At 39.8% G+C, this 68,329-nt stretch overlaps 2 protein-coding genes across 3 annotated transcripts; one reads left to right on the top strand and one right to left on the bottom strand.

Moving 5' to 3' along the window:
* Window positions 1-7,597: 7,597 nt before the first annotated feature.
* On the top strand, window positions 7,598-37,352 carry CFAP97 (cilia and flagella associated protein 97). 2 transcript variants are annotated; one of them, XM_004428742.3, is made up of 5 exons: window positions 7,598-7,696; window positions 15,611-16,662; window positions 25,437-25,705; window positions 33,200-33,350; window positions 34,507-37,352. In XM_004428742.3, the coding sequence occupies exons 2-5, from the start codon at window positions 15,627-15,629 to the stop codon at window positions 34,632-34,634; spliced, it is 1,584 nt and encodes a 527-aa protein (XP_004428799.2). In that variant the 5' UTR covers window positions 7,598-7,696; window positions 15,611-15,626; the 3' UTR covers window positions 34,635-37,352. The 2 variants fall into 2 exon arrangements, with proteins under 2 accessions (XP_004428799.2, XP_087274485.1); XM_087418359.1 differs by having other exon boundaries at window positions 7,656-7,807.
* An 11,347-nt stretch (window positions 37,353-48,699) lies between these two features.
* SLC25A4 (solute carrier family 25 member 4) lies at window positions 48,700-52,705 on the bottom strand. Its single transcript, XM_004428741.3, has 4 exons — window positions 52,508-52,705; window positions 50,735-51,221; window positions 50,053-50,193; window positions 48,700-49,145 (listed from the first exon to the last, which is right to left on the bottom strand). The coding sequence occupies exons 1-4, from the start codon at window positions 52,616-52,618 to the stop codon at window positions 48,988-48,990; spliced, it is 897 nt and encodes a 298-aa protein (XP_004428798.1). The 5' UTR covers window positions 52,619-52,705; the 3' UTR covers window positions 48,700-48,987.
* Between the last annotated feature and the right edge of the window lie 15,624 nt (window positions 52,706-68,329).

The raw sequence follows: 68,329 nt of genomic DNA, 5'->3' as shown, positions 1-68,329 counted from the left end.
CCCCTGACAAGTGCTAAGTGATCAAAACTTGAATCAGTGAAAGGGGAAACTGATCTGACTTTTCTTGAGAGCCCTGGTCTGTAACTCATAAGACCATGATCTTTCCAACACATCCGTATTTTGTTCCCAAGAATAATGCAGATCTGGAGAAATGTACACTCGTGGTCAGAAAACTTCCTTAAACCATATGCCATATTTCTAAGTCAGCATGGACGCTTCACACATTTACTTGACAAGTAGTAGTTGGGCCTCTGCCCTGTGCAAGGTTTGAGGAACTCTGAGAGGTGAGGTAAGATAAGGGGGTACAAGGGAGTGACTGGGATCAGGAGGTACTGAGGGAGATGGGGCTCTAAGTCAGTATAAAATTAGAATCCGGGTGTTCCTTCCCAGAAGTCGGTGTTGGTCCTACCAGGTCTAAGGGTTAAAGAGAAAGCTAAGTAGGGATGTCTTATTTATATTCCTTATAGCCAGTACATTGTGCAGGTTATAATTGAATGTTCCATAGGCTATCTTACTGATTCTCTTACGTAAGATGAGAATGACATCTGGCTTAAGTCATTGGGATATTATAAAGATATTATAAGGATAAATTAAGATAAGTGAAAAAATTGACATTTAAAATATTAGACAGTGTAAACAGGTAGACAATACCTGATCTCTGTCAAACTCTATAATGCATCTTCCCCTTCACTATTAGGTATATTTCTCCTTAACCCCCCTGGCCCACCTTGGAGATTGCCACAGGATTAGAGAGACAATCACAGTGTTTGCCCTTGACTACTTTGGGGAAAATTGTGAATAAAGCTATTAACATGAGTCAAAAGACCTAGACACCATTCTAGTTTCTTCTGCTGATTGGCTGTAAGACATAACAGGTTGGTTAACCCCTCTCTCTCTCGTAAACTTTCAAGCAAAGGGTGGTTTATGGAAAATATATAGATATAAGTGTGGCCAAACTTCAAAAAGTAAAAGTAAAAATCATAAAACACTTTAAAAACAAATGGTAGACTGCTAAAGCTTAAAGGAAACATACTGCAGCATTTCTAAGCAGAAGATGAATCTCTGAATAAAATTTTAGAACATAAATTATGCTAAGTGGGGGTCCATATTAGTAAGTAAAAATATTCAGATTAGGAAACTTTCGGGCAGAAATGTCTGTATTAATCTTCAAAGAGCAAGAGAATTACAAAAGAAAGTATTGTAAATTAAATTAGCTGGTATCAACATAAAGAATTAACAAGGGTAGATCACAAAAAAAGGATAATTTCAACTTATCTAAGTTTTGACCTGAAATCTAGGGAAATGTGGTGTGTCAATTATCTATTGTTGCACAACATACTACCATGAAATAACAATCATTTTATTTGCTTATGATTTGATGGGTCAGCAGTTTGGGCTGGGGTCAGCTGGGCAGTTCTTCTGCTCTTCTTGCCCGGGGTCACTAATGAAGCTGTGGTCTCCTGGTACACAGGCTGGGGCTGCTTGGTCTATGCAGCCTCTGCTAAGATGGCTCCTCCCTGCTCCCTGTGTTCTTATCCTCCTTGGGCTTCCTCACAGGACAATCTTAGGGATGCGACATGCAAGTTCTTGTTAAGCTTTGCTTGTGTTACATTTGCTAATGTCCCATTGGCCAAAGGCTATCATGTGGCCCAACCAGGAGTTAAATAGGGAGGGGCCTACACATGGGTTTAAACATAGTGAAGAGTTGGCCGGACCTGTGGCTTAGCGGTTAAGGGTGTGTGCTCCGCTGCTGGCAGCCCGGGTTCAGATCCCGGGCGCGCACCAACGCACCGCTTCTCCGGCCATGCTGAGGTCGCGTCCCTCATATGGCAACTGGAAGGATGTGCAACTATGACATACAACTATCTACCGGGGCTTTGGGGGAAAAATAAATAAATAAAACTATAAAAAAAATAAACAGTGAAGAGTAATTCATTGGTTCCATTACTTTAACAACCTATTACAATTTACTTTGACAGAATACACTAATCAGTTTCTGGTAGATCATCTGGCTGCTCACCAAAATCAGTAGCATCTAGTGACTTGTCATTCAAAATATGTTCAAGTTGACATTTCTGGTTCCTGGAATTGATATTCATAATCTGCTCCCATCTACCTATGAGGTAGAGAAAAGAGCATGGGTAAGGATGGGGCAAGGGAGGCAATGTACAACGTGTTTGCCAGCTGGGGGTTTGGTAATATAGCCATATCATTTAGCTTTATTTTACTTGAATATTTTCAAGTTATGAAACATAAAGCAAAAAAAAAAAAATTCTAAGCCCACTTAGATTTTGATATCCAGTATTACTGGGCAGCAGATTGTAAAGAAATAAATAAATTGTTTGTACTTATTATCTAATTCCTCCAAAATGCATGTGGGCCGAAAAACTTTTTGAACTCATCTATATACTGTTTCATGATATGTGTCATGAGCAGAGTGAAACATAAAGTAGGCAGTGCACAATTATTGACTAAATGTACTTGCATAAATTAGGAAAGGATTTTGCATTTTTTTTTGACATCTTTTTTTTTTTTGTAAGGAAGATCGGCCCTGAGCTAACATCTGCCAATCCTCCTCTTTTTTTGCTGAGGAAGACTGGCCCTGGGCTAACATCCATGCCCATCTTCCTCCACTTTATATGGGACGCCGCCACAGCACGGCTTGACAAGCGGTGCGTCAGTGCGCACCTGGGATCCGAACTGGCGAACCCCGGGCCGCTGCAGCGGAGTGCGTGCACTTAACCACCTGCGCCACCGGCTTGGCCCTGGATTTTGAATATTTTAAGATTAACGCTATGTATTTAATATTATAGAAAGCTTTTACATGCTACCTAAAAGAAGTCAGTGTCTGTCATTTATTTGCTATAGGAAGGAGAACATCCTTTTGGGAAGTAAAAATTAATATTAGAGAATTAATCAGAGTCCAGGACAGAAGTTGGCACAGAGTAGGCCCTTAAAAAACTTTTGAATGAATAAATCTGATATTCTTCTATACTAATAAATCTAGAATAATTAAGTAGACCAAAAAAACTAATAAAAATAGTATTTCATATTTGACCGGAAACTTTAACTTTTAGAAATCCTTTTTAAAACACATGTTCCTCACTACAACTGTATAAAGGAGAAAAGGTAAGTAGTATAATTCCATTTTGCAGATGCAGGAAGTGAGGCTCAGAGAAGTTAAATGACTTGACCAAAATCACACAGCTAGTTGGTGGTAGGACCTAAATTACAGGATTCTCCCTCATTATGTTACCCTTCAAATATAATAGTTAAAAGTAATGTGGGCCATCCCCATGGCCTAGTGGTTAAGTTCTGCGAATTCCGCTTCAGCCGCCTGGGTTCAGTTCCCGGGCTCGGTCCTTCACCACTAGTTGGCGGCCATGCTGTGGCAGCGACACACATACAAAATAGAGGAAGACTGGCACAGATGTTAGCTCAGGGAGAATCTTCCTCAGCAAAAAAATAAATAAGGGCCGGCCCCATGGCTTAGTGGTTAAGTGCGCCCGTGTGCTCCACTGCTGGCAGCCCAGGTTTGGATCCCAGGCGCGCACTGACGCACCACTTGTCCGGCCATGCTGAGGCCGCGTCCCACATGCAGCAGCTAGAAGGATGTGCAACTATGACATACAACTATCTACTGGGGCTTTGGGGGAAAAATAAATAAATAAAATTATTAAAAACAATAATAAATAAATAAATAAAATCTTTAAAAAAATAAAATAAAATAAAAAAGTAATGTAATGTCAAAGGACAAAACAACCTGCTTTTTACATTATACGAATAATGTCCTTACAAAACCAGTACAATAACAATGGCATTCATCTGGCTTTTAAATAGATCGTAAACTTCTGGAAGATAGTATGTGACTTCTATTCATTCTTTCATTCAGTCCAAAAATATTAGCCAGGTGCTTTGTTAGAAAATGGTATAGGGCCGGCCCCGTGGCTTAGCGGTTAAGTGCGCGCGCTCCGCTGCTGGCGGCCCGGGTTCCGATCCCCGGCACGCACCGAGGCACCGCTTCTCCGGCCATGCTGAGGCCGCGTCCCACATACAGCAACTAGAAGGATGTGCAGCTATGACATACAACTATCTACTGGGGCTTTGGGAGGAAAATAAATAAATAAATAAAATCTTAAAAAAAAAAAAGAAAATGGTATAAAAAAAATACGGTCTCTGTCCTTGAAGGGCTCACATTCTAATTGGGGTGGAGGAGGAAGATGGGGGAAAAGCATAAAGTAATGTAATACATATTATAATATTATATTATATATATAATGTAATACATATTATAATACATATTATAATATGTATTACAAAGTTCTGTGGTGACAAGAGAACTACTAATTCTGCTTTGTGGGATAAGGAAAATTCAGATGTTACCATCTCTGTGAATCTAAGACATTTTGCTTTCCCAATTTCCTCTATTTATTACAGCATTTAGTTATTTTGAACCACCCCTTTAGATACTCAAAAAATGTGAAAGCTAACTACACTTAATTTCAAGTTCATTTATAAACTTTAAGCCAGTAAAGATTTCATCCTTCAAAACTTGATTCCTAAACTAAAAAAAAAAAAAGTTTTCCATTGGGTGTACATTTGCTCATACCATAAAGAAAGGTTAGCATAAATGAAAATGCTGGATGATATGGAAAGTTCTTTTAATAGCTTTCTATAGAAATAGTTAAGCCTATAATATATTTCAAGAAGTTTACAAATAAGTGAGAAACAATTTTAAAATGGGGGAGGGCCGCCCCTGTGGCTTAGCGGTTAAGTGCGCACGCTCCGCTGCTGGCGGCCTGGGTTCGGATCCCAGGCGTGCGCCGACGCACCGCCTCTCCGGCCATGCTGAGGCCGAGTCCCACATACAGCAACTAGAAGGATGTGCAGCTATGACATACAACTGTCTACTGGGGCTTTGGGGGGAAAAATAAATAAATAAAATCTTTAAAATAAATAAATAAATAAAAAATAAAATGGGGGAAAAGGGATATTATTTACATCTTTTCTGACAAAGGAGTCCAGATTCAGTGAGTTTGGGGAAGGGCCTTTCTTTGTCTATGAGTTGATGACCTTCTATGACCAGAACTATAAAGAGGCACAAAGCAAATAAAATCTCTGTCCTGAAGGACCTTAGTTACAATCTAGTTCACACATTCACTGGTTCACTCATTCAGTATAGACGAGTGAGGAAGTACTCTTTGCAGGAAAAGACACCCAGGGCAAAGTCACACCTTTACAAATCCATAGCCCAGAAAAAGAAGCAAAAGTAAAGTTGAGATATAACAATCTTTTTTGTTTTTTATTTTTTATTATGGTAAAATATACACAAAATTTACTATCTTAACCATTTGGAAGTGTACAGTTCAGCGGCATTAAGTACATTCACATTGTTGCTGTTGTGAATAATGCTGCTATAAGCATGGGTGTACACATGTCTGTTTTAGACTCTGCTTTCAGTTCTTTTGGGTATATACCCTGAAGTGAAATTGCTGGGTCATATGGTAATTCTATGCTCAATATTTTGAGGAACTGCCATAGTTTTCCAGTGACTGTACCATTTTACATTTCCATGAGTCATGCACAAGGGTTCCAATCTCTCCACATCTTTGCTACTCTTTGTTATTTTTGTTTCGTATTCTTAATTTTTAATTTTTATAATAATCATCCTAATGCATGTGAAGTGGTATCTCATGGTTTTAATTTGCATTTCCCTAATGATTAGTGATGTTGAGCAGCTTTTCATGTGCTTATTGGCCATTTGCATATCTTCTTTCGAGAAATGTCTATTATACTCCTTTGTGTAATAAACTTTTGACCACAGAGTAGACAATCATCCCTGGGAAATGGTGCCAGCATAGTTTTACCCAGCAGAATTAAGCGAAATTCTTCCTTTTAGCCTACAAAAAGAACAGAGAAATGATTCTCTGTATTTGTTGGTAGTTATGACCAACAAGTACAAAATGCATTACGAAGAACTAAAATAAAATAGAGCCAATTCCTTAGTGAGCCTCCCTAGGATGTGGATAACCTGCAGTTCCTAACTTTTTTTACAATTTCATGTAAAAAAATATTTGAGTACCTATTGTATTAGTTTCCTTTTGCTGCTATAACAAATTACCACAAACTTATTGGTTTAAAACACAAATTTATTCTCTTACCTTTCTGGAGGTCAAAAGTCTAAAATCAAGGTATTGGCAGGGCTGTGTTCCTTCTAGAGGCTTCAGGAAAGAATCTCTTTTCCTCCCTTTGTCAGCTTCCAGAGGTGCCTGCTTTCCTTGGCTCACAGCCCCTTACTCACATCACTCCAACCTCTGGCTGCTTTAATCAAAATTAAAAAAAAATTTTTTTCCAGTTTTATTTAGATATAATTGACATATACCATTGTATAAGTTTAAGGTGTACAACATAATGATATATGTACATATTAGGAAATGATCACAAGTCTAGTTAACATCCATCACCCCACATAGTTACAAAAATTTTTTTCTTGTGATGAGAACTTAAGATCTATTCTCTTAGCAATTTTCAAATATACAATACAGTATTGTTAACTATAGTCACCAAGCTGTACATTACAATCTCTTGCTGCTATGGCCATGTCTCCTATTACTGACGTTGAACTTCCTGCCTTCCCTCTTAGGACTCTTGTGATTACATTGAGCTTACATAGATAATGTCGCTTTTCCCATCTCAAGATCCTTAATCACATCAGCAAAATCCCTTTTGCCAAGTAGCATATTCACCGGTTCTGGGGATTAGGAGGTGGACATCCTTGGGCGCCATTACTCTACCACACCTACTATGTGCCTGTGAGTTCAAAAAAGAAAAATTGTGGGGCCGGCCCCGTGGCTTAGCGGTTAAGTGCGTGCGCTCCGCTACTGGCGGCCCAGGTTCGGATCCCAGGCGTGCACCGATGCACCGCTTCTCCAGCCACGCTGAGGCCGCGTCCCACGTGCAGCGACTAGAGGGATGTGCAACTATGACATACAACAATCTGCTGGGGCTTTGGGGGGAAAAATAAATAAATAAAATCTTAAAAAAAAAAAAGAAAAATTGTGGCATTCAATATATCCTACAGACATTTTTCTGTTAAATTGTTTTAACTGCCCACCTCATTTACTAGTAGTAGAGACCTTTCTGTGTTACCAGCCCCTAGACCATATAACTAACTAGTTGTCTGAACTGAACTTTGCTGATATAAACAATCACAAAGACACAGCCACCCCATTTTTATTACTGTTGTTGCTGTTTGGGTAACGAATTACAAAATAATTAAAGCAGCTTGCCCTATTAAATCAGTTGTTATGGTACAACAACTAGGCTCGCCCGCACTGCCGTTAATAGCAGTAACACCCAGACCGTGCACCAGGGAACCGCGAGCTCGGGGGACCTTCACGTGCCTCTCCCCAGCCCAGAGAGTCGCAGGCCTGGACCACCCCCCCACGCCCCGCCCATCGAGCCTCTCTAGGCCTTTGGAGGGCCCACCTCGCTCTATGACGCCCAACCGCCGAGGAGCCGCGCGCTTGGCCACGCCCCGTTCCCGCGGACCCCGCGGCTCTCCGCCTGCAGCCTCCTTTCTCTTTCCGCTCTCCCGCTTCCGGAAGCCTGAGCCGCGCAGCTGAGCCGCGTGGAGCGGCTGCGGGAGCGCGCCGGCGCGTGCGCGCTGGGCGGCTGCGGGGGCCGCGGCGGCCAGGTGAGCGGCGCTAGCGACCACTTCCTCCCGGCCCGCGGCGGGCCCGCCTCCCCCTCTCCGTTCGGGATCCCTTTCCCCTGTCCGGAGCTCAGGCCGCGGCGAGAACTCAGGGTCGGTATGAGGAAGCCTGCGCGGTCTGAGGAAGGCGGGCGGGCCGGGCCCCCAGCCGGCGGGTGTAACCACAACACAGGCGTCGGGGCTGGCGGGGCCCTGGGGCCGCCCGGTGGGTACGGCCTGGCCTGCCCCCAGGACGCGTTGGCGGGTGGCGCGGGGTCGGGGTCGGCCCTGGATTAAGAGGTGGTCGCGACCGGGAGCCGGCCTCGGCGGACTTGAGCCTGACCCCTGAGGCCTGGGGGCTGTCAGTTACCTTGCGCTGCCTCGCGGGGTCAGGAGCGGGTGTGAACCGAGCTTCGAGTTTTTGGAAAACAGTTGTTTACTTTGGGCCGAGATTCTCCTGTACCCACCCAATCGGCCACCCTCTTTGAACCAAATGATGTGTCTAACTACAGAAATGTGATGTCACGGTAGCAAAATGACAGTTTAAAAAATTGCCAGATGCTTATTTGTGTTTTCCTGATGTGTCGTGAAAGCATTAGTATTTCTGTTGCTGGCTCTGCAGGAGCTTTATGAATGGTAGGTGTGCAAGGGTGTCTGTGGTCTGGTGAACTATCATTTCATTTTTACCCTTTCCCAGTATGTTGTAAAGAGAATCTTTACTATCGTGTGAAGTCCATATTTTTATTATTCTCTCATGTAAATTGAATCTCACTAACTTTGGAGTAAATTTTATCAAAAGGGTTGCGTAGTGGATGGGACCGTTGGATAATTTTTCCATAAATTAAGTTAATCACCTGTTTAAATACTTAGACTAATCCTATCTGTTGGCTATTGTGAACCTAAATTTAAACCTGAAAAGTCTCCCAGGTCCTGGGCTATGCACCACCTCTCATGAGCTGTGACGGCTTAGGGAGGCAGATGCTTACAGCTATTGGGGACTGCATGAACCATGTAAACGCAGATAAGGGAATAGTTAATTCTGATGTGTGTTGGGGCTGGTGAGGGACGATTGTAGGAAACTCTCAAGGAAAAAGAGGTGATTTTTTTGCTTACATAGCTGCAAAGAGTAGAACTAGGGCTCAATCTTAAGTCTCCTAACTCTAAACTCCTTCGTCGGATAAATATTCTTTGTATGTCTAATATTTGTCGGGTCCTGCTTTAGCCACTGGGGATATAAAGATGAGCAAGATATCAGGAGTTCCCAGTCTGGTAAGGAGACAAGCAAGGCAGGAAACTGTTAGGTGTGAAAAACAGATTTCCAAGAATTATCTGTAATCATTTGGCTTACGGATAGACTTGGGGATTGAGACGTAGTTCATATAGTGTTCAGCTTGGGAAAGATCATATCCTCCTAATGCACGAATTCCCTCTGCAGCTTCCCAGCAAGTGGACCTTCGGTCTCTGCTCCAACGTTATCTATTGACTTATGACTCATAATCTTAGAAGTAGCCCATTCCATTTTTGAGCAGTTCTTATGTTAATCTCAGAGCAGCTCTCTTATGCACTCCATCTGTTGATGCGAGTTCTACCTCTGACACTACAAACAACAGCTCTAAAATCTTTTTTCATGTCACTGTCCTTTGAATAACTGAATACACCCTCTCTCTTAGTCATTACTTTTACTAGCTATGAGCTTCTGTTCTGTAAACCGTTAATCATGACTTAAGATTCTAGACTCTTCACCATAGCACCCAGAACTAAATGCTTCGTTCAAGACGTGGTTTGACCAAGCAGAATATAATGCAGGTTGTTGTAGACTGTATGTTGCTATCCCAGTGTGATTGAAGAACATTCTAGTCTTGGTTTCCAAGTCATGCTTGTGCCACTTGGAGAGCTCCAAGTCTTTTTTCAATGAACCTGCTTTTAAGCTGGAGTCCTCGGGGGGCCTTCCCTCCTCACCTTCCCCCATTCTCTATCTGTGCTGTTATTGTGTTATTATTTGGGTATTTTAGAATATCTCTACCCACTAGGTTTTGGCTTATTCATTTTCCTTTGCTTGTTTCAGTATAGCATAATCCTTAAGAGTGCTGACTCTGGCCAGACTACGTGGATTCAAATCCTGACCACTACGCTCCAGCTGTGTGATTTTAAGCCTGTCAGTTAAGCTCTCTGTGCCTCAGTTTCCTCATCTCTAACTTCAGAGTTTTTACCAGTATTAAATGAGTTAGTCAATGAAAAAGTGCTTAGAATAGTGGTTTGCATGTAATAAAGTCTGTATGAGTATTAGCTTCTTTTCCATTTATCCAGAACCTTTCCGTTTTCTTTTATTCACAGGTTTGATAAAGCTTGACGTCATAAGAGCTGTACTTGCCACAAACTAATAATTTAAAGTGGTCAAGTCATTGGAATTTGCAAGGCCTTAGTTTCTTCACTCCTACTGTGAGGGGGTAAAATCTTTTCCTTTCAGGACCATTGGGGAGCTGGGAGGGTAGTGAAAGGCATTGGCCCTGACATTGGTTATGTGCCATGCACCAGCATGAGGAACTTTACATGGGTCTCACTGAAGGTTATTGGGACGACTAACAGAGAAATTCTTGTGTTATGCCACACGCAGAAAAAGGAGGCATGCTGGAAACATTTCTAGTTTAGTAACTTCCAGAACTGGAAGTTCTGGCAATCTCATTGCCAGAAATACCTTTGCAATTCTCTGTTCTCTTTGGAAAGGGGGTTGGTTACAGGCTTAGATTGGGATACAGGGAGTCACAAGTTAGAACTTCGAATTAACTTCTTGTTACCTAGGTTAACACTTTTTAATTTACCTAAGGCTACTGGTTTATTTAATTTGTGGTGCTAGTGAGATTTGTTCCAGTTTACTTTGTTAGAGGAAAACTGCTACATGGCAAATAAATCCGGCAAAATATGTGGCAAACACTGGCATGTGTACCTAATTTTAACTGTACAGACCATCCTTTTTTGTAAAGAACTGTTCCTAAAACCATATTGCTAAACAGGTCGAATTTTTCTTTAAAAATCCCAATGATGGGAGAATCTTGTTATCTTGCTTACTGTTTACCATCAAATAAATCATAGATATCACAAGAATATGTTTTAAAGGACAAAAAAGAAACTCAGTTCCTAGCCTTATGGGAGGACCACACTTCAAAGCAGAATAGAACAGTGGTTGATAACGTGATCCTTAAAGCATGCCTGCTTTAGAATCTGGCCGTGCCGCTTACCAGCTGTGTGACTTGGAGCAAGTTCTTGCTCTGCTTCCTTTTCCTCATTGGCAAATGGGAATGATAAAACCTCTGAAAGTTGTTGTAAAGATTAAATGAGTTAATACTTATGATGCATTTAGAACAATGCTAACCTATAAGTACTTAGTATGTTTTAGCTGTTAGCGGTAGTAGAGTAATAGCACTAATACAAGCCAGACTTAGTTATGTCAGTAATTTTGTTTATTTCCTTAAAAGTATAAACAAGTTTTTCTGAAGGATGGAAGTTAGAATGATTTTTTTTTTTTTTTTTTTGTGAGGAAGATCAACCCAGAGCTAACATCCATGCCAATCCTCCTCTTTTTGCTGAGGAAGCCTGGCCCTGGGCTAACATCCATGCCCATCTTCCTCCACTTCATATGGGACGCCGCTACAGCATGGCCTGACAAGCAGTGCCTCCGTGCGTGCCCGGGATCCGAACCCAGGCCGCCAACATCGGAGCGTGCACTTAACCGCTAAGCCACGGGGCTGGCCCCTGGATGATTTGTTTTTTAAACTGTCTAGGAAAATTTATGCTCTGGACTATGCTATGAAGCCATTTGCTTTTAAAATTTGAAGAAACGTATAAATAATTTTTTTTTTTTAATTTTATTTATTTATTTTCTCCCCCAAAGCCCCAGTAGATAGTTGTATGTTATAGCTGCACATCCTTCTAGTTGCTGTATGTGGGACGCCGCCTCAGCATGGCCAGAGAAGCGGTGCATCAGTGCGCGCCCGGGATCCGAACCCCGGCCGCCAGCAGCACAGCGCGGGCACCCAACCGCCAAGCCACGGGGCTGGCCCTAAATAATTTTTTTTAATCGCAAAGTTATTCTTAACCATGTAACAAGATGAGAAAGGAAAAAACAATAACCACAGCTCTTTTTTATTCTAGCCCTTGATATTTTGGATTAAAGGGTGAATTATCTTATTAAAAAGGGTAGCTTTTTTTTGGAATTTAATGACAAAGTTTATAAGAGCTATCCACCATTCAGTGGCTATTTTACTTTCTTGTTTTTCTTTTTGAACTCACGTGGGCAGAACTGGATTGATAATGATCAGTCATACTCTTTAAGTTTGTGATGACCCACGATCACAAGTCTCTGCCTAAGTTCTTTATTTTTCTCCTTTATCCCGCTTTCCTGATTTCTGTGAGGAATTTATTGTTGTGTGTTTTAAGTTTTACATAATCATATTGTTGTTCATTTGATTCTGCTCTTTTAGTAAACATTATTTTTGTAGCTCTCAGCTCATCCTTTTTGACTGCTGTATAGTATATCATATATTATATTTTGCTTATCCATTTTCCTCTTACTAGATATTGAGTTTTTTCCTAACTCGTCGGTGTTACAAATAGTACTGTGATGAACATCCTTGTACATATACCCAGGAACACACAACTGGGAAGTGACAGGACCAAGTTTGAGCCTGGGTGTGTCTGACTCAGTTCATTCTTTTTCACTGTGCAAACTCCCAGTCATCACTTATGTGCTTAATTTATTGCATGGACACTATTATGATAGTAGTAATGGAAATATAAAAAATGCAGTGTGATTGTTGATTTTTCTGCTAACAGGTCAACTCATTTTTGCCCTTTTTTTCTGTAGTTTTTGTTTAGATGTGTATATTGTGTTAATCCATTATGGATAACAATTTTGTATTCCACGTTTTTGTGCTGATATATCACCTAACTTAGGAGTCCACAGACTTTTTCAGTAAAGGGTCAGTTGGTAAATATTTTAGGCTTTGTGGGCCGTGTGGTCTCTGTTGCAGCTTCTCAACTCTGCAGTTGTAGTGCAAAAGCTGTCAGAGACAATACCTAAACCCGAGAGTGGGGCTGTGTTCCAATAAAACTTTATTTACAAAAACAAGTGGCAGGCCACTTTTGGCCCACACACAGTAGTTTGCTGACCCCTGATTAAAATAATTATTTTAACAGAATCATAATATTCTGCTATTCAAGTTTTTTCAATATTACAAGTAATGCTATAATAATACCATTCCCTCTCTTTAATATTGTGTTCTTAGGATAAATTTCCAGAAGTGAAGGTACTGATTCACGTTTATGGCTTTTTTGTGGCTCTGAAAATTAATTGCCAAATGCCTTTAAAAGAGACAAGTTTTAGTTTTTATAAATTACTTGAGAGAATAGATTTTGATTTCAATGTGGATAAATATATCTAAAACCTGATCTTTCTTTTGAAGAGTTAGGGAGGAGCCTTCCTCCTGTCAATTTGAATTTTAAAATATAAAGAGAGCATTAATCTATGTTATGGGATGTAATATTTCTTGTATCTTAATATTTATTAGGTATAAGTTTTGTAATTAATTTTTCTTAAATCTTTAAGATGTACTTGACATATCTTATTTCAGTTTAAATCTAATAATGTGTTGGAATTTTGAAACTCACTTGTACTTTAATCTTTACTTAGCTTGAGTTTCCCTGAACCTTGTACACCATTTGCAAACTTGCTTAATTAACAGCACAATTACAATTTTAGTATATTTGATTTTCTTAAGTACCTCAAACACCTGACAGGGCACACTTATAGATCTAACAAAGGAAATCTTTCTAAGCACTTAGGTGTTGTCTATAAACCTAATAAGTCTAAACTTACTGATTTAATCAATCAGATTCCCTTAAGCATTTAAAAGCTGATTACAGACAGTTAAAATTTTATAGGTTTACTACATCAGAATCTCTTAAATTCTTTAAAACCTTAAAGGCAGACAGAATTATCCAACGATGATAAAATGTATTACCACACATACTTTAACCTATCATATTTAACTTATCGCATTAGTATTAATAAGATTTTTAGGTTTGGTTGATTTTAAAATCACATCTATTCGTGTTTTTGTAGGTTGCAGAGTCACTTAAAGGCTGCAGGGTATCATGGCTGATTTAGGATACAGATTACATAATCTTTTATTGCTTGATTTGCTATAATGGAATTAATCATAATTTGAACATAGCACATAATTGGATTGTTAGCTATATGGTATTACTGGAAATTTATATATGCCTTTCTTTTAACGTAACTCATTTGCCCCCTTTAAAGATCATTGTGGACTCATGACTTTCCACAGAATTACTTTTTCATTTTTATGTATATTTTGTGTTTTTTGTTTTTCAGTGCTAAATTGTCCAGCTTGGACAGTGGAAGCCCCTTTAAGCTGGATCCTTTGTTTTATTACTACTACCCCAGGCATATTTGAGTACTGTGCTTTCTGACAGCAATAAGCTACTCCAGGCCTTTCTTGTTTTTCTTTGCCTCCAGAAATGGAATCAGCTGTTTTCCAAGGAGTCCTGGTTGTTCTTTTTTTAGTGGAGAATAATATTAGAGGTCAAACTCTAAATTCAAGATTATTAGTATAAATAGGGTGACACTGCTGCTAAGACCAATAAGAGAGAAAGAAAAATGTTTTTTGAAGGCTATGACTTTATAGTGATTTTCCAATTTAATTCCAACTGTATGCAGTATTTAAAATATTTTTAAATCAATTTTAATTTTTATTATAGTAGTACACATATAAATTTACAACTCAGCTAGTAATTTAAGGTCCGTATCCAAAACAGTGGTCCCTGCACCATGCTAGAGGCAACTACTTTGAACATTTTTATCCATTTCTTCTGGTATTTAACTCCATGTGTCTAAATAATATGCTTTAATTTTTCCATTTTAGACGGCTGGTCTACTATGAAATATCTCTTATGCCAGATCCCCTTTAACACAGTGAGACATATATACTCTTCCCCATCATCCTCTACATGTGGGTATGTCACAAGTTGTTATTAAATATTCAGAGGTTTGACCCCGAGCTACGAATACAGCCTGTACAGGTAGAGTTTTGTTCCTCTTTAAGAAGAGAGAGCGGGAGCTTATACTTTTAATAGGAGTCATCTCCTCTTTCTTCTTGCTTCTTCCCCACTGACTGCAGTGAAGGAGCAGAACAGGACCAAGGCGAGTCCTGACACAGGGAAGGTTGTCAGCCTTGACTGAACTACTAAAATAGTGTGTGTTTGGACTGGCTTAGCTGATCTTAGGAGGTTTTAACACCATCCTTTCTGATTGTGAACCGTAACTGTACTTAATTTAAGAAGGCAGATTTTCCTTAGGGTTCACCTTGGTATCCATGTTTGTGGTATGCCTGCCTTCATGGTCTGTTACTATTTTCTTTGAACTGAACTATTAGACTTTTTTTTTTTTTTTTTTTTGTGAGGAGGACCAGCCCTAAGCTAACATCCAATGCCAATCCTCCTCTTTTTTGCTCAGGAAGACTGGCCCTGGGCTAACATTTGTGCTCATCTTCCTCCACTTTATATGGGACGCCGCCACAGCATGGCTTGCCAAGCAGTGCGTCGGTGCACCGCACAGGATCCGAACCGGCGAACCCTGGGCCGCTGCAGCGGAGCACACGCACTTAACCACTTGTGCCACCGGGCTGGCCCCTAGACTTATTTTCCAAATCATTAGTACAGCTTGATATTACTCCTATAGCCTCAGTATCACTTCACTGAGTTACTGTTTTTTTGGCCATGTTTCTCTTTATATATTAACCAAACTTCTCAGTTTGGGAAAATTATGCAATTACTGTATAAAAATGAAAAGTATTTGGAAATTACTATTTAGTCTGATGGTTACACTTTCCTCCTTTTCAGATATATTTTTGCCATCATGGATCAGTTTGGAGATATATCAGAAGGTGAAGTGGACCATTCTTTCTTTGACAGTGACTTTGAAGAAGCAAAGAAATGTGAAAGTAACTCAGTTTTTGACAAGCAAGGTGATGACCCTAAAGAGAGAATAGATGAAGATACAGAAAACTTAAAATTTGGAATACAAAGAAATTATCTTACTGAGAAAGGAAATGAAAGAAAAGAGAAAATTCCTTCAGAAGAACACCCTGTAGAAAATGATAGTATACAAACTGGAAATTCCTTATCATTGACCACTTCTTCAAGATCAAAAAAATTATGTGATGCTACAACAGGACGTAAAATACCCTTGCCCATTCCAAATAGAATTCCCAGAATTGTGAAAGAAGGTGAAGATGATTACTATACAGATGGAGAGGAGAGCAGTGATGATGGGAGAAAACATCATGTCAGGTCCAAGTCAGCTAAAGCATCTAATAACTTTAAAAAAGGCCTAAGTAAAAAGTATTCCAAAAGTAGTTCCCCTTCCTCCTCTTCCTCTTTGTCATCCTCATCCTCGAGTTCAGAGATAGATTGTTCAGATGCAGGGTCTGATATCTGTACATCTGATTCATCTCCGTCATTAAAGAAGCGTCTATCTGGTGTAACCCACTTGTCACCAAAACAGAAGTATAAACCAGGAATAAAATCAACAGGGACACAGCCTTCCAGTAATAAACCAAAAGTCAGTGACTACACTGAGGAGTCTGAAGATACTGTCACAGACGTAACTCCTCTCTCAACTCCAGACATCAGCCCCGTTCAGTCTTTTGAACTGGGTGCGTCCAATGATCAAACAGTAAAAGTTAAAAGGCAAGAAAACGTGAGTCAAGAAGTGTATGGAAATGTTGAGGACTTAAAAAATAATTCAAAATCTTTGAAATCAGCCAAAAAAGGGAAAGAAAAACATGAGCCCAATCTCACCTCAAAGTCTTCAGTGTTAGAGTCTGATTTAGACCACAGATATAAACAAAAAGTCTTACATGACACAATGGACCTGAATCATCTTTTGAAAGGTAATTTTCTTTTTAAAAACTCTGTATTGAATTTAAATATTAAACTTAATGCCACATTGAGCTTAAATTTTAAATGCTATGAATTTGGGGGGCCGGCCCAGTGGCGCAAGTGGTTAAGTGTGCGTGCTCCGCTGCTGCGGCCCAGGGTTCGCTGGTTCGGATCCTGGGCGCACACCAACGTACTGCTTGGCAAGCCATTCTGTGGCGGTGTCCCATATAAAGTGGAGGAAGATGGGCACGGATGTTAGCCCAGGGCCAGTCTTCCTCAGCAAAAAAAGAGGAGGATTGGCAGATGTTAGTATGGGGCTGATCTCCTCACACACACACACACAAAATGCTATGAATTTGCATTGATTTTTCAAGTAGATATGTTTTATCATTTGGGATAATTGATATTATTGTGACTTTACTAAATATTTCATTTTACCATAAAAATATGGAATATCATTATTTATATTATTGCAAAGGTAACCAATTAGAAAATTACTTCACATTAATTTTGTTTTTGTGACTTATAAGCTCGAAATGCCTAGAGGGACCAGATGGATGAGATAAATGAGAGAAGTGAAGCCAGATGTTTTCCCACAGCACTGAGGTTAAAATAACCTGACCTGTTGTTTTCATATTAGGGAAAATGGCAAGAATGCAGGCAAATGAAAGATCTCCGAGTAAGTGGTTGGGGACTGTCCAGATTAAAACTGTTCAAGTTAAAGGCTAAAGAGCATTACTTGAAAATAATTACCTAGTTGATGAAATAGTATAATTCAAGTTTCAGTTGCTTTAAGATATAAATATTTTTGAATTAGAATAATATTTATTGTTGTATTTCTGTATCAGTTTATTATTATCCATATTTAGTATGAAAGGAAAAATATATTCCAGGTGAAATAAAAGCAACTTCAAACTTTCCTTTGGACTAGTTAATATAACTGTCAAAATATGGGGCTTGCAGGTTAGGTGTTAAGTCAGTTGAAGCTAACATTTTTAAGTTGTAAGTAGGATCTTCTTCATTTGTTTGAAATGTTAATCAAAAGACTAAATCTTTAGCTATATAATTTACATCTCATGGCAATGTAAGGACATAAATAAATCCCCTATTTAGTTGAATAACTCATAGGTCAATAAAGTGTATTTTGGAGCAGTTTACACTTGTGAATGTTCCCTCTTTTGTAGATTTCCCTTTGCTCTGACTGCACCTATTGATTTTTTAGTGTGTCTGAAAAATCAGACTCCTGGCGTTGGCCATCACCATCTAGTGGTTAAGCCTCCACTCAATCTATCTTTCCTGATGAATGCTCATTCAATCCCTTAAATCTTACAGGATTGAGGAGTTTTCTATTCTTGCCCCTCTGCTTCTTCCCCTAACAACCAGACTGATCTTTTAAAAAAGAAATTCGTCCTACTAGTTTCACTCTTAACTCTTCAGTGGGCTTATTTACTCTTATATTAAAAATAAAATCCAAATTCCTTATTATAGCCTAACAGACTCAATATCAGTGATTCTCAGCCCATGTAGGGTATTAATGTCACCTGGAGAACTATTAAAACAAATTATTAAAACAAACTATTAACACAAATACATGAGATTATGATACAGTGTTGAACCTGGATACTTACATAGCTAGGTGAACAAAATTCTGGAAGTGGAATCAGAAGTTTTGAGGCTTCTGCGTGTTATCCACCTGACCATAGACTAGCACTAACTGTTCTGTGCCCCAGGTTCTTCATTTTTTATTTTATTTTTTTATTTTTTTTAAAGATTTTATTTATTTATTTTTTCCTCCCAAAGCCCCAGTAGATAGTTGCATGTCATAGCTGCACATCCTTCTAGTTGCTGTATGTGGGACGCGGCCTCAGCATGGCCGGAGAAGTGGTGCGTCGGTGCGCGCCCAGGATCCGAACCCCGGCCGCCAGCAGCAAAGCGCACGCACTTAACCGCTAAGCCACGGGGCCGGCCCCCCAGGTTCTTCATTTGTAGGATGAGGTGTTGATATAGGTTGCTGAGGTCCATTCTATATTCAGAGCTCTGGGGTTCTGTGACAGCCATTGGAAGAACGCAAGATCAGTGTAGACTAGCTTCATGAGACGTCTGGCTTTAAAGAAGACTTTGAAAATTTAGTAGAATTTCTGAATATTCAGCCTCTTTTTTTTTTTTTTTTAAACTTTATTTATTTATTTTTCCTCCCAAAGCCCCAGTAGATAGTTGTATGTCATAGTTGCACAGCCTTTTAGTTGCTGTATGTGGGACGCGGCCTCCGCATGGCCGGAGAAGCGGTGTGTCGGTGCGTGCCCGGGATCCGAACCCAGGCTGCCAGCAGCGGAGCGCGTGCACTTAACCGCTAAGCCATGGGGCCGGCCCTATTCAGCCTCTTTTAGTTCAGTTAGGTGGCTGATTTGGGGGACTTCCCACCCCCACCCAAGCCTGCCTTTGCTATGTAAATGTTGAAAGGAGGTGGTTGGAATTAGTTCTTTGACCTCAAGCTGTAACTCGCTGAATAAGCAGAGAGGGCATTAAAAAATGGAGTAGTAAACAAAAGTTTAGGTACTGGGTTATGGCATGAATCTCTCATATTTGGACAACAGTGAAGAATTTGACATGACTAGATTTGAAGGTATGTTTCATACTTTGTATAGGTAAAATTAGGTCAGTTTAGGAAGAATCTGAGAGGGCAAAATAGAGACGTTTTAGAAATGCACCGCCTCAAATATTACTGCCTAGACTTTGTATGAAATAATTAGATACATCATTTAGACGATGTGTTCTGAGAAAAAAAACTAACAGAAGAGGAAGAAATGGGATTAAGGAAGCATTGATGAGCAAAGAAACCAGTTAAACTTATTGCTAAACTGATACCAACATAGGGGAGAAGAATCGAAGTGCCGTATTCAAAGGGAAGATGTAGACCCTGTTGCACTCCACAAGGAAGAGGATGCCTATACTGAGAAGATTAGCTACTAGCACACCAGAGCTGGCAGCACGTTTTACCTCTTTGCTGGCAGGCTTCGGCAAACAGAATTCAGATAGGCAAGCGGGAAATCCTAGATATCTGCAGCACACTACCAGGTATTACCAAATGTTGGAGAAAAGCTAAAATCAACAGAGAGGTACCAGACTCATAGATGAGGAACGTAATACTTGAAACAGAGTTAAAAGAGCAAGCTCAATGATTTTAGAGAGGATCTTCAAGGACAAAACTATTTTCACTAATAAAACTAAGACAGGATTTGCTTTTTACATTCTCCTGCCCCCTGTGTATAGTGGAGTTTTCTAGGGTCTGCGTGACAATGACAGCACGAGAGTGAATGCTGAAGCAGTTATGAGAGCCAGCTGGCTTCTGTTAAGGCAGACATTAAAAGATCTGCAAAATTGTTCAACTCTGCCAAGCTTCTCACTAATTTTTTTTTTTTATAATTTTATTTATTTTTCTCCCCCCAAAGCCCCAGTAGATAGTTGTATGTCATAGCTGCACATCCTTCTAGTTGCTGTATGTGGGACGCAGCCTCAGCGTGGCCGGAGAAGCGGTACGTCGGTGCGCGCCCAGGATCCGGACCCAGGCGGCCAGTAGCGGAGCGCACGCACTTAACCGCTAAGCCACAGGGCCGGCCCTCACTAATTTTTTTTTTAATAAAAATTTGATGTTAACATAGTATTGGTTTATTTTTATTTTCAGACAAATTATATGATAATGATAGATGAAACCCACATAAACATTCTTTGGGGTCTTGAATAATCTTTAGGTTGTAAAAGGGTCCTGAGACCAAAAGGTTTAAGAACTTCTAGAAGAATGGAAGTAGAATATATGATTTGTAAAAAATTTTTAACGTAGTCAATCTTCCAAAAAGGGAAAAAAAAAAGAGAAAAGCGTTTTTAAAGAAAGTAAAATTGTAGGAAAAGAGATCAAACCGTCTAAGTGGATGGTTTTAACTTATCAGAAGATAATATCAGAAGGGGTTAAAAATTTTAAATCAAATCCAATCTAAAAAGATATTTGAAATAGTATAGGAAGAATGAAAATAAAGTCTTGAAAAAGCTATTCCAGGCGGGCTTAACCAGAACACAGAAGTATCAGTCCTATTAGTATACAAAATGGAAGATGTGAAAAGGACTAAAAGGCGCAAAGAAGAGTGTATAGCGTTAAGAAACTGCCCAAATACACCAAAAAGATACAACAGCCATTAATTTGAAATGTATGATAAATGTAAAACAGATCTAGACAATGAAATTGACAAAGCCATAATCACTGTGGAAGATTGATAGATCAGTTAGACCAACGACAAAAAAAAAAAAAAAGCATTAACTGCCTGCTTGTGGGCTGCACTTGGTCCACAGGTATTTTGTTTGTCTATCACACAATATTTTTTTAAGGTGATGAAGTGTCAGTTACTATTGGCTATGTAACAAATTACCCCAACATTTAGGTTATGGAGAGACTCAAAGGCAGGGGTGACTTGCTGGCTGGGGACTGGAATCATCTGAGTGCTGATTTATTCACATGTCAGGTGTCTGGGCTTGGGATGACGTGAAGACCGTGACTGCTGAGCAGAGGGCCCCCGTGCGGCCTGGCTTCTTCACAGATGGCAGCCTCAGGTAGTTGGATTTCTTACATCGTGGCTCAGGGCTCCAAGTACACTGTTCCGGGAAGCAAGGTAGAAACCTCACTGCCTTTTATGACCTAGCCTCAGAAGTCACATAGCATCATTTCTTCCGTATTCTATTGGTTTCAATAGTTACAAACCTTCCCAGATTTCAGAGGAGGGGCACAGACCCTCCCTTTTAATGGGAGGAATGTCAGATAACTTGTGGACGTGTTTTAAAACCTCTTCAGTCCAACCTCTGACTGTTGATTTACATTCCTCTCAAAAGCAAAAATACATCCCACTTGCCAAAGATCCCCCACCCTTGAGATCCAGGGTCTAAATCAGGTCCAGGTGCAGCTGAGGCTCCTCAGGCGTAGTTCCTCAGTTATGGGTCTTTGAGTACTTGGAGAATCTTCTGCCAGGAAAGACTAGGAAGAAGCAGTTTTATTTTTATAATTTTATTTTTTTATTTATTTTTCCCCCAAAGCCCCAGTAGATAGTTGTATGTCATAGCTGCACATCCTGCTAGTTGCTGTATGTGGGACGTGGCCTCAGCATGGCCGGTGAAGCGGTGCGTCGCCCGGGATCCAAACCCGGGCCGCCAGCATCGGAGTGCGAGCGCTTAACTGCTAAGCCACGGGGCCGGCCCAGAAGTTTTATTTTTGAACCTTGTACATCCTGCCTCTTTTATCTTCTCTCTCTGTTTTGCTTGAAAACTGACCAGTTGCTTTTTAGCTCAGGTCTCTCTATCCTGTTTTGTTATTGTGGATAAAATATACCCTTGATACTTTCAACATTCTGCATGGAGATCTGCTTCGCCAAAATCTACTAGTGGCAGTATTTTTTCCATTTTCCTTGTCACCACAGCCAGCAGTGTTGCTAAAATGCTGCTGCTTCATCTTCTTCATCAACTGTCTCCTCTAGGCCCTTCCAACTCCCCCTGCTGCCTGGTCTCAAAGCTAGTGCCATGTATTTTAGGGTTTTGTTACAGTAGTACCCCAGCTCCTGGTACCAAATTTTGTATTAGTTAGTGTTCCTCTGGTAACAAATCACGGAACTTATCTGTGTAGGCAGCAACCTAGGATGACTCAAGACTGGATCATAATGCCTGCATGTGTCCTCTCTATGTGGTTTGATTTCCACACAGCATGGCAGCCTCGGGGAGTCAGACACCCAGGGTGGCTCAGGGCACCAAGCGCAAGTATTCCAGCAAACACGGTGGCGGTTGAGGGGCTGCATCTCCTTTTACTGCTCAGCCTTGAAAGCCACACTTTGGCTGTTTCGTATTGGTCCACGCGGTTACAAGCCTGCCCACATTCAGAGGAAGGAGACGGGAAGAATGTCACAGAATTGCTCATCTGACAAGTTGTTCATGAAGAAGACAAAGAAATTTAGTAAATTTAGTTATTATTCCTTCAACTGTGACCTCTCAGTTACAAGTGTTGGATTTTTTTTTTTAAACTTTAAAAAAATCACTTGAGAAAGCAAACACCATTGGTTTTTCTTTTTGGTAGGGATCATCAATATGCCTACAGGATGGATTTTTGTTTAAAAGAACTAATGTTAAATGAATAAGGACTTAATGTGGCTTGGGGTAGAATTTCCAGTGATAGCATTACAACACAAATTTTAAAAATGCTGTCTGTATGTCAGTTAGCTTATGTGAAAGTAAAGCTGATACTTCTAGTAAGTGGTATTAGATGACTCAAGAAGTGGCTTTAGTGATGATGGACATGATATTGAAATACTGTAAAGAGTTTGAACAAAATTGTTTCATTAAAGAAAATTAGGGAAAAGTAATCAAGTGTGAGTTTAAATATGTGCATATTTGTATAAATATGTTTATACCCCTGAAAATTTATTCAAGTTAAAAATTTTTTTAGATCTTAATTGGAAAAATAATGGATCATATATTTGATCATACTAAATAAAGCATATAGCCACTTTAGAAAAATATAATAGTGATACCTGGTATCAGTATACAAACACTCCATGTATACTTTTTCCATCAGGGAGAGTTAGAATGTAGTTCTTTTTGAATGAATTAGATTAAACTTCTTCCTTTATTTTATTTTTTTTGCTATTGCCTGATTTTACTTTTAAAAACTTTTTTTAAATGCCGTTAGGAAAATAGTTTACTTTTAATTCCCTTTAGAATTTAATTTTAAAGGCTTTCGTATATGGCTAATCTAGAAGCCAGTAAATTCTACAAAATGGGTATTTCTTGGAAGGAAAATAATTTCATTATTTGCAGCACATCTATGTCTTTCTAAAAATTTTTTTTTTTTTTTTTTTTATTTATTTTTTCCCCCAAAGCCCCAGTAGATAGTTGTATGTCATAGTTGCACAGCCTTCTAGTTGCTGTATGTGGGACGCGGCCTCAGCATGGCCGGAGAAGCGGTGCGTCGGTGCACGCCCGGGATCCGAACCCGGGCCGCCAGCAGCGGAGCGCACGCACCCAACCGCCAAGCCACGGGGCCGGCCCTGTCTTTCTAAATGTGTTCTCATTCAACTTTTGTCATTAACTTGGTATGGGTTTCAACAAATTATCAATCATTAATTTCCTCATTTTTCCTATCAAGAAGCCAGTGTTAATCTTTTTTTTTTTTCTTTTAAGTTTCTGTAATCTTTGATAGTCTTCAGTTTAAACATAGGGAGGTAGACTTGCAGTTTTTGTGACCTTGCTCAAATCATTTAATTTTTCTGCACCAGTCACATTTTTAAATGGAGATGAAAAATGCCTCTTCTCTTTAACAGCACTGGGTTTTTAACAGCATAAAATGCTAAGCAAGTAAAAGGACTAACATAAAGGTACTCAAGTAAAAACAAATAATAGTTACTGTAAAAAATATTGTGGGGCTGGCCTGGTGGTGTAGTGGTTAAGTTCCTGTGCTCCGCTTCAGCGGCTCTGGGTTCGCAGGTTCGGATCCTGGGTGCGGACCTACACGCTGCTCATCAAGCCATGCTGTGGCGGCGTCCCACATAAAGTAAAGGAAGCCAGGCACAGATGTTAGCCCAGGGCCGATATTAGCTCCAGGCTAATCGTCCTCACCAAAAAAAATATATATATTGTAACAAAGAAATCAAATGTGTCAGTCTGTTAATCTGATACATTGTATTCATTCTTAGTACAGACTTAAGCTGAAACATTCAAAAGATTAATATTTTTAGAAACTTATAATGAATGTTTAGTAATAATTGTGACTTACTGAAAATTGTTATAATATGGAAATTTAAGAATTAAGCATGTTGATAAAAATTTCATTTGGTAGCCATAGTACGCAAAATCCTTTTCTTGGTTAGGAACTCCTTTTAGATAGTGTATTCATTTTGGCTTATGTTTAGTCAGGAGTAAGATGTTTGACTTTTACAGTAGAAGTATTTGCTTTACTGCCAATATTAAGACCATAAATCTTTTGTAGTAAAATATTTTCAGGTTGAGAGTTTTAGAGTATTCTAGGTTTGTTTTTGCCATTTTCTAGCCATTGTTTCCGTCAGTCATTGCTGAGGACATTTTATTTTATTTATTTATTTTTTTTTTTGTGAGGAGGACCAGCCCTGAGCTAACATCCTATGCCAATCCTCCTCTTTTTGCTGAGGAAGATTGGTGCTGGGCTAACATCCGTGCCCATCTTCCTCTGCTTTGTATGAGACGCCGCCACAGCATGGCTTAAGAAGCAGTGTGTCGGTGTGCGCCCGGGATCTGAACCAGCGAACCCCGGGCCGCCGCAGCAGATTGCACGCACTTAACCACTTGTGCCGCTGGGCTAGCCCCCGACATTTTACTTTTTGAAATATGCCCTCCAACTAACAAAAACTGTCTACATTAAATATTATATCAGTGCACCCAGCCAGAGGTTTCTAACCTCCCCTGCTATTAAACTGCCTTAGGGAAATATAAAATGGACATGACAAAGGCGTTTTCATAAATTGTACCTGCCGTAGAAGCAGTACCATGTGCATTTCTTATTAAAATAGTTTCATTGTGTATAGCTTTTATTCCCAAAGAACCCAATAAGCATAGAACTCGAAGCTGCCTCTGAATTTTTTTCTACACAATTGTAGTCTGGATGTCATTAACATTATTTCATACATACCTTTTCATGAATTAATGCAGTTTCCATTTTTCAGAGTTAAAGCCTATGCCATCATATTGCTGTGCTACTTGTTTAACCATTTGTTCTTTTTGTATTCAGCTTTTCTGCAGTTAGAGAAAAAAGGACCACAAAAACAGCACTTTGATCAGCCTTCAGTAGCACCTAGGAAGAACTACTCGTTCACAAGAGAGGAGGTGAGACAGATTGATCGGGAGAATCAAAGGCTTTTGAAAGAACTCTCAAGGCAGGCAGAAAAACCAGGAAGCAAAAGTATGATTCCTAGAAGATCGATTGGTCATCCCCCTAAGTTATATCATAGCGCTCTCAACAGACAGAGGGAACAGCAAAGGATTGAAAGAGAAAATTTGGTAAGTAACTGAAATTTTTTAGTCATTAAAGAAAATGCATTTTTACAAATTTGTAAGTCCAATTTACAGGAAACCCAAATACAGCCAAATTTTCAAACTTAATTGTATAAAAGTAGGTATAGATATGTATGGCGTGAAATGCATAATGAGCTATGAGCCTGGAGGGTACATTATATGTGGTTTTTTTTTTTTTTTGTAAGGAAGATCGGCCCAGAGCTAACGTCTGCCAATCCTCCTCTTTTTGCTGAGGAAGACTGGCCGTGGGCTAACATCCACGCCCATCTTCCTCCACTTTTTATATGGGACGCCGCCCCAGCATGGCTTGACAAGCGGTGCCTTGGTGGGCGCCCGGGATCCGAACCAGCAAACCCCGGGCCGCCGCAGCGGAACGCGCACACTTAACTGTTTGCACCACCGGGCCGGTCCCCGTTGTATGTTTTTTTTTAATCCAATAAACTATATTTTAAGGGAACATTAAATGAAAGTACTGAAGGTGCCATTATTTATTTGACTAGATCTGTTAAATCGCTACAGTAGTACAGTAAATGGTGCCCACGGGTCAGATACATGTATCTTCTGTGAGGTATTCAGTCACTAGCTAAATGAATTTCACTTGATTGTATCCTTGAAAGCTAAAATAATTTATCATTTATTTTAAAGGATAAATACATTCTCAAAAAGGTCAATTTTGGTGGTCTGCCACTTGAATATATGAAAGATACTGGTTTTTAAAAATCATGTAGTAACGCTTTGATGTTCTAAGGACTGTATATAGAAACTGTTGAAAATCTTCATGTTAAAAACTATTCATAGCATATCATTTTCTCTGTAAAATTCAGTTCATAGTAATTGCTGATGTTTATTGAGCTCTTACTAAATTCCAGGCAGTGTTCTAAGTATTTTCTAAGTATTAGCTTATTGAATCCTGACAATAATTCTTTCAGGTGGGTACTATTTTTATCCACATCTTACAGGTGAAATAAATGAGACCTAGAGGGGTTAAATAACTAGCCCAAGGACACAGAGCTAGTTATGTAAGTGGCTGAGACAAGATTTTAAACCCAGGTAGTTTCCTAAACTAATATTAGACACTTAATGAGCACATAAATTCAGAGCTAAAATAATTTATAAAGCTGTTATTTAAATTACTAAAACAATTTCCAAAGTTCATTGTCATTGTGTTTCATCATCAGTCTAGTCCTATTTAGCTATGTACTTACCTGAACTGGTAACAACTCCTGTAAATTTCTCTTTTCACCATCACCAGCACCAAGAGTTGGGGAGCTGGGGTGGTCTATCTACAAAAAATAGTAAAGTCTTAACCCTTCCGGAGGGCTGTCCTCCATGTGGCAAGGAGTAGATAACAACAAAGCAACTTGAGGTGAGGTTGGTGGGTAGTGAGCTACGTAATAGCTTTCTGAGCAGCACTGTGTGCAGTAGTTAAGCGTCGTTCATGATTTATGAGAATTTGAAATTACTCTCTGTCCTTTGGGTTTACCTTTTTTGTTTGTTTTCACTCTCCCACGTGGCTCTGGGAACTATTTTATTTATTTGAACAAGCAATTACATAGTACATACTATTTTACAAATTTTAGGTCATTTAATTTTCATAGCAACCTTATGACATAGTTACTATTGTTATGGAGGAAAAATGAGACACTGAGTGGGACACAGAGACTTCCTCAAGGTCACACAGCTAGCAAGCAGCAGAATCATCCAGGTTGCCTACCTTTGGAGTTACTTTTTTTTTTAACAACTTTTTTGAGGTATACTTCCCATACCATAGTCATTTATTTATTTATTTATTTTTTTTTTTTTTAAAGATTTTATTTATTTTATTTTTTCCCCCCAAAGCCCCAGTGGATAGTTGTGTGTCGTAGCTGCACATCCTTCTAGTTGCTGCATGTGGGACTCGGCCTCAGGATGAACGGAGAAGTGGTGCCTCGATGCGCACCCGGGATCCAAACCCGGGCCGCCAGCATCGCAGCGCGCGCACTTAACCACCAAGCCACAGGGCCGGCCCACCATAGTCATTTAAAGTGTACCATTCAGTGGGTTCTGGTACATTATATTAATTTTTTAAGTTGTTTTAAAATATGTATAACATAATGTTTTCCATTTTAACTATTTTTAAGTGTTCAATTTAGAGGCATTAATTACATTCACAATGTTGTGCAACTATCACTACTATCTATTTCCAAAACTTGTTCATTTCCGTTTTTACCTATAGAACAGTAACTCCCCACTCCCCCACTCCTCTCAGCCCTTGGTAACCCCTAATTTACTTTCTCTCTCTATGAATTTGTCGATTCTAGATATTTTATGTAAGTGGAATAATACAATATTTGTCATTTTGTTTCTGGCTTATTTCACTTAGCATGTTTTCAGGGTTCATCCATGTTGTAGCCTGTATCAGAACGCCATTCCTTTTTTTATGGCTGAATAATATTCCATTATATGTAAATATCACATTTTGATTATCCATTCATCTGTGGATGGACACTTGTTATTTCCACTTTTTGGCTATTGTGAATAATGCTACAGTGAACACTGACACAAGTACAGTCATGTGTCGCTTAACGACGGGGATACGTTCTGAGAAATGTGTCATTAGGTGCTTTTGTTCATTGTGTGAACATCATAGAGTGTACTTACACAAACCTAGATGGTACAGCTTACTACACACCTAGGCTGTATGGTACTCATCTAATGGGACCACCATCCTATATGCAGTGTCATTGACTGAAATGTCATCATGCAGCACATGACTGTATACAAACAGGATGAAAACTGTTAGCAGCTTCTGTTTACAGCTTTTATTATCCCCCAAATCAGTTGTTCATTTCAGCCACTTTAATAAACAGTGGAAAATTACCACTATTTTATTCTTTTTTCTTTGTATTCTTAGTAAGTTGGATATGGGAGCAGTATTTTTCTCCATTTGACAGTAAGATCTTATTTGGTATACTTAAGAACAGTAGAAATATAATGTGAGCCACATGTATCATTTAAATTTTTCTAGTAGTCACATTAAAAAGGTCGAAAGAAACAGGTGAAATTATTCTCATAAAATATTTTATTTAACTGAATAAATATTGCATTTTAATGTGTAATCAATATAAAAAATTAATGATGAGATATTTTACTTTCTTTTTTGGTAGTAAGTCTTTGAAATCTGTTGTGTATTTTGCACTTAAAGCACATCTCAGTTTGGACTAGCCATATTTCAAATGCCCTGTAGCCACATGTGGGTAGTGGCCTGGGACAGTGCAGCTCTGAATCAAAAGCTAATTCATACAGAAGTGAAAAAAGAAACTTAAAGCTAAATAGGAAAACAAATGTAATTTCTTATGGAATATTTATTATGTTAATGTTAGGAAAGCTAATTTTTGAGATTTATGTTTAACTCTTCATCCTCTAAACCAAAATAAAGCTAATCCTATACCTTTCTAAAACTTTTCTTGGCTATTTCTTTGCATTTATTCTTCATATTGACTGATATTTTTCTTTTTTTAAAAAAATTCTAATATAAATTTTCATTGAAATTGTGTTAAGTTTACATTTTAATTTGCGTTTTTGGCACTCTTAAAATATTACCTTCCTATCCAGAAAGATAGTATGTCATTCTGTTTATTCAAGCCTTCTTATACTCTACCTTAGTAAGATTTTGTAGTTTTCTTCAAAACCGTATGTTTTTACACTATTGTACATGAAATTTTTTCATTACATTTTCTAACTGCTTGTCTTTGTAAACTGTTGATTTTTGCATATTTATTTTATAACCAGCCACCTACCAAACCCTTATTTTGAGCCACGTTGGCTCTGATAGTTCTTCATTGTGAGCTGATACACTTTTTAATCTGTTTGCTGGGCAGTTCATAGTCAGAACACACATGCATGCATACGTGCACGCACGTGCGCACACGCACACTTTTGTAGTTATTTCTGTGTCAGATGTACTGCACAGCAGGGTCCATTACTTCGTAATTTTTGTGATTTGTGTTCCTTCATTTGCTCCATCTCCAGTGACAGATACCAATGCAGACGGCTGACAGGTGTGATGACTACAGCAGTTGTGTTCCAGTACTCTTACGTTAGCTTGTTAGCAGTCCAGAGGCTCTTTCAACTGACATAATTCAGGACAAAAAAGTAGTTCTGTGCAGAGAAGGTAGAAAAGGAGAGCAAAGATATTGTATAAAATTGAGTCCTGCGCTTTAGAGTTAAAAGCGTACTCTTAATGTGTCTTTCTGGTGAAGTTTGAGATCTTCATAATTTGTTTCAATAAGCAAATACTACCTTTCTGTCTCATTCATAAGGGAAGAAAAAGTCATTTTATCCAGTAGAGGGCGTGCTAGTCATTTTATCCAGTAGAGGGCGTGCTGGCTACATAGAGACTCGATTATATTGGAACTTTGTTTCCAAAAAGGAGACTAATTTTTTTTTTTATAATTTTATTTATTTATTTTTCCCCCAAAGCCCCGGTAGATAGTTGTATGTCATAGCTGCACATCCTTCCAGCTGCTGCACGTGGGACGCGGCCTCAGCATGGCCGGACAAGCAGTGCGTCCGTGCGCGCCCGGGATTCGAACCCGAGCCGCCAGTAGCGGAGCGCGTGCACTTAACCGCTAAGCCATGGGGCCGGCCCAGGAGACTAATTTTTTAATTCCTGAGTTTTGAAATATTCTTGTTAAACTATATCTCTTTATCCTCATTTGAATGTAATGTGAATCTTATTTATTTATTTTTCTTTGTGAGGAAGATCAGCCCTTAGCTAACATCTGCCAATCCTCCTCTTTTTGCTGAGGAAGACTGGCCCTGGGCTGACATCCATGCTTTATCACTTCAGGAACAGTAGAGCAACTCTCCTCTGCTGACAACTGCAGAAATCATTAACCCATTATTTGTTCATTTGTTTTAACCCTTCTACCTCAGAAGATGGACAGGATCCAAGCTGGGTTAATTTTCTTTCCAAAAAGAATGATACTTCCAAGATAGAAAAGAAATATTTGGACAGACTGTTTTGGGATTCATTAATAGAATCTGATTTGAGTAGCAGTTTTAAGATTCTGTAAACCATAAATTGCAAGATAAGTAACCATTCTTATCATTTTTCAATTCATTAAACAGATATTTGTTTAATGTCTGCTATGAGCTATGTAAGACACTGGAAGGAATATAAGAAAAAATATAAAATACTGTCCTGTCATGTAATTTACAGCCTAGCTAGGAAGATAATACTATTGTTACATGTCAGACAACTAGAAAATAACACAAAGCAATATTAATGATAGCAATGATAGTTAATAACTCCTAACTATATGCCAGGCACTGTTCTGAGCACTTTATATAACTGAAAATATCAAGTTTTCAGTCTGTCCATTCCACCCTGCACAGCTCAATGGGTAGCTAATAGGATAAGCAGATAAAACAGCAGATGTTGCTCTGCCTAGTAAAATACATTGACAATGTGATACATAGGAAGTTTCCTACTCAGTTATGAATGTCTTAGTCAGACGGGCAGTAGTATTATCTTGCCAGATAGGTTATGAATTACGTGACAGGGCAGTATTTTATATTTTTTCTTATTTTCCTTCCAGTGTCTTACATAGCTCATAGTAACTATAAACTGTAGGTAGAGAAGATGTAATCTTACGAGGTTTTGCTACCTGAATTATACAGCTTCTCTGTCTACAAAGAGAGAAAGACAATATGTTATGATGGAAAAACCGTAGACTTTACAGATGGAACCATGTGTAAGTCATAACAGAGAACCACTAACTCTAGTTGGATAAGGCTTCAGTGAGGGTTGACTCTCCTCTAGCCTTTGAAGGCTAAAAACTGGGGAAGGGCATTTCATGCAAAAAGAATAGTGAGCAGGCTAAGTTCTCTCCGTTGGTCTATCTGCTTTTTCATGTGTTCTGCCCCTCTGCCACTTGGCTCCAGGCTCAGTTTATTTCTGTAACACCTTATTCTCTCTCTTTTCTAAACAGCTCTTCCCCTGAATATTTTGACTTGTTCTACCATCTCTTGCTTCTATGGAATTGCTCAGCAACTCTGATAATGGAACCTCAGCATAGAAGGGCAGGGGCAAAACTGATAAGAGCAAAACACTCAGTTGAGAAAAGGTTCTGGAGATGGTTGGTGGTGATGGTTCACAGCGACGTGAATGTGCTAAATGCCACTGAACTGTGTGCTTAAAAATGGTTAAAATCGTAAATTTTGTTATGTATATTTTACCACAATAAAAAGAAAACTAAGTGGAGGAAGAAGGAAAAAAAATGGTACAGAGAAAACTTGTCCTATGACTGAACTCATGAGGCTGATTTTTTAATGTGAGTCTTAGTACGGAAAAGCATTTTCTTTTCAAATAAAGATCAGCTTGCTGCAGAGAAAGTTTAAATCAATAAAGAAAGTAATAAAACACAACCATGGATCAATTCCCCAATCCATTTGGTCTACATAAATATTCCTTTCTCAGCGATGCCTTTGAAAATCAAACAAAAGAAACTCTTTCACCTTCTGACTTGTGAAGAAAATAAAATTAGGAGCATTATAGATTAGACTCTTACTGAATTGTATTAAAGAAAATATCATGTTACTGGATACTGTGTTGCCTTGGCTAGTTGGTTTATATATCCTTTAGTAGTTGATTTTCAAACTTCTTAACAGCGAAACATTTTTTTTTCCAAACTAAATTTTATGCAGAATATTCAGTATATAAAACAGACAATACAGAAAGCATAGTTGAGCTGGTAGAAATTAGGAGTGGGAGACCTGAGAGCCCTGCCCACTTGGCCGTCCCTCAATGTCCTGGTGTCCTTTGAGGTGCTACTGGAAAGTAGTAAACAGGTTCAAAGCCACTGCTCTATAATCATATATAGAATGCATAGTAGCTTGGATAAGTTTATTGTCATTTCTAGGGTTAAATACCAAACTCTTAGCATTATTATTTCCATTATGTCATGTCCATGAGAAAATCCAGTTTAATGTATGTTGACTTACAGCACCTTATCTAGGATTATAACCTAACATAAAAAGAGAGATGTGCCGTGGCCAGCCCCGTGGCCTGGTGGTTAAGTTCGGCATGTTCCACTTCAGCGGCCCAGGTTTGGTTGGTGCAGACCTACACCACTCGTCGGTGGCCATGGTGTGGTGGCAACCCACATACAAAATAGAGGAAGATTGGCCCAGATGTTAGCTTAGGGCTAATCATCCTCAAGCAAAAAAAAAAAGAGAGAGAGGTATGTGCCTATAATCAGTTGTTAAAATCATAGTGGTTTTAGTTAGCTATAGGAAAGGTGAAAACCCTTAGATTTTCCTAAAAGTATATTATTTGAAATACTTTTTCAAATGGTATGTCAACTGTGATTTAAGTCTTTTCTACTTTATTTTGTGAATTTCAGGTGCTAAAAAGTACTTATTTGCCTTTGCCTTTTTAAAAACTATCACTATTTATCTAACGTTGACTTTCGAATTGATTGTCTTTAAATGAAGGCTTTATTGAAAAGGCTTGAAGCTGTGAAGCCAACAGTGGGTATGAAACGCTCAGAACAGCTGATGGACTATCATCACAATATGGGTTATCTCAGCTCATCGCCATCCTCAAGACAAGTGAGATCAACTCTTGGCCAGTATAGCCCACTAAGTAAGCATGTTCAAAATTATTTTGTACTTGTTTGTATCTTTTACCCATTTTTAAAAATATAGCTTATGTTCTTATGAAAGAGTTTTAAAATGCTGACTTCTGGAATGCATTCTGTTGTTTTTTCACTGGCATGCTTTGTTTTATTTGTGTTAGTTCAGTTAATTTCAGGTTTCGTTTACAGCATGTAACGGCAACATAGGAAAGAAACCAAGAGCTAAAACAATTGAAAATATCAGTAGTTTCTTAGATAATGGAGGAGAGACTTTTAATTTCAATATGTTTATTAAAGGAAGAAATGAATAGACATACGATTTAAAAGTTACTGAAACATTCCCCCTAGCCAGTTAAGAATTATTAATAATACCTTCCAGCCTTTATACGTGCTTTTTCTTCCTCGTTGGGTAACTAAAACAAAAATTAGCAATCTGTAGAGTCATCAGATGTAATCCCTCTTATTGCCTGATAGGTGATCAGTCACACACCTAGCCGGTGGTGTATCCCAGAGAAGGTGGGCATAGAGTGACCACTTAGTGCTGGGGTATGCAACACGCAGAAAGGCCAGACTTTTCCCTTTACAGAGGTCTGTGCTGTTACTTCATGTATGCATTCTAAACCATAAAAAATAGAAGCCAGTACTGAAAGAAAATTTGGACCACTTATAATGCCACAACTTGCTGGTGCTCATGTGAGTCTCAAATGACTAGTAATTCCATTCATTCGTTCTCCAAGCATTACCTCCTTGGCATAGTGACTAAGACAGGGTCTTGTTCCAATAACTCATACTTAGTCTTCTGCCTTGAATGTGGTAAATTATTTGTTGAATAAATGTATAAATGGTTATACAAAGTTTTTTTTTTTTTTTCACTTGAATCATTTGAAAAGCTTTGTAAAGTAAGTGTTTATTCCCACCCCAAATCTATTGAATCAAAATGCCCTAGTGTAGTCTGGACATGGTGGTTGTTAGATTTTTAAGTTCCCCCGGGACTCTGAAGTGCATTTCTGCTTGGAAATCATGTTAGACTATTAACAACACACATGAGATAGGGAAGAAAAATTTCGTCTGGACTTAAAATTAGGAGAGGAAGTTTATCAGATGATGATTTATGTATTTAGTTTAAATAATTTAAATGATTGCTTGTTCTTCATATATTTTCAGGAGGCGCGTCCAGGACATCCAGTGCTACCAGTGGTCTCAGTTGTAAAAGTGAGCGACCAGTTTTTGACACATCCAGTGGCCTGTTGCTAAGACCTAAGCCCCCTAATGTCCGTACAGCTTGGTTATAAAAGCTCTTTTTACTGTAAACATTGTTCATCCAATGCTTATTGAAGTGCTCTTGTATATTACTATAATTCTCTGTAAACATCTATAATACTGTGTTAAGCAATTTAAGGTGTACAACAGCAAGTTGTAATTTATTGTAATTCAATGCAAAATTGTTTTCCAAAAGACAATGTAATGTAAAATCAGTGTTTCCTATGAGGATGTACTTATATAAGATGTATATGTATTTAATAGAGAAATGGTTGTATGCGTGTATACTTTCTCAACATAGAAATGGATTCAGCTGTCACGCTGACAGAATACTTGTGATTGTATAACTGCACATTGGACCCAAGATGTTAATTAGTTGTTGTTTGATGCTTTTTTTCATTTCTTACAAGATTTAAACCATGAGCATAGCTGACTTTGTTTTCTGTTTGCTTCAGAACTTAGGTGGTGTGACTCTTAACTTGTGAGACAGTTATGCTTTCTTCTTATGAAACAAATCTTGAATGTGTTTTTAGTGGTGGAGCTGATTTAGACTTGATGAGCAGATTGAGAGAAGCTTGTGCTGGGGCAGTCCTTGTGCACCAGAGGTATCTGCTGCCTGTGCTATCTGTAGAAGTGTGCTGAGTTAGATCTTAAAAATTTGATCAACCATTCCAAACCTTTTCAAACTGAGTATTAGAAAGTTCAACTTAGAAGCTCCTTGTTCGTGTTTTTATACATTCAGGTAAAGTATATTAATGATTTTGGGAAATGAGGTTGGCTTTAGAGCTGCAGTCTACTGCATTGTGAATAGTTTGTCCAAGGACCAGATCATCATAAGCAAAAACAAGTATTTGTTGAATCAGCAAAATAGCACCACCAGTTTGAAGAGCCAAGAAGCAGATGCTGAATTGTGTCAGAACAGTGTTTTAAGTGATGCTGTTAACAAGTTGTGTTATATTTAGTATTTATTGTATTAAGAGAGAAGATAAATAAGAAAGAAATGCATTGTCTCACAGCCTTAGAAATTCTAGCTAGTGTTGTTAAGGGCTGGAAAAGAAAACTAAAATATGAACGATAAAGGAAAAAAATCACATATTTGCTGAGGCTACTAAATGTCAGCTAATTTTCTTGTTTTGTTTTGGTTTGGGCTTTTGGGTTGAATCCTGAAAGTGTCATTTTTGCCAGTCCTGCTTTTAAAGGCCTAGTAATCTTAATGGAATTAGTAATGGCAAACAGAGTGTAATATAGATTGACTTTTGAAATTAGAATATTTTTCTGTCAATCTCTAGGCTCTTGTTTTATACAACAAGTATATCTCAGTCATGGTTGTATCTGCTGTCCTGGTTATCACTGTTTCTCGTTACTGGCCTTTCAGTATACCCTTAGAATGTGTTGGCAAGTTTCCATATTAAATGCCAAACCTTTAGTTTTTTAATATGAATATTTGATCTGTAGCCACAGTGAGAAGACGTGTTTTTTCTTTTCGGGGGTCAGTTCAAGCTCTGTAACGTGTGCTGAGCTTATTTCTCTTAACACCTTTGGCAGAAAGCCACACCACACTTTACTATAAACTTGAAATCAGAATTGCTTGGTCTTGGTTTGTATCGATGGGTTTTGTTTAGGATGGGGCATGTGAAGCCTGGGAACAGTGGGGCTAAAAAATTCCTGTGAACACAACCTGACGAGATTTTTGTGCTTCTTTCTTTGGGCTGTACTGTTTGTTCGTTGTCGTTTGATGCTCTGTTCTGGTGAACAAGTTTTTACATCATTTAGTGCTCTGCTTTATATATAAACTTTAGCTACACTAAACCAAGGTTTGGTTTTATTTTTTAACTTATTGTACTTTTAATGTTTGTATAACAGCCTGTCTTGAAGGAGAGAGAAGATAATGCTGAATTTAAAACTCAGCATTTGAACATCTGCCCAATAGTGAGTTAGCTAATTTTTTAAAATTGATTTTCAAGTTGTTAGGGAAAAAATATATATGAAACTTTTAATGTTCATAATGGCATTAGTCTCTGAGTACATTTTAGATGGTCTTTGCTGCCATATGTCAGGACACAACACATAATTTCATAGAGAAAGCTGTACTTTGATTTTAGATAGTGGTTTAATGCTTTTAGTTTTTACTACTTTGACAGGGGAGGTTCATCTAAGTATTACTGATAACAAGGATTCAACTTAAAGTAAAAGTGAGGACGAGCAACAATATTCATCTTTTCAAAGCAGAATTTACAATTCTGTTGTCCTGATTACTTTATATGATAAATATAAATAGAGGGATAAGAGTTGGAAAATGTGATGATCTCTGATATAAGTCAAGGTACTTTGCAGTTGTTGTGGTTTAAGGGGCATTTTTTTGAAGGAATCATAAGTATACTATTTTCGTTTTCAAGACCATAAAAAAGAAAAAAGTCAAGAATCATCTAGCACTACTACATATTGATATATATATTCACTTGTACCTAATATATATACTTTGAAAGTTTATATCACCAATTAGAAATTATAGTAATCCAAAGTCTAAAATTATAGGCAAGATTCTTATTGTGAGTTATTTTCATCTCTGTCAAATGTTAAAGTAATGTTGCCTCCTTTTTAATTAGATTCTATGAAAGATTTTGAACATTAAAATTATTTCCTAAGGGATAGCCATAATCTCATGCTTCCCCTACTCCCTCTCTTCAGTCTCCATGAGAAGCTGCTGTCTTAGCTACTACTCCAAATAAAATGTTCTGGTTTGCTTATAAATATAGTGTAGCGCAGTTGTTTTCAACCCGTTAATCCAAATGTCCAAAATGGATATCTAGACAAATTCTACAAAAAGGTCATTGTGATGGATATGATTGTGTGCTTCTTATCTTTAGATTCAAACACTGCACACTGTGAAAAGTATTATGACCAATATAAAGTTGGAGACACAAGTTTATTATATTTTAATAATTAAATTCATAAAATGTTTAATATCTTAAATGCCGAAGCCTTAATCTATAAATGATTGTATTCCATCCTAGAAAACATGCTTAATGCTAATGGCTGTTTTATTCCCATGAATAAAGATTAGTAAGAAACTTAAAAATCAAGATCTTTTTTAATTTCCCAGTCCATTGTATTGTGTTTTAGGCATGAAGAACTAGCTTGGCCTAGTGAAGAAAGAAAGAAAAGAATTAAAGGTAACTGAATTTTGATCCTATGTCTGTCTTTCAAATGCACTGTCTTGTTTCCATTTTAAAAATTAGAATAATAATTTTTATTTGCCTTACAAGATGAAGAATTAGTGAGAATGAAGTTGGAAGGAGGGTATTTGTTATTTATGTCTTCGAAAGTATGACATTTATATGGGAAAGAGTTTGCTTAAAATTACATTCTTGATGAACATCTCTTTAAACCACATCCTCTAATTTGTTCTGTAAAATTATGATGCTACAATGGACACTTTTATAGCTTGAAAGTGTTTTTTTCAAAGTGTCTATCCACATCAACGTCTCATATGTATTATATGTATTATGAGTGATAAGAAATACTCTTTTCAAAACTTGCTGCTAAAACATCAGTTTAGGAATGTTTTTGATGAGGGTTTAATAACAAGGATGCCATTGGAATAAATTACTGAATAGCTCCTGCAGTAGTATATTTGAGCTCTCAACTACGAAGATAAAGGATGCTTATAGCAAATAAGATTACATTATAGCAGAAAATTTTACTTGATTTTAAAATTCTGGTGACTGTTTTTTAAGCCACTTAGAGATATTTCTGGAGCCACTATAATACAGTCTTAATGTTCTATGTGTCTATTTCAAAATCCACTTTGTAAGTTCAGATAAGTTGCACTATTCTAGATGATGTTTTTGGGCCGGCCCCATGGCTTAGCGGTTAAGTGCGCGCCCTCCACTACTGGCGGCCCGGGGTTCGGATCCTGGGCGCGCACAGATGCACCGCTTCTCCGGCCATGCTGAGGCCGCATCCCACATACAGCAACTAGAAGGATGTGCAACTGTGACATACAACTATCTACTGGGGCTTTGGGGGAAAAATAAATTAAAAAAAATTATAATTAGATGACGTTTTTGAGGCTTTTCTGCTTTACAAAGTAGAACTTATGAGGTAACGTATCATTTTTAATTTAATGAGACAGGATTTTTTCCTATGAACCTAATTTCACGTTTGCTATTATAAGGTAGTAAAAGAATTTGGATAGTCACCAAAAAACAATTAAAGACTCGTTCCAAATTCTTACAGTGTATGTTACAATGATGGTCTTCACCAAAAATCACACATCACATTTATTTCATATATTTGGGAATTATAGCTGATCTCCAAGTTTGGAGTATGCTTTCTTTATTTCATTCTGAGAATCTTTATATTTCATGAAGAAAATATCCAGAATTAAGCAAATATATCTGTTTCCCATGTAGTTATGTATACTAACTAGAAAAACCTAATTCTACCATTAATTTGAGAAGATTACATTTTAAATTATATTTTGAGGAATGTGAGAGGGATGTGGTCTTTTAGGTTTATATTCACAAAAAAATGACATTCCATAGATTCTGTTGTTAACTGTTATCTAAGTATTACAGAAATACAGAAGGGGACACAAAACATAAATGTACATCGTGTCTATAGTCACAAAGCAAACCCTGGGTCACCACTAACCAGATCAAGAGTTGGAACGTTGCCAGAACTCACAAGGTCCTTTGGGGCTCCCTCCTGTCATTACTCTCCCTGCCTGCCAAAAGGTAACTGTTATTCGTAACTTGTTATTAACAGCATAGTGTAGTTTGGCCTGTTTTTGCATGTCTTGTGAATGGGATTATAGTACATTCTTTTGTGTCTGGCTGCTTTTGCTGAACATATTTATGTTTGTAAGACTCTTCGCTGTTGTCGCAGGTAGCTGTAATTCGTTTGTTCTCATTTCTGTATAATACTCTAGTCTATGACTGTACCATGATTTATTTATCCCTCTGTGGTTGATAGACATAAGGTGGTTTCCAGGTTTTGACTACTACAAATAATGCTAATGTGAAGACTTTTATAGGTGTGTCTTGATTACCTGTGCATGCATTTTGGTTGAGCAAATACTCAGGAGTGGAGTTGCTGGGTCATAGAGTCTGCAAATTTAGTAGATAATGCCAGAGTTTTCCAGAGTGAGTGTACCAATTTACTCTCCTACCAAAGGGTATTAGTTCCTGTTGCTCCATAGCCTCACTAATATTTAGTGTCATTTTTTAAGTTTAACCATTTGGATGGGTATGTAATGATATCTCGTGATTTTAATTGCCTTACTCTGAGTAATAATCAGATTGAACACTTTTTCATGTTTATTAGCCATTAGAGTATCTTTCGTGAAGTGCCTTTTCTAGCTTTTTGCCTATTTTTCTATTGGTTGAATGTCTTTCCTGTTGATTTATAGGAGCAGTTACATATTCTGCGTATGATACAGTCCCAGTGTGAGTTATGTTACAAATATTTTCTCCCAGTCTGGCTTAGCTTTTCACCGTCAATGGTGTCCCTGAACAGAAATTCTTAGTTTTATTTTAGTCCAGTTTATCAGTCTTTTCTTTTATGGTTAGTACTTTTTGGGGGGTGGGGGGCGGTGAGGAAGATTGGCCCTGAGCTAACATCTTCTGCCAGTCTTCCTCTACTTTGTATATGGGATGCTGCCACAGCATGGCTTGATGAGCAGTGTGTAGGTCCACGCCCAGGATCTGAACCCGTGAACCCCCGCCAAAACAGAGCATGTGAACTTAAGCACTACACCACCAAGCCGGCCCTGGTTAGTACTTTTTTTAAATGTTAGATTTTATGAAATTTTCATTTATCTGAGGGCATGAAGATACTTTGCTATATTAATCTTCTAGAAGTTTTGCCTTCCACACTTAGATAATGCAGTTCACTGACATTTGTTGATTGTCTCTTTTTCACTAATTCTACTGTTACCTTAATTATTTCCTTCCAGCTTTATTCTTTGGGTTTAATTTGCTGTTATTTTCTAACTTCTTGAAATGGATGTATAGTTTACTGATTTTCAGGCTTCTTTTCTGATAGATGCACTGAAGGCTAAAAATTCCTTCTGAGCATAGCTGTAGCTATTTCCCACAAGTTTGATAAGACGGTATTTTTATTTTCATTAAGTTCAAAATATTTTAGAGTTTCCATTGTGATTTCCACTTTTTAACCCATAGGCTCTTTTTTTTTTTTTTTTGTGAGGAAGATCAGCCCTGAGCTAACATCCGTGCTGATCCTCCTCTTTTTTTTTTTGCTGAGCAAGACCGGCTCTGAGCTAACATCTATTGCCGATCCTCCTCCTTTTTGTCCCCCAAAGCCCCAATAGATAGTTGTATGTCATAGTTGCACATCCTTCTAGTTGCTGTATGTGGGACGCGGCCTCAGCGTGGCTGGAGAAGCGGGGCGTCGGTGTGCGCCCGGGATCCGAACCCGGGCCGCCAGCAGCGGAGTGCGCGCACTTAACCGCTAAGCCACGGGGCCGGCCCCCGTAGGCTCTTTAGAATATATTTCTTTCTTTTTTTTTTTTTTTTTTTTGTGAGGAAGATCAGCCCTGAGCTAACATCCATGCCAATCCTCCTCTTTTTCGCTGAGGAAGACTGGCCCTGGGCTAACATCTGTGCCCATCTTCCTCTACTTTATATGGGATGCCGCCACAGCATGGCCTGACAAGCGGTGCATCAGTGCGCGCCCGGGATCCGAACCCCGGGCCACCAGCAGCAGAGTGCGCGCACTTAACCACTAAGCCATGGGGCCAGCTAGAATATATTTCTGATAGGATGTTTTAAAGTTATATTTGTGTTTTTGGTTTATATGAAAAATTGTAGAGAAAACTTGAACCTCTCTGTCAGGAGTCACAAGTTACAGCCTATGGGCCAAACTCAGCAGCCCAGGGCCCATTTTTGTTTCTTTTACCTTTTTAAATGGTTTCTTAAAATCAAAAGAATATTTTATGACACGAATATTATATGAAATTCACATTTCAGTGTCTGCACATAAAGTTTGGTGGAATACAGCCATGCTTGTTTGTCTTGTCCAAGGCCGCATTTGCAGTATGGCAGAGCTGTATCGTGTCAAAGACCGTCTGGCTAGCAAAGCCTAAAGTATTTACTCTTGCGTCCTTCAGAGAAACAGTGTGTAGCCCCCTGCTCTGGATGATATTTTCTTCCAGACAAGATTTGCCTTTGCTTCTGGCGGGCACGGGGGTGCTCACAATCTCAGATCACCCTGATCCAGTTAAAGGGATTGAGTGATCTGGAGGTTGGCACCAGTGACTGCACGGGCCCAGCCGTGTCCAGTTCACTCACTGCGACGCTGTCACCCTTGGGGGCCCCCATCCAAAACACAGGAGGTTTACCAGGGCTCCCCTCGTGGCAGGCCCCAGATTCCAGTTTTTGTGTCTCTCTCCCTGAGAGGCTTTCCAACTCTCTTTCCGGTTCCTCAGCCTTTCAGCGGCGTTTTCCACGATCTGCAGACACCCCATGGGGAAAACCGACCCCAAATACCAGACTCACTTCTCTGGATTGTCTTCCCCCAAATCTTGGCCCCGTAATTTTCCATGCCTTATTAGCTCCCTGGTGCCTTCAAGCAGATTTTTATTTTAGATAGTTTAGTTTTTTCTAGTTGTTTTCAGAGGGAGCATTGGTTTGCATTACCTGGTCTGGCAATATGCAAATCCTTTATAAACCATAAACACACTTTGTTTTTAAAGATAATTCTTAGATCTTACAGTGAAACTGCCAAATGAGTTGTGTTAATCTTGAACCTGAAGGTGTTTGGGCAGCCATCAAATGAAGCAGCCCCATTTTCTCTTCCCCCACTATGCCCCCACCAGGGTTGGGGGTGGTGATTAACATGATTTTTTGTCTAGTTCCCACCAATGACAGAAGCCTGAGAGTAACCCTAGCCTCCTCCCTCTTGCTCACTCTCTACCCCTTTTAAATCCACTCCAGGTCCCATAGGTAGTTCTCATGTCAGCCTGCTGTTACCGCCTTGTTTCCAGCCACATTCGATTCTCATCTCCACTGCTGTCACCCTGCCCCCCGATCCACTCTCGGTACTGCTGTAAAGTGCTGAAATGGAAATTTGGTCATGTCACTTCCTTGCTTAAAAAGTTCAATGGCTCTCTATAGATTGTTGTATAAAATGCAAGTTTTTCAGAAGAGCACAGTAAGCACTTTATTATTTAGCCTCCCCTCTCGTCACTCCCTGCAGATCCCCTTTCAGAACTAGTCTCAGGACATGGAATGCATTTTAGTATTCACACCCTCTGTGCCTTTTGTATTGCTGCATCAGATTCCACCCCTGTCTGTACCTGCCTAATTAATGCCTACTCACTATTAAAACAGAACTCCCATATCGCTACCCTGGGAAGACTTCCTTAATCTCAGCCTCCTCCAGGACCAAGAATTCCTTAAGGGCAGACATCCTGTTTTATTTGACTGTATGTTCTCCAGGTCTAGCACAGTGTAGGTATTCAAATGAAGGGATGAAAGGAATGATGGATGAACTAACACAATCCCGTCCACGCTTACCATTCTCTGTACTCTTACTCATTGGACTTCAAATACAATTTTGAAAAAATAAGTTCCCCTTATCTAACTGACCGTCTGGCTACTATTCTGTTTTTATTTATGTATTTTTCTACTAAATTGAGAATGCTGTTCCATTACTTTTTTTTTTTTTTAATAATTTTATTTATTTATTTTTCCCCCAAAGCCCCAGTAGATAGTTGTATGTCATAGTTGCACATCCTTCTAGTTGCTGTATGTGGGACGCGGCCTCAGCATGGCCAGAGAAGCGGTGCGTCAGTGCGCGCCTGGGATCCGAACCCGGGCCGCCAGCATTGGAGTGCGCGCACTTAGCCGCTAAGCCACGGGGCTGGCCCTGTTCCATTACTTTTTGTACACACTGGTCCTTCTGCCTAGGCTGCCACCTGTGTATACCCTGGTACATTTGATTTCCAGAAGCCCAAGGGCAAATACTCCGAATCTTCCTCTGACATCTCCCTGCACCACCCACCCCATACACCCAATAATCCATCACTTGGTTTTTCTCCCTCACCATCCCTCTCTTATGGGACTTACTGTATTCTGTAAGTTATTTCAATTACTTATTTACATCCCTTTTTCCTCTGTTAAGACTCCTCAGTGACAGGGACAGGGTCAGTCTGGGGCTCTAGTGCCCGACTTGCTGCTTTGGCATGTAACAGTGCTCAGCAAGTGTGTGTGGGATGAATATGTATGGTCCCCCTTCTGGCCCACTCCCCACTCCTCTCATAACCTTTTAAAAACCCTGACTTACCTCATCAGTACCATACTGAATCTGTGCGGGTCACTAATGGCTCCCTCCTTGCCAAGTCCCAAGACCTTTTTCTCTCTCTACTTCACTCTTTTTTCACTTCTTTCCTGCATTTGGCATTATTGACTCTCTTTGAAATAATCCTCTACTTTACTTTGATGTCACATGAATTACCTCAATTCTTTCTCTGGCTTTTGCCTCTGATGACTTTGACTAGCATCTGTCTTTTCAACTCCTAATAGTGACTCTTCTCCAAGGCTATCTTGGTCATCTTCTCTGTTGTTTTTATACTTACTCATTTTATTGATTCTTAAGGGCTGGTTACAAAAATGCTATATTTAAAATAGTTTCCAAATTTCTATCTCTAGTCTTCTCTCCTGTACATAGTCCGTTACTTTTTGGATCCCTCTTGGGTGTTTTCAGTTACTTAAAAATTATATCCAAAATTGAAGTTGTTGCCTTTCCCAAGTGCTGCCTCTTGGCTTCTGTTGCCATCAGGGTAGTGTCATTTCTTCTCAAACATTAAGGCATAAAACTTTGGGGTTCTTGTTGATTAACATTTTTCTTCAGTGTCTGTATTATCTCCTGTCCATTCTTCAAAATACAGCACAACCCTCATTTTCACTGCCATTATTCTAATCCATACCCTCCATCACATCATATCTGGACTACTAAAACAGGCTTTTTAGAGAAAGTTTAGGAAGCACTGATTTAAGATTATAAATCATGTGGTTTGGTACTCAAATCACATGGTCTCATCTATTGACCATAGTCTGTGTTTTACATCTTAAATAAAGCAAAAGAAATTCCTTGAGGACAGGGACCACATCATGCTTTTGTTTCGGCCACAGCATTCAGCAAATGTGAAACCGTAGTGCGTCACTCAATAACATTGGGTTCATCAATGATTGCAAGAAATGGGGAAACTAAACTACAATAAACTGTTTAAAGATGCTCTAGTAAAAGGCTACAAAAATTTTAGAAGAATATGTAGAACACACAAAAATCATATTATACAAAACATTTTATATGAAACATGTTATAGGTAATCTTAGTATAATGTCGATTCTCGTTATTTGTGGTAGTTATGTCCTGTGGTGTTACTGGGAACACTAGATTAGCAAATACTGAACCGTGGCTCCTAAGGGAGAAACAGGTTAGGTTCCTGTGAGCCTCTGGTCACATTTTTGTCAACTAATCAGTACATAACGTTGTTTTATGTGTGTTTGTGTTTAAAGACACATATTTAATACACATTGTTGATTCATTAACATTGAACTCATGGCCAATGGCACTACAACTCGTGGCTGCGGGAAGCTAATCTCACACACGGATTTTCTCTGTGAGGCACATCGCAGCCTTCTTGCGCTTAGGAACCCTCGACAGCACTTCAGCACTACGCTTGGGGGCCGTTTTAAACGGTGAAAATCACCAACAAAACACAAAAATGTGGAAAAGATGGCACTAAATAGGTCACGAAAGGCCCCTTTTTCTGGAGTAGGAGCTGAAACTAGGAGGCAGAGCATTGCCTTGTTTGACTTCAGCAGGGAACGTGTGTGTCAGGCAGCTCAGGTTTTCACTGCTCTGTGCACGTCCACAAATGAACACAATGAGGGTAGAAATAAATTTCAGGGAGGAGGCTAATTTGCAAACATGGGATCTGTGAATGAGGGTCAATTGACTTTATCACAGATTGACAAAAACTGAAATTCAAGAGAGGCAAAAAAGTAAAAGGAACTTATGGGCTGATAGACTTTGTAAAGTTGCATTTTAGGACTTGAAATTCAAATTTAAGACGGCCATAAATGTCATCCATCACAGGACCCCAACATGCTCATCCACTCACGACCCTTTGCAAGTTCAAGACTCCACCCAAACTGGAGGGCTTGCTTTCCCCAAATATCCTCCAGGTTCTCCATCTGGAGGTTCTCCATCTCTGTGTTTTTTCAGATGCACCTTTTCCTTTTCATTCATTCTTGCATTCAACAAATATTGATTAAACACCGTCTGTGTCCCGGGCGCTCTCTAGGTTCCAGGCACACGGCAGGGAAATCTCCACCCTTACAGCGCTTACATCCCCTCACAGCCTTGGACATTGTAGGTGGTGGTAAATTTCGCCTCAGCACAAATTATGCTATATATTTTACACTAAGTAAAATGGAATAAAAGCAGTTATTCGGTTAATTGAGATTTTGTGTGTGTGTGTGAGGAAGATCAGCCCTGAGCTAACATCCATGCTAATCCTCCTCTTTTTGCTGAGGAAGACTGGCTCTGAGCTAACATCTATTGCCAGTCCTCCTCCTTTTTTTCCCCAAAGCCCCAGTAGATAGTTGTATGTCATAGTTGCACATCTTTCTAGTTGCTGTATGTGGGACGTGGCCTCAGCATGGCCGGAGAAGCGGTGTGTTGGTGCGCGCCTGGGATCCGAACCCGGGCAGCCAGTAGAGAAGCACACGCACTCAACCGCCAAGCCACGGGGCCGGCCCCAATTAATTGAGATTTAAACATAAATTGTTGAGGCAAGTTTTCTTATTTTTTTTTTTTTTTAAAGATTTTATTTATTTTATTTTTTCCCCCCAAAGCCCCAGTGGATAGTTGTATGTCGTAGCTGCACATCCTTCTAGTTGCTGTATGCGGGACTCGGCCTCAGGATGAACGGAGAAGTGGTGCCTCGATGCGCACCCGGGATCCGAACCCGGGCCACCAGCATCGCAGCGCGCACACTTAACCACCAAGCCACAGGGCCGGCCCTAGGCAAGTTTTCTTATAATGTCCAGTAACCATCATGGGCCAACTTCTCCTCTATCATCCTCCAAAGTTTTTCTCATACATTCAAAATATAAAATAAGGTGGCTAAAAAGATGAAGATGCCTATAGGTGAGACTTCAGGGGAGAAAATACATAAAAAGTGAAAAGGACTTTTTTTGCATTGGGGGGGTACGTACGAGGAGGGCTGCATTTAGGGAGAGAGCAGTTCCTGGGGGCAGGACACTCAATTCCTAGTCATGACTTGAACATCAACCCTTTCTCAGATCACCACGACAGCTTTGCACAGTGATGGTGTGGTGAGAGGATTGTAAAGACAGGACAGTAAAGGGAAGTACTGTCTTTCCCCAGCCAGATGACAGCATTCCATCAGAGGCTTAGTGTTCCAGGAGTTCCTGGAGAATTCAGAGCTGTAGTGAGGAACTGACTCAGCAGGGCTCTTTAGACAAATCCCCTTTCCCCAAATGCATTAGAGGAATGGGGAGGCCAACATTTGGGTCCCGCGCAGAATGTAGATAATGTGCACTATTGAATACATGTCAATTCCTCTTCTCCACGTGCTGTTCCCTGCCAGCGAGGGTCAAATTAAAGACTAGAAAACAATGTTGGTTCTGGGTTGGGCAGTTCCCAACTGCTCTTCGTGGCCTCCCCCTCACCTAACTCAGGTTTGAAAGTAGGGAAAGGCTGGCCTTCCTTTTGGATATGCTTCACAAAAAGTATTTGTCCTACCAGCCTGCCCTGCTTTCCTTTTCTCTCCATCAGAAACAGAATTTCGACCATTCGTGTCATCCTGCGGATGGAAAGCCAGATGAGGACAGTACATCCAGAAGGGCCCTAACAACACACACTTGTGACCTGGCCTTGAGATGGGATTGAGACTTTCTTTGTAGCTTGTTAGCCTTTTCCATCAGCAGAGGTATCTACTACATTAGGACAGATCTAACCTTGGCCGCGGTCAAACATAGACCTTAGTTATTGTGGTAACACAAGGCAGCCAGTGTTTATTGGGGAGGCAGGAGTGAGGAGAGGGAAGAGCTTGTAACAGACTGAAGAGGCACCACCTCCCTCAAACTACCTGTCCAGAGAAACACCAAAGACACGCACCTGCCTTTCCAGCTCTGCCCAGGACAGAGGACTGCTTCCTCCAAATCGCTCTCAACAGCCAGGATTCTATGAACTGTTTGGGCTTCTGGACCAAAGGTGGGAACAAAGTGCTTAATTTCCACCTTGAAATTGCAGTTATTTTCCTCCTGCTCACAACTTTATGAGCATCAAATCCAAAACTGACTTTTCCTCTAGGTCTTGATAAATTGTTACAGACAAGAAGTGCTGGCAGATACTTTCTATCCCCATGTATCTCACAGTGGCACATACTTTCTACACCCTTTTCTGTGTATCTAAATCTAGTTATTTTCTTTCTGTCCACCTTCTACCACTCCCCCCATTTCAACCCCACCCTTCTAGTCCTACTCAACCAAGATTCACTGTATTACATTATTGAACAATGCCACGTCACTCCTCTCTCCTAACCCCATTTAAGCCTCTTTCAGGATGGGTTCCTGTCTTTTTGTATCCTCTGCAGAGCCTAAAGGGCATTTAATACTAGCTTGCTAACTGATTTTCAATGACTGCTGTCCACTTGTCATAAAATTCTAAGAATCACAATTCTCTAAAGGCACTAAAACAGAGCACTTCCCAATCATGCAAAACTCTTTAAACTGATTTAAAGCTTTTAGCAGAACCTCAAAATACCTGAAGACTGCATGAAATAAGGTGAGATTATGGAAGCCATGATCTGCGTTACCACTTTTGAGCCTACAGCAACATGGTATGAGGTAAGATAAAGAGAGAGTGCATAACCTGCTTAACTTTCAAAGCCAGCACTTTAAGCATTATAGGTACGCATACGACATTTAGAAGCCTGGCCACTGAGTTACAAATGAGTCATGCTAAAAAAGATGCATTTATGGTCTTATTTTTTTAATCCATTTAGCAGTTAATAAGAATTAAATAAAATAGAGAACGTGCATTAAGTGGTCTTTATTGATGTTTCACATTCAGTTATTTTCATTATCAGCTCTTCAGTTAATTGTATAAGTATGATAAGTTATTTTCTATTTGCTGTGGGAATTTAAATGTAAAATAAATACAAAATACATTTGTGGCTTAATGGACACTCAATGAAGCACTTTTTTTCCTGAGGTATTCCTTTCAGTCTGGTCTTCTCCCAGATCTTTCTTTTTACTTCCCCTAGGAAAAGTCTATTAAACCACACAATGGATCTGGAACCGATGAACTTGAGTTTTAATGACATTAGACGAATTTTTTGATCTCATCATACAATACCAATACAAAAGCACCGCCCATGCCTCTCAACACATTGGACCAGGCACCTTTGAAGAAAGCCTTGGGTCCTTCATCTTTCGCAATCTTCCTCCAGCAGTCCACTGTCCCGGTGTACATAATATCCGCTGTGGAAACAAATGCTGGTAAGGGCTCCACAATTCTGGAGGAAAGAGACTTTTCCTCTGAAAGACATCTCCACACAGTGTTATACTCGTAAGGTCCCTTGAGCTCTAAGCCCCAGCTCCATGCAACCTTCAACTGGACATCCCCTTCCCTGCATAACTCTTAGGCAGGCTCTCGTCATTCCTACTCCCTTAACTCAAGATCAAGCGAAGAACTGGGGCAATTAACCAGCTAGTCCACAGATCGCCAAACTGTGAAAAGGAAGGGAGCAGGGTGCAGTGGGAGTGTTAAGCTACATGGACCCCTTTTTAATGGATGAGAAAATTGAGGCCTAGTCTGAGGTGATACTGCCCAAGATTACACAGTTAAAATAAAGAGGTACAACTATTAGGTTGAACCACATGAAGCTAATAATATTTGACTATTTTTGACTTTAAAAATGGCAATTTCATATGTTTCAACCTAGGGAAGCCAAAGCTTTTTCAGCTGCAACAGACCACTTCAGGCTCTCTCTCACCCCGCTAAATTACCCTCTCCCACTAACACGTGTAATAACTAGATCAGAGAAGTAAGAATTATTTTTAAATAAGCTAGCTAGTTACTTCAATTCTTTCCCCTTGTTTCTGCACCGAGGCTCTAAGGGCAAAGCGCCTAAGGCCTCCATCATGCTAGATACCTAGTTAAGTTCACCTCTAAATATCCCATTTTTGACGTTCTTATCATCTCTTTGATAAAAACAAAAAAATTCTCTAAAGGAATAGTTGAGAACATTAGGGAGGAATTAATTATAATCTTTCTTTCTTATCACATAATTTTAACAACTCAGAAGAGTGAAAACTGAAAAGAGCACTGAATTGTGTTCTCCTTGGGCAGAAAAATAAGACTGAGCCCAGCCGGCCGCAGACTTACCCCCTTTCCGGCCGGACTGCATCATCATCCTACGGCGGACAGTGTCAAAGGGGTAGGACACCAGCCCTGCCACCGCCGTCACGGTCTGGGCGATCATCCAGCTCACGATAATGTGCACATTCTTGGGGTCAGGCAGCATCCCTGCGAGCAGAGCCAAGAGGCCAAAGGGCTGTGAAGTAACTCCTCTCAGCAGCTCGGCAAAAAGCAAGCAGGGCTGGAGAAGAGGCTACCGCACCTCCAACTTCATGCCCACCCTTCCGGAAGAACCCGCCCCTTGGGGGGTGCCTCACAAACAACCAGGCAGCCAAGAGAACTTGCTGGCTGCCCTCTCTGGATCCAGGGAAGCCAGAGTCCTGCCCAGTGTACAGGGCATGTTGAAGCGGCTCCAAGTTAAACTCAGTAACTGATAGAGCTGTGGCAAGAGGGGGCTAGGCTCCCCCTTCTTCCTCTCTGCATCACTCAAGGCCAGAGTTATTTCAGTAGAGGACAGACAAGGAGGACCCGTTAGCTATTTAGCCACACCACACCACCTCCTCATTCAGCAGCCTCAGTTTAGCCCAGGGACTAGAATAAAAACAAGATTAACAAATATCAAGTCCTTTGTGAGTTACAGATCCCTCAGGATCCTCTCTGCGCACACCCTCCTCCTCCCCACTCTGCACCCCCGACACCCGTCTCTCACCCTTGGCAGTGTCATAGACCCCGAAGTAGGCAGCTCTGTAGATAATGATGCCCTGGACGGACACGTTGAAGCCCTGATAGAGACCCCTCAGGCCGTCAGACTTGAAGATCTTGACAAGACAGTTGCCCAGGCCACTGAACTCACGCTGGGCGGCCCCCTTGCCCACGTCGGCAGCCAACCTGGTCCTAGCAAAGTCCAGCGGGTAGACAAAGCAGAGGGAGGTGGCCCCAGCGGCCCCACCGGAAGCCAGGTTACCGGCAAAATAGCGCCAGAACTGCTTATGGCGGTCCACGCCCCCCAGGAAGATCTGCTTGTACTTGTCCTTGAAGGCGAAGTTGAGAGCTTGGGTGGGGAAGTACCGGATCACGTTGGCCAGGTTGCCCCTCCAGAAGGACAGAAAGCCCTGCTCCTTAGGGATTCTCACCACGCAATCAATGATCCCTTTGTACTGCTTCTCAGCAGTGATCTGCTTGCTGGCATGCTGGACCTGTGGGGGGAGGCGGGGGAGGAGTTTGGTGGCAGAGGACGGGCAGAACAGAGGGAGGAAGAAAGAGGACAGGAGAAAAAGAAGGTTTGCACTTCCTTGATTCCTTTTTTAAAAAAATGTATGGGGGAGTCAAACGGATATTGAATAAAAGTAAATAAATATGTTAGCTACTTGGATACCAAGCCAAAAAAGTCCAATTTTGCCTCAATTATCAGGGCATTGGAGAGATGTTCTGCCCCAAATAAATGGAAAAGGTGATTTCACTGTGTAAAGAGAGCCATTTATTTATTGCATTGTCCGGTGCCAGAACCATACTAGGGGGTCACTGGGAGATAGAGATGATTCAAGATCTCTGCCCCAAGGGCACCTGCTCTGGGTTAATAGACATGACAGGCAGGAGATGACGAGTCCTCAGTCTCACTCTAGTCTCCCTGGAGACCAGATCTCCGGGCAGTAGATGTTCTAACAGAAGAAAGAGAATAAATCCACCAGGCATTACAGCCTCAATTTTTTCAAGCAGATTATCCAAGTAATCCATTATTGAGGGGTTTGTTGCTGCTATGAGCAATTTGTTGGGGTTTTTCTTGTTATTGATAATTGACTCCCAAATTGGGGAGGCCCAGTTCCTCACTGAGAGGCCCTTGCCTTTTGGGCAAGTGGAGAGAAACAGGATAGGTGGGATGATGAGGATAAGCCATTCAGAGACCAGGCTGAGGAGGAAAAGATTTGGGGACAGATTGAGTGAGGCCATCAGCGTTCATTCCGAAAATTGCTTTTCTTCATCTGTAAAACGGGGAAAATAACTCCTATCTTCCAGAGGTTATATAAAGATGAATGAAATAATATATAGGCCAGCCTATAGCATAGTGCATGGGACACAGTAAGCGAGTTCTGGAGTAATCATTATTTTGAGGTTTTTATTGTAAAAGGTGGATGCAGGTAAGAGAGTGCAAGGGACACTGCAAATCAAAAGGTGAGGCCGACCTAAGAGGCCTAAGTGGAAGGCCAGTGCTGTCCCGGGAGCAGGATCTGGCTGGCTGTGACCTACTCCGGGTGGGTTTCCATATATAGACACCCGAACGCGGGGCGCCACCCGACACCAGGAATCTGCTACTGACGCTGGACCCGTCTACGCAGAGGGCACCTTCCCCTCTGCGCAGGCCGGGCGCCGGCGCCTGTGGCCTAGCGCCGATGTCCGCGGCCCCCGCCCGGCCGCGGCTCGCCCGCGCCCCGCGCGCCCTGCCGCCCGCGCCCCCTCGCCGCGCGCGCGCCGCCCCGGGCCCCACCTGCAGCAGCAGTTTGACCCTCTCGATGGGGGCCACCGCGGTCTTGGAGACGGCAGCGGCGACGCCGCCGGCCAGGAAGTCCTTGAGGAAGCTCCACGCTTGATCACTCATGGTGACAGCCGGGCGCACACAGCCTCCGGGAGCCGCGCTCTCGCTCTCGCCTCCGCCCGGCCAGGCACCGCCACCCCGCCTCCGTCCCTGCGCCTCGCGAAGGGGCCGGTCGCCTCGCCCCGCAGCCCTCCTTATATGCCCCGCGCAGCGTCTCGCGAGAGGAGGAGGGACCCCGGGGCTGGGCGCGCGGTGCGCATTGGCTGGGCAGGTGCTGGGACCCCCCCCTCGCGGTCCCCCTCCTCGGCAGAGGGCATCGGGGGCGAAGGCGCTTCCGGGAGGCAGGGGTGGGCCGGGGGCTGTGCCTTCAGCTTGGGACGTTTAAAGGGCAAATTCATGTTATCTGTCCCGGGAGCAGAGGGAACACCGTGTCTCTGCAGCATGTGGGCAGCTGTATTTATAGCACCAGAAGGCTTAGGCTGGGGCCGACCTGGAGACAGAAGCTTTCTGTAACCTCGGGCCTGCACGGGACCCGCTCTTGCCAAGGGATTTCAGGCTCTTTTTTCTTCTGCCTTGGAACTTTGTCCCTCACCAGAGCTCCTGGCCTGGATTTGGGCCTCCTCAGAGCTGTGCGCTCTCACAAATCATTAAGATCCTCCGAAATAAATTCTAACGTCACTTGATGCTGTGATTACCTCGTATAACCTGACAACCTGCTGAATCCCCTCTTCTCTCATTCAATCGTTCAGTCATTCATCCTGCTATCAAATAGTTATGTGCCTGGCACTCATTGCCACCAGGAAGGGCCAAGGGCAGGGGGCCACTAGGTGAATACTTTTTTTAGCAAGTTGTGTGTGTGTGTGCATGTGCGTGTGTGTGTGTGTGTGTGTTGCTTTTCTGTTAGGTCAGCCTGTTACCCCATGACACACAGCCTGATGACTCCAAGAACAGGGACCTTAGAGGACACTTCTTTTGTAAGTCCCTTAAGGGCTTAATGTGCCACTCTTCTCTCCATGGAATCTCAGCAGGTATTCTGGGCAGAATGTACTCCGGCAGCTGGTGGCTGCTTGAGGGTCAGTGCTGCTCACTTCCCCATCGGAGTAGCTGGGTGACCAGGATGTTAAGAAAGACAAGGTGGAATCCTTGGCTGTATTTGCCTGTTTTTAATAGGCACCTGGGGTTGGGGAGACATATGCTATCTAGTCCTAAGAAATCAATGCAATTATTATTATTATTAAATATATTTCTATGAGCTTTGATTTTCCTATTTTTTTAGGCAGTTAATATACAAGTATTCAAATACAGCTTTTCCTTCCCCTAGAATGATTACATTAGTTTTTAACTCTAAACTCTTTACGCTACTCAATTCTCTTCCCATGTTTATGTTCTTTTTTACATTTGACAAAGTTTATTCATTTTTTTCACAAGCTTGCTGATGAATGCAGACATCGTGTTAGGTGTTTATGGAGCTGCAGCTGTGTGTCACCTTGGGTCTGGAGACTTCAGTAGAGCAGAGGTCACTAGTTTGGAGCCAGGACCACAAAAGGTATGCATTTATCTGAGTTTGGAAATCCAAGTGAGCAGTGTGAAAGCTTACAAAGTACAAATTTACCAAGGTCAGAGCAGGCAGAAGGTCAAGAATTCAGGATGAACAGAAAAGCCATTTATGCATTCAGTCAACTAACACTTGAGCACTTATTATGTACCAGGAACAAAGTTTGGCCCCGTAGATTCAATATAAGGAAGATATGGCTCAGTCCGCAAGAAACTTACTGTTTAGCAGTGGACGTATTTGTTGCTGTTCAGCTTTATTTATTATAGCTTCACATATAGATTTCCATGGGTCAACATAATCCACATATTAGCCATTTTTAATTATAATAGTATACTGTATTCCATCCTGTTAATATACAGCAGTTGCCTAAACCATTTTCCTTTTAATTGTGCATTAGAGATGTTTATTATTTTTATTATGAAAAATAATGCTGCTATATAATACTTTGCACAAATTTCATTTTCTCCTTTAAGTTTTTTCCTTCTCGTATATTCCCAAAATGGAATGGATAGATTGAATGTTTTAAAAGCCTTTTAGCTCCTGCTGCATATTGAGAAATGGCTCTTCGTGTTCGTTGTGGCATTATTCACAACAGCCAAGACTTGGAAACAACCTAAGTGCCCATCAAGGGAGGAACGGATAAAGAAGATGTGATGTGTATACACAATGGAATACTTACTCAGCTATAATAAAAGATGAAATCTTGCCGTTTGTGACAACACGGATGGACCTTGATGAGGATGTTACACTAAGTGGAATAAGTCAGACGGAGAAAGTCAAATACCATATGATTACATTCATAAGTGGAAGGTTAAAAACAACAACAACAAACAAACATATAGACACAGAGATTAGATTGGTGGTTACCAGAGGGGAAGATAGGAGGGAGGAGGGTGAAAGGGGTAGTAGGGCACATGTGTACGATGATGGATGGTAATTAGTCTTTGGATGGTGAACACATGAGGTAGTCTACACAGAAATTGACATATTATGATGTACACCTGAAATTTATACAATGTTATAAACCCATGTTACCTCAATTAAAAAAAAAAGGACTGTGGAGCCCACCAGCGATGTAGATGGGCTCTTATTTCCCACAGATCCTCCTCCAACACCGGCTTTTTTAAAAAAACATCTTTTAGTTTTTTGTGCCATTTTATAAGTTCTAATTTGTGCTTCTTTACTATGAAACTGTACACATTCCATATGATTCAATTTAATTTGTCAAGGTTTTCCTTTTATATAAACTTTTTATCTTGCTTGACCATTTATGGAGTGAAAGCAGAGTATTTATATTTACAACAATTCTTTATCTATTTGGGGCAATAAATATGTGTTGAGTATTTTTCATTTTGTTATTTTTCTTTCGATATTTATTTTATTACATTGTTCTAACAGTGTTATTTATTTAAATATTGACAGATCCATAATATGGTGATACTATATACTTCATGTTCTGATGTAAATGTATCTCTTTTGCAGATATATTAGTCTATTTGCCCTACTAGGTAATTAGTCTATTTTCTTCTATTTCTTTTGGTAGTTATTTTTTAAAATCTAATACTACATTATATATTGTAAGGAAGTATGATCCAATTTCATTTTTCTCCATACCATTCTTGAGTATTCCAACACTTATTAAGTAGATATTTTCTCTCCATTATTTGTCTTATATTTCTAATTCTAGTTTGTCAAGTGTTAAGTTCTTATAATAGCTTTCATTTATGAGATCATCATACCATGACTTATTTATTTGATCATCAATCTTAAAAAAATGACAACTTATATGTGATTCCACAACCACTTAAAAAATAAAAATCTTTTTCGGCTTATATGCCTGGATTTATTTTTACTGTCAAATTGTTCAATTATTTAAACATCACAAGAAGATTTTTTTAACAGACATTTAAATTAAATTCATTATTAACTTAATTAATATATTAATTCAGGAAGTATCATTATCTTTGTTACACTTAATTTTACCAATCAGAATTTTTGATATTTTCTAAATGGGAGAGATCATATTTCTCCTTGGCTTCTGTCCAAGTTTCCTATCATGTCCGGGGAGCTGTAGCTGGAATCCTTGACAAGAGGTTTTCCACGGAAATCCATACACTGTCCTCTCCCTCCGCAGACTTTCTCAGAAAAGAGAGGCCTCAGATGCCCTCAGGAGCATGAGCTGCCTATGATCACAAGATCCGGGTATCGCTTACACTGGCAGGGGAGAGAGTGGCGCACAGCAGAACACGTGTCTACCCACCAGTGCAGGTACTCAGTGGCTTTCTGCCAGTGTGAGAATGGACAAGGTGTCTAGGAGAAAAGAGAGGAAACTGCTTTCAAATGTGGCATGGTATCTTGGAGGCTGCGGGGGCAGGGCTACGTAGAAATGAGAGAGGACTTTGAACTAGACTTTTGGATTTTTGGTGGAGCCTTTAAAGAATTAGTCTCTTACCAAATTGGGAATAGAGAAGGGGAGCTGCTAATGAGTAAAAGGCAGGACCGACCCCATGGCATAGTGGTTAAGTTCATGTGCTCCACTCCGGTGGCCCGGGGTTTGCAGGTTCGGATCCCAGGTGGGAACATACCCACTGCTCATCAAGCCGTGCTGTGGTGGCGTCCCACGTATAAAGTAGGGGAGGACGGGCACAGATGTTAGCCCAGGGCCAATCTTCCTCAGCAAAAAAAAGAGGAAGATTGGCAACAGATGTTAGCCCAGGGCCAATCTTCCTCAGCAAAAAGAGGAGGATTGGCAGCGGGTGTTAGCTCAGGGCTAATCTTCCTCACACACACACACACGCACACACAAAGTAAAGGCATAAGAAATAAAGAAAAACACTTAAGGATTTGCTGATGGTGTTGAAAATGTAGTGCCCCTGTGTAGGTGTACATCTAAAACTGTTAGGAATTAGAACAGATGATCACTATTTGTTCACATGGTAAATTTCAGCCTTAAGCAAAGAGGGACAAATTCTGAAAATTTACTTTTTGATTATATAAGACCATATATTAATTGCTGAATTTCAATCAAAGATATTTAGTAGACTCATTGACACTGATGCATTGCTTCAAAAAGACAAAACAAAAGAAATGCAATGTTTCTCCACAATTCTTGGTCAGGCTATCTTGGTTAATTAGAACAATACCTCAATTAACAAATTCTTTATAATCGAGTGCCTTTATAATAAAGTCCTTATTAAAGCGCACACACACACAGCACACATACCTTCAGAAATTATGAGTATTCCTGCAAAATGCTCCAAGTATTAGCTCCTGTTTAGCTAATGCCAAGCAAAGTTATGAAATGAATCTTTTTTTAACCCATTTGTTCCCTGTAGAAACTTCTTATCTTTTAGTGATCAACTCCCCTGGGTATCCACTTTCCTCTTACTCTTGTGCATCAAAATCAAAATTATCTGAACCATTCACATCCAATTCATTCAGTCATTCATTTTTTTTTTCCATTTTCATCTTTCAACAACCATTATTGAATGCCTACTCTAAACACCAAACATTCTGCAGGGTACTGGCGATACAAAAATCAGAAAGGTAAGATTGCTGCCCTGGAGAAGCTCACGTGCCAGGAACAGGCATCCTTGTGCTGCCTACAAGGCTATTCCAATGCGGTGTGACGAGGGTCCAGGTAGAGGCTCCTTGTACTTCCAGGTGAATGACTTTCAATGTGTTACTTCGGCCAGAACTTGTATTTTTAACATTTTATGAATGCTGATGAAAGTTTTGTTGGAAGGATTTTAGGCATTACTGTTTAAAGGAGGTGATTTCTGGGAGCAGAAGAGCCCGTGAATCATAGAAAAGACGGTCAGAGGGACTTCTCCCGGAAGGCCCTCATCCCCAGAGAGATTGGCTCAGCGGTTGCTGAAGACAGAGGAGCCTGGGCGCTCTCCAGGCCCTGCAGCCCACCCCCAGCTAACACAGCAGACCTCCCCCCTTCCTAAAGACAGATCCATAACTTCCCCTCTTCCACTCCCAATCGTAGCATCCCCTCCTTACTTTAACCAAGACTCCAGCAAGCACATTTGGTATTTTTCTAGCACAATTGAGCTTATTTTTACGCTTGTGTAATAATGTCTTCCGACTGTAACCATCCACCCTCCACATTGACACCTTCTGGTTTCACTGACTTACGTTCTCTGTGAATAAATCCATTACTCACCTGGAGCTGATTGACTTTCTAAGTACATTTTGAATCTGCTGCCCTAGTATTTAGTGTTTCATACGTCCTATCAATCCTTTTTTTTTTTTTTTTTTTTAATTTTTTGTTTATTGCGGTAACGTTGGTTTATAACATCGTAAAAATTTCAGGTGTACATCATTGTACTTCTATTTCTGCATGGACTACATCATGTTCACCACCAAAATACTAATTACAACCCATCACCACACACATGTACCGAATTATCCCTTTCACCCTCCTCCCTCCCCCCTTCCCCTCTGGTAACCACCAATCCAATCTCTGTCCCTATGTGTTTGTTTATTGTTGTTATTATCTACTACTTAATGAAGGAAATCATACGGTATTTGACCTTCTCCCTCTGACTTATTTCACTTTGCATTATACCCTCAATGTCCATCCATGTTGTCACAAATGGCTGGATTTCATCGTTTCTTATGGCTGAGTAGTATTCCATTGTGTATATATACCACAGCTTCTTTATCCATTTGTCCCTTGATGGGCACTTAGGTTGCTTCCAAGTCTTGGCTATCGTGAATAAGGCTGCAATGAACACAGGGGTGCATGTACCTTTACAAATTGGTGTTTTCAAGTTCTTTGGATAAATACCCAACAGTGGAATAGCTGGATCATATGGTAGTTCTATCGTTGATTTTTTGAGGAATCTCCATACTGTTTTCCATAGTGGCTGCACCAGTTTGCACTCCCACCAGCAGTGTATGAGAGTTCCCTTCTCTCCACATCCTCTCCAACACATGTTGTTTCCTGTCTTGTTAATTATAGCCATTCTGACGGGCGTGAGGTGATATCTCATTGTAGTTTTGATTTGCATTTCCTGATAGTTAGTGATTTTGAACATCTTTTCATGTGTCTGTTGGCCATCTGTATATCTTCTTTGGAGAAATGTCTGTTCAGGTCTTTTGCCCATTTTTTAATTGGGTTGGTAGTTTTTTTGTTGTTGAGTTGCATGAGTTCTTTATATATTTTGGAGATTAAGCCCTTATCAGATGTATGGTTTGCAAATATCTTCTCCCAATTGTTAGGTTGTTTTTTCGTTTTGTTGATGGTTTCCTTTGCTGTGCAGAAGCTTTTAGTTTGATGTAGTCCCATTTGTTTATTTTTCTATTGTTTCTCTTGCCCGGTCAGATGTGGTGTTTGAAAAGATGTTGCTAAGACCGATGTCGAAGAGCGTACTGCCTATGTTTTCTTCTAGAACTTTCACAGTTTCAGGTCTTACATTCAAGTCTTTAATCCATTTGGAGTTAATTTTTGTGTATGGTGTAAGGTAAGGGTCTACTTTCATTTTTGCATATGGCTATCCAGTTTTCCCAACTCCTTTTGTTGAAGAGACTTTCTTTTCCCCAATCTATGTTCTTGGCTCCTTTGTCAAAGATTAGCTGTCCATAGATGTGTGGGTTTATTTCGGGGCTTTCGATTCTATTCCATTGATCTGTGTGTCTGTTTTTGTGCCAGTACCATGCTGTTTTGGTTAATATAGCTTTGTAGTATATTTTGAAATCAGGGAGTGTGATACCTCCAGCTTTGTTCTTTTTTCTCAGGATTCCTTTAGCTATTCGGGGTCTTCTGCTGTTCCATATAAATTTTAGGATTCTTTGTTCTATTTCTGTGAAAAATGTTGTTGGAACTTTGATAGGGATTATCAATCCTTTTTTAAAACACTTGCTTTGCCCCTGTTATTATTAAAATCAGTGTTTAATAAATGTTATCAGACAGACCGTTTTTGCTCATCTGTACTGTTGAAGAACAATATTTTGCTATTTTAATGTATGAGGTTTTTTCCCATATGCTTGCTTTTACCCCATGACCCTCTTCTCATTCAGCCAGCTAGACATTCTGTGTCATCTCCTCAGAAAAAGAAAACATTCAGAAAGCAGAGAAAATAAGAGTCTATTCTTGGCATTCGAATTTCCCAAGGAAGAGAAAGAATTCAAGTATAAACAGTAGACGTGGTAGAATACCTGAGGAAAGCAAAGATTCCTGCCCACCCCACCCTTCCAAAGATTACAGCAAGTGTTCCCAAACCTGGGGAGAAAGGAAGAATGTTAGAGAGAAAGCAAGGAGTGAGATGTTAGTGTGGATCCTTGAGAAAACCGGGCCCTGCTCTCTCCTCCCGGCCAGGGAGGCAGCAAGAGGCAGGAGAGAAATGGCTGGGTGATATTTCAGTACACAGGTCAGAGACAGCCTCACAGAGTTCACCCAAGCGTGACAAGGGTGCAGGAGAACAAATTTCAGGCACTGTAGGTCAGCCTGCTAGTGTGAAGGCCCCTGGATAGCCCCCATTAAGTTTCACCTGCCCCAATGTGTTGGGAGTGGCAGAATAATATTTTGTACCCAAGGACACCAAATTCGCTGAGAACAAGCCAGACCTGAGGAGCCTCATGGTTGGAAACAAGGCAAATGTCGGGAGTGACCTTGACGGAGCAATAGCTGAAGACGGGGAGGGAATAAGGACCCGGGAGCTGATGCCAGCACGATAGATGAAGATCCAGACCACACGCCTGTCTCTCCTCATCCTTGGTAATATAGAAACCCTGGAATTTAGATGTAATCCATTGGAAAGCAGTGGAGAGAAAAGGAGACCCAGATTGTTTCCACGGCTTGGCAGAATGGAGTCTCTCAATAGAATTTAAGTTGCCTTGCACGGCTGAGTTTGTGGGCCAATCTTTGTACTTGCTATAGTATTTTCTTAGTTTTAAAAGACAATATACTAAAGACATATAATTTTGGAAACTCTACTGCTGCTCGTTCCATCAGGCACATTTTTTCAAGAAGGAGACGCAGACTTAATTGAAAGAGAGAGAGAGTGTGAGTGTGTGTGTGGTGGACGAGAGAGGGGTTTCAGGGCTTTTTCCCCAGAAATCTCTATGACACTCCAGCTTATGTGTTTCTATTAACTGGCTAGACTAACTAAGCACAATGACTGACTCCTTTAACATATAAGCTCCATGATACCTTAAACATAACAGTTGTTCAATAAATGTTTGTTGAATGAATAGGGAAATAAAGTGCTTTAATTTCTAGTGCAATAGTTCTCAAATTTTTCCAATAGTGAAGCACCAGGAACTTATCATAATTTTTGCAGAGCACTATGAAATGTAGGTACATGGAATTTCATTATATAAACTAGGAGTAATCATACGAGCAGAAATATGATTATCTATAATGTGTGTCTGCCACATAAAATCACAGCCACTCCAATGGTGGATTTATCAATTTCTCTCTGTAGTTCTGTCAGATCTTCCTTTACATATTCTAGGGCTTTGTTTTTAAAGGCATACAAGATTTGAATTGTTATCTCCTCTTGGTGAAGTTCAATTTTTATCGTTAAGTTATGGTCCTCTCTATCAGTAGTAATGCTTTTGCCTTAGAGTCTTTTTCCCCTAAATGAATAGAGCGATACTTGCTTTCCCTTGGTTTGTATTTGCCTAGTTTCTCTTTTTCTATTCTTTTACTTTCAACCATTCTGTATGTTTGAGGTATGGTCCCTATAAACTTCTATATTTTCTTTTTCCTTTTTTTTTTTAAATTCTAAATGACACTTATTCTTTTAGCTGGAGAGTTTGGATCTATTTCCATTTATTGTGACCACTGATATTTTTTAAATTTTATTTTGAAATAATTATAGATGCAAAGGAAATTGCAAAGGAATCACTGCACACATATTTTTTTTTCTTTTTGCTGAGGAAGATTCACCCTGAGCTAACATCTGTTGCCAATCTTCCTCTATTTTGTATGTGAGCTGCCGCCACAGCATGGCCACTGATAGATGAGTAGTGTAGGTCTGCGCCTGGGAACCAAACTGAGGCTGCTGAAGTGGAGCATGCTGAACTTAACCACTAGGCCATGGGGCTGGCCCTCTCACTGCACATATATTAAAATTTTATTTCTGCCATCATATTTTATGCCTTTTGTCCTCATTCTTCAAGTTCTTGAAAGTCATCATTTACATTACTTATTTACCATGACTATCCTATGTAAACCTTTATTAGTGTTTCTGAGTTATATGTGAAAGTGCTAATAACACCATAAAGGTTATTAATTATTTTAGGGGGCTCGTATTTTGCCAGATTTCAAGGATTCCAAGTTTCCCCTCTTGGTTTCTTTAGGCACTGAATGTCTCTTGGGACTGTGATTCCAGCTTATACACATTGCAGAAAACACTAAAGTCAAATTAATAGGAAATTGACACAGTTTTCAAATATGCCTAGTTTGCCAAGGACAAGTTCAGCTCTGGAAGAATTATATGAATTTCATAACACTGGTAAATGTGGCCACTAGAGGGAGATCACATGTAGCTATCCTCAAAATAATATTCTAGGTCTCTAATTTTTATTAAAAACATGTTAATAGTACACAAAACTAAGAAAAAACCCCTCCCCACTTTTAAGAAGGCATACAAGTGCAGCCTCCAAATAGTAGACAAGAAGAATTAAGTCAAAGCAGAAATTGTCAGATGGGTAAAGAAAGCAAGACTCAAGTTTATGCTGACACAAGAAATGCACTGTAAACATAAAGACACAAATAGGTTAAAAATTAAAAGCTAGAAAAAGATATAACAAAAAGAATATCACAAATAAAGATCATTTAACAAAGATAAAGAGGTTGATCATCAAGAAGACATAAAAACTCTAAATATTTATGCATCTAAAATCAGAGCTTCAGGATACATGAAACAAAAATTGATACAACTGCAAGGAGAAATACATAAATCCACAATTAGAGTTAGAGATTTCAATATCTCTGTAACAGCTTCCTGGGGCTGCTATAACAAGTTACCACAAACTGGGTGGCTTAACACAACAGAAATTTGTTCTCTCACAGTTCTGGAAGCCAGAAATCCAATATCAAGGTGTCCATGGGCCATGGTCCATCTGAAGGCTCTAAGGGAGGATCTTTCTTTGCCTCTTTCCAACTTCTGGTGGCTGATGGCAATCCTTGGTGTTCCTTGGCCTGTAGATGTACCACTTCAATCTCTGCCTCCATTGTCACATGGTGTTCTCCCTGTGTGTCTCTTAGTCTCTGTGTCTTCACATGGTTGTCCTCTCTGTGTGTCTCTGTCTGAATTTCTCTCATTTTATAAGGGCACCGGACACTGGATTAGGGCCCACCCTAATGCTGTATGGCTTTATCTTAGCTTGATACATCTTCAAAGATTCTATCTCCAAATCAGGTCACATTCACAGGTACCAGGGTTAGGACTTGGACATACCTTTTTGGAGAACACAATTTAACCCTCAATAACTTCTCTCTCACTTATTGATAGAACAAACAGATAGGAAACCAGGGAGGATGTAGAAGACTTAAACAACACTGCCAACTAACTTGATCTAATTGATGTTTATGGAACACTCCACCCAACAACAGCAGAATACGCGTTTCAAGCGCACACAGAATATTCACCAAGACGAATTGTATTCTAGGAAATTATTGCACTAAACACCTATATTAGAAAAGAAAGAAGGCCTCAAATCAATGCCGCCAGCTTCCATCTTAAGAGAGTAAAGAAAGAAAAGCAAGTTAAACCCAAAGTAAGTAGGAGATAGGAAATAACCGAGATCAGAGTGGAAATGAATGAAATAGAAAATGAAACGACGACAGAGAAAATCAGTAAACCAAAAGAAGCAACATTTACAATAGCATCAAAAATATGAAAAACTTAGGAATAAATCTGACAAAATAGATCCAACTCATCCCCAATCAAAATCTCTGTAGGCTTTTTTTGGGGTAGAAATTGATTCTAAACTTGATTCTAAAATTCTAAATCAGTTCTAGAATTGATTCTAAAATTGATTCTAAAACTGATTCTAAAATTCATATGGAAATGCAAAAGACGGAATAACCAAAACAACTTTGAAAAAGCGGAACTAAGTTAGAGGACTAACAATATCTGATTTCAAGACATTTTAAAGCTACAGTCATCAGGACAGTGCAGTGTTGGTGTGAAGACAGACATACAGATCAATGGAACAGAATAGTGGGACCAGAAATAGATCCATACATATATGGACAATTGATTTTTGACAAAGATACAAAAGTAATTAAGTGAATAAAGTATGATATTTTCAACAAAAGGTGATTGAACCACTGCATATGCAAAGAAAACAAAACAACAAAACTTTGCTCCATACTTCACAAATACAAAAATTAACTCAAAATGAATCATAGACCTAAATATAAAACCTAAACTCGAAAATTTTTGGAAGAAAACATAGAAGAAAATCTTTATGACCTTGAGTTAGGCAAAGATTTGTTAGATATAACATCAAAAGCATCACCTATAAAAGAACAACTTGATAAACTGGATTTCATCAAAATTAAAAACTTTTCTTGAAAGATATTATTAAGAGAATGAAAAGTTGAGCCACAGACTGGTAGAAAATATTTTCAAATTATATGTCTGAGAAAGGACTTGTATCCGGAATATATATATAAAGGTCTCTCAAAACTCAATAAGAAAACAAATAACCCAATTAAAATTAAAGGAGGAGGGCAAAAGATTTGAACAGACACATTACCAAAGAAGATATACAGATGGCAAATTAGCACATAAAAGGATGCTCATCATTAGTTATTAGAGAGATGCAAATTAAAACACAGTGAAATACCACTACACATCTATTAGAGGGGCTAAAATTAAAAAGACCGACATACCAAGTGTCGGCAAGGATGTAAAACAACGGAAACTTTCATACACTGCTGGTGGGATAGTACAACCACTTTGGAAAACAGCTTGGCAGTTTTTTAAAAAAGTTAAACATACAACTACCATATGATCCAGCCATTCCATTCCTAGATATTATCCTAAGAGAACTGAAAACATGTTCACACAAAGATTTGTACTTGAATATTCATGGCAACTTTGTTTATAACAGACCAAACTGTAAACAACCCAAATGCCCATCAACAGGTAAGTAGAAAAACTGTGGTTCAATGTCCATAAAACGAAATAATAATCAGCAGGAAAAAGGAATGAATTATTTGGGAGAGGGGCAGAGTTGTTTTTTTTTTAATTGTGGTAAAATACACATAACATGAAATTTACCATCTTAACCATTTTTGAGTATACAGGTTAGTAGGGTTATGTACATTTACAATGGTGTGCAATCAATCCCCAGAACTCTTTTCATCTTGCAAAACTGAAACTCTGTACCCATTAAACCATTCCCCATTCTCCCCACCCCACACCCCTTGGCAACCACCATTCTACTTTCTGTCTCTAGGAATTTGACTAATCCAGGTATCTCATAGAAGTGGAATTATACAGTATTTGACATTTTGTGACTGGCTTATTTCAATTAGTGTAATGTCCTTAAGTTTCTTCCATGTTGAAGCATGTGTTACAATGTCCTTCTTTTTTAAGGCTGAATAGTATTCCATTGTGTTTAATACAATTTGTTTATCCATTCATCAATGGACACATAGGTTGCTTTCACCTTTTGGATATTGTGAATAATGCTGCTATAAACACGGGTATGCAAATATCTGTCCAAGACTCAATTTTCAATGCTTTTGGGTATATAACCAGCAGCGGAATTGCTGGATCATATGGTAGTTCTATTTTTAATTTTTTGAGGAACCACAATAGTTTTCCATAGCGGCTACACCATTTTACATTTGCATTAACAGTGTACAAAGATTCCAGTTTCTCCACTTCCTCACCAACACTTCTAAGTCTCTGGGTTTTTGGATAGTAGCCTTCCTAATGGGTGTGAGGTGATATCTCATTGTGGGTCTTTTTTTTTTTGTGAGGAAGATCAGCCTTGAGCTAACATCCATGCCAATCTTCCTCTTTTTTTTTTTGCTGAGGAAGACTGGCCCTGGGCTAACATCTGTGCCCACCTTCCTCCATTTTATATGGGATGCTGCCACAGCGGTCTGACAAGCAGTGCATCTGTGCACGCCCAGGATCCGAACCCGGGTTGCCAGCAGCGGAGCTCGAGCACTTAACCCCTATGCTACCGGGCCAGCCCTCATTGCAGTTTTTTTTTTTTTTATAATTTTATTTATTTATTTTTTCTCCCAAAGCCCTAGTAGATAGTTGTGTGTCATAGCTGCACATCCCTCCAGCTGCTGCATGTGGGACGCGGCCTCAGCATGGCCAGACAAGCGGTGCCTCGGTGAGTACCCGGGATCCGAACCCGGGCCGCCAGCAGCGGAGCGCACACACTCAACCGCCAAGCCACGGGGCTGGCCCTGCTCATTGCAGTTTTAATTTGCCTTTCCCTAATGATTAGTGATGTTGAGAGAGAATGCGCTCTTGATACATGCTATCATCTGAATGAATCTCAAAATAGCTATGCTGAGTGAAAGAAGCCAGCCGAAAAGAGAACATACTCTATGATTTCATTGATATAAAATTACAGGAAATTCAAACGAATCTAAATTTAAATCAATTGTGGCAGAAAACAGATCAGTGATTGTCTGGGAAGCAGGGGTGCCGGGAAGGATGAGAGAGGGATTACCAAAAGATGCGAGGCAACTTTTGAGGGTGATGGATACGATCACTATCTTGACTGTGGTGATGGTTTTGTGGGTGCATGTCACAACTTATCAATTGTGCAGTTTATTGTATGCCAATTATGCATCAATAAAACAAAAATTAAATCATAAAGCAATTAAGATTAAATTAAACTAAACTCTCAAAAACCGCAACTGATAAGCTTTCAGTATTAACCAAATAAAATCTTATCGACAGATCACTCCTTTATGTAATAACCTTCTGTTGAGCCGATACATGTTCTAGGTTAGAGGATGCAGAAGTGAATGAGACACACCTAACCCTAGCCCTCACGAAAAGATATACTTTCTATGATTGTTAGGCTATAGAAAAGGCACGTATGCCCTAAACATGCTGGGTAAATTATGTGTTGATGGTTTCTCATGGCAGATAATTAATTTTTATTATAAAGAATCATCCTTATTACAAAATAATTAATTTAAATTGAAAACAATGATTCTGTAAAACACGGTTAAACTGAAAAAGACTCTATCTTGCATTTTACAGGGCACAATAAAATTTAAATACACTGAGTCACATTCAAGGGAGAAAAGTGAGATATTCTCGATGATGCATTCATGAAATCAAATCATTTAGCACTGTAACCAAAGGGAAAAATCCCTCCAGGCGTCAATGTGATGAGAGCAGAATGGACTTTAGCGGGCAAATTTCAAGGGAATTCCCTCCTCACCCAGCCCTACCTCGAAGCAAATGTAAATGGATGGGGTGGTAACTTGTCAAATAATAATAATCATAATAATAACTATAGCATATTAATACCAGCAGCTAATGTTTCCTGAGCTCTTACTATATACTAGATACTATGCTAACCACAAACACTTTCTCATTGAAACTTCACAATAGCACTGTAAAATAGATATTATTATTATCCCCATTTTACAGTTGGGAAAACTGAGAGAGAGAGATTAGTTGACCTGTTCAAGGTCACAATTAGCGAGTGGCAGAGCCAATCTTCAAGCCTGGCTTTAGTGACCTGGGCTGTCAGAACCCCCTGCCCCCATGGTGAATTATTTGTAAAGTGGATGACAGCATGTCTAACTGGCAGCTTTGACTGAAATAGGATGAAACAATAGAAGTGAAATTCCAAAGTAAGGTACCAGGTGAAAAAGCCAATATAGCAAAAGAAATGATGGTCACTCAGTTAGTTTAAAACAGCAAGGTTTTTTTTTCTTTAAATTATGAGTGATAAGAAAAGACATGGTCCCGTGGCAGAGGAAATTTTCCCTGCTAAATACTTTTTCAAGAAATAGTATTTAGATTATATCCCATGTTGTATTTGCTCAATATACCAGGTACATGTTCTTCAGGGATATGGGAGTAGATACTGTATTCTAGCTGCCTCGAGTCAAGATCACGAATGAGTAAGAAATTAAATTGCTTATCTACCCTCCCATTTACTTTCTCAGTTACTCTTGAATATTAACAATCTTTTAGGAAATTACTTCTGTTTGTGATCAGTTCAGACATTCCAATAGCTGTTAGTGTGTATAA

This window comes from Ceratotherium simum, chromosome 28, assembly GCF_057802395.1.
Source record: "Ceratotherium simum simum isolate JZ-2026a chromosome 28, ASM5780239v1, whole genome shotgun sequence".
Taxonomy (NCBI): domain Eukaryota; kingdom Metazoa; phylum Chordata; class Mammalia; order Perissodactyla; family Rhinocerotidae; genus Ceratotherium; species Ceratotherium simum.
The sequence above is the reverse complement of the archived record's forward strand: the minus strand, read 5'-3'. Positions and strand labels throughout refer to the sequence as shown.

Bases quoted from the DNA above. Each gene is read 5' to 3' on its own strand.
- SLC25A4 (XM_004428741.3), bottom strand. From the start codon at position 52,618: ATGAGTGATCAAGCGTGGAGCTTCCTCAAGGACTTCCTGGCCGGCGGC. The intron at 50,194-50,734 runs GTGAGAGACGGG...CTCTGCTCGCAG, and splicing joins GGTCTATGACACTGCCAAGG to GGATGCTGCCTGACCCCAAG. The intron at 49,146-50,052 runs GTAAGTCTGCGG...TTGTTTCCACAG, and splicing joins GCAGTCCGGCCGGAAAGGGG to CGGATATTATGTACACCGGG.
- CFAP97 (XM_004428742.3), top strand. From the start codon at position 15,627: ATGGATCAGTTTGGAGATATATCAGAAGGTGAAGTGGACCATTCTTTC. The intron at 16,663-25,436 runs GTAATTTTCTTT...TTTTGTATTCAG, and splicing joins CCTGAATCATCTTTTGAAAG to CTTTTCTGCAGTTAGAGAAA. The intron at 25,706-33,199 runs GTAAGTAACTGA...CTTTAAATGAAG, and splicing joins GGATTGAAAGAGAAAATTTG to GCTTTATTGAAAAGGCTTGA.